General features: G+C 42.9%; 2 protein-coding genes and 1 pseudogene across 2 annotated transcripts; 2 read left to right on the forward strand and 1 right to left on the reverse strand.

Moving 5' to 3' along the window:
- The first annotated feature begins 1659 nt into the window (after positions 1–1659).
- On the forward strand, positions 1660–40760 carry LOC124005096 (annotated as a pseudogene).
- Positions 40761–40771: 11 nt separating this feature from the next.
- dnali1 (dynein, axonemal, light intermediate chain 1) lies at positions 40772–45418 on the reverse strand. The gene is made up of 6 exons (XM_046314029.1): positions 44838–45418; positions 44466–44602; positions 44153–44322; positions 43738–43916; positions 43074–43238; positions 40772–40926 (listed from the first exon to the last, which is right to left on the reverse strand). The coding sequence occupies exons 1-6, from the start codon at positions 44916–44918 to the stop codon at positions 40891–40893; spliced, it is 768 nt and encodes a 255-aa protein (XP_046169985.1). The 5' UTR covers positions 44919–45418; the 3' UTR covers positions 40772–40890.
- LOC124005094 (smad nuclear-interacting protein 1-like) lies at positions 45272–50928 on the forward strand. Its single transcript, XM_046314028.1, has 4 exons — positions 45272–45564; positions 48536–48659; positions 48832–49448; positions 49703–50928. Exons 1-4 carry the CDS (start codon positions 45413–45415, stop codon positions 49953–49955), a joined length of 1146 nt encoding a protein of 381 aa, XP_046169984.1. The 5' UTR covers positions 45272–45412; the 3' UTR covers positions 49956–50928.
- Positions 50929–53478: the final 2550 nt, after the last annotated feature.

The raw sequence follows: 53478 nt of genomic DNA on the forward strand, positions 1-53478 counted from the left end.
GGTTGAGCATTGCTTTCTGAAGCTGAAAGGTATCTCCAGACTTACATATGCAGCCCAGTCCCTCCATCTTGACAACAAAATAGGTAAAGTTGTCGGCTAGATGCTTTTCAACTTCATCTGTAAAACTCATACACATTAAATGAGGAAATCTGTCGTTATGAACACATATGAATATGGTGGTCTCAATTTTTGGGATTTTCCTACTTTGAATAATACTTTTAAGATAAATTGGGCTAAACATTTCTTATAGAATCCAACTTCAATTTGGAATTTCATCCCTCATTATACCTTCTCCCGTTTTGGTGGCTTCAATTTTATGTTACTTTGCAATTATTGTTTTAAAAAAATGGTATTTAACCTTTATTTAACTAGGCAAGCCAGTAATGAACAACTTGTTATTTACAATGACGGGCTACCCTGGCCAAACCCGGACGACGCTGGGCCAATTGTGCGCCGCCCTATGGGACTCCCAATCACGGCCGGATGTGATGCAGCCTGGATAACATTGATAAGATTCCTACAAAATGATCTGCTTTTCATAGACAAGTATTCTTAGCGTGGTCGTTAATATATAAAACATTTTTTTTCTTGCATAGGTATTTCATTTGGAAGGATATTTTGAATAGAAAAAAGTATTTATTTAATCATAATCATATCCTGCTGGTGAGTAAACTTTTTAATGCAGAAGGATTGGATTACTCAATTATGAGGAATTTATATCTCATTACAATATCCCTGTTACAGCTAGAGAGTTTGCCATAGTCTTTGATGCTATTCCATTTGGAACTCTCATGTTATTTAGAGGTGTAACCAGACCTCACCTTCTTGACCTACCCTCGCTTAATCCAGTTGACTCTTCAGTAGGAAAAATGTGTTTCTCCTTGTTCCCTCAGAACAGATCTATACGTGCTTTATTTCAAAGGGATATTGTATCCATTCCTTATGTCACAACTTACTGGAATACATCTGTCTAAAATATCTGTTGGGGAAAAGTCTAGTTATTACTACACAAATACCTGCTTGTTAACAAGGTCAAAGAGGTCTCTTTCAGAATGATCAATAAGTATTACCCTGCAAATCATTACCTGAAGAAACTCAAAAAAGACATTCACAATTTTACCTCATAAATCTAATTGTGCTAATGGCAAAATTTCATATTCATAAATGTAAATTCACTAATAAAAAAACACTCTTCCGTGTTCTTCCGGAATTTGAACAGTACATTAAGACCATTCTACATTCTTCTAATAAGAAAGCTGTTAAAACAATCAATATGTGTGTATATTTTAAGGTCTTTGTATAATCTGTAATTTGTTTTACCCTCATAAATCTCATTTTGCTAATGGAAAATTTCATATTCATAAATGTAAATTCACTAATGAAAAGATACTCTTCCGTGTTTTCTCTAAGGAATTTGAACAGTACATTAAGACCATTCTACATTCTTCTAATAAGAAAGCTGTTAAAACAATCAATATGTGTGTATATTTTAAGGTCTTTGTATAATCTGTCATTTGTTTTACCCCTTAGCATATGGTATCATTGCCTGTTTGTATATATATATATATATACACACACCAAAAAAAATAAACATTAAAAAAATAATAAAGAACACATGTATTGTCGCGCTCTGATGACGTCCATCCGGAATCTGCGGGACTGGTTTAGGACACGTGGTTCGGGTACATAGAAGAAGTTGAAGCTACAACTTGACACTTTCAGTGTTTTCTACGTGTGTCAAATAACCTGTCAAGATGGTGAAGCCACGGTTCAAGGGGAAAAGCACGATAAACACATCGGCGGCCAGCAGTAATCCTGGTATGTTTACAGTCCATGCTCTATGTAACGTTACTGTTTGTTTACAGCTAATGTTAGCTAGCTAACGCGATAGACTTTCTCTCTGATAGATCTGTCCGTTTCTTCTAACAACACAGACACATTTGGTCCATATGTGACATTCGTGTTAGCTAGAAATGGAAACGTATACAATATGTTTGGCACTGACATAATTAGTTCAGTAACTAGCTAATTTAGCTACACATTCTGTTAATAAACCTTTTGCCAAAAACACAACGTAACTTCCATAACACAATTGAGAACTACACTTCTTATATGGATTTCCAATATTGTTCTGACACTGACAATTATTTAACCAAAATACCACCACACACCTATAATCTCTAACACTGTGTGGCATATATCACCATAACCTTACGACTCTACCTTTTACAGACCGACCAAAGACTCCTGCAGGTTCAGGCAACAGCATGAGGGACCGGGCAACTGTCAGGCGTCTGAATATGTACAGACAAAAACAGAGATGGTAAATGGTGGAGAGAAAACAACATGTGACACTTCCATATGAACTCTTTCCTTTAATGCTAGTGTAACTCTCAGGTCAGCAGTTGACACTTTACCCAGATCAACCACATCAGTTCCTGGTATTCTATATGTAGCTCCTCTTCATAAAAAAAAATGATTGTGTTGTAATATATTTGACTGTAATATAATTTCCATGCACCTGCTTTTGTGGCCACTGACTATTTCCTCTGCCATTAGCAACAACAGAGGCCAGGTGATCAAGCGTTTGTCGTACCAGTCCACTGTGGCTGATGGGACACAGGCCAGAGTGGAGCCCAACATCAAATGTTTTGGTGAGTAGTGCTGTTAACTGCAATTGCCACACTGTCTCAAGTTAATCCACAAATTCTCTTGGCTCTGTTTTTATTATTGATTTGACAGGTATAATGGCAATTTGTCTAACAATTGATTGGCTAGTTGAAGCAAGTTGAAACTGTATACAGAATGGTGGAGTTCTTGTCAATAATGTCTAGCAAACTCTTGATTTGTAAGAATAAATCTGTTTTATGCCTTTTTTAAATATCTGTGTATGGAGAGATAAGATGGCAGCCTCAACTTTCTCACACACACACACACTGATTAATTCTTCCCCTCTGGTCTCAGCAAACACTCGGGTCATCAAGCAGTCATCCCTACAGAAGTTTCAGGATGAGATGGGTGCGGTGAAGAAGGACCCATACCGTGTGGTAATGAAACAGAGCAGGCTGCCCATGTCCCTCCTGCACGACAGAGTCAAGGTACACGTGAGTACCAAGCAGGGGCGCATTCATTTGATCACACTGGTGTTGTCACAATACCAGCATTTTGACATCGACTATTTTCACATTGTAGAAAAATAGTGGAGACATCAAAACTATGAAATAACACATGGAATCATGTAGTAACCAAAAAGTGTTAAACAAATCTAAATATATTTTAGATTCTTCAAAGTAGCCACCCTTTGCCTTGATGACAGCTTTGCACACTCTTGGCATTCTCTCAATCAGCTTCATGAGGAATGCTTTTCCAACAGTCTTGAAGGAGTTGTCACATGCTGAGCACTGCTTTTCCGTCACTTTGTGGTCCAACTCATCCCAAACCATCTCAATTGGGATCAGGTTGGGTGATTGTGAAGGCCAGGTCATCTGATGCAGCACTTCATCACTCCTTCTTGGTCAATTAGCCAGTGAACAGTTGATGTTACTTGAACTCCATAAGCATTTATTTGGTCTGCAATTTCTGAGGTTGGTAACTCTAATGACCTTAACCTCTGCAGCAGTCATGGCGGTCCTCATGAGAGCCAGTTTCATCATAGCGCCTGATGATTTTTGAGACTGCACTTGAAGACTCTTTCAAAGTTCTTGAAATTTTCTGGATTGACTTATCTTCATGTCTTAAAGTAATGATGGAATGTTGTTTTCTCTTTGCTTATTTGAGCTGTTCTTGCCATAATATGGACTTGGTCTTTTACCAAATAGGGCCATCTTCTGTATACCCCCTTTACCTTGTCACAACCCAACTGATTGGTTCAAATGCATTAAGAAGGAAAGAAATTCCACAAATGAACTTTTAACAAGACACACCTGTTAATTGAAATGCATTTCAGGTGACTACCTCATGAAGCTATTTGAGAGAATGCCAAGAGTGTGCAAAGCTGTCATCAAGGCAAAGGGTGGCTACTTTGAAGAATCTGAAATGTAAAATATATTTTGGTCACTAAATGATTCCGTATGTTATTTCATAGTTTTGATGTAGAAAATGGTATTAATAAAGAAAAACACTTGAATGAGTATGTGTGGCAACTTTTGACTGGTACTGTATGTTCGTCATTCTCACTCAAGTCATTCAAATTTAGTTGCTAGTAGAATAACATTACAATGCAAATGTTCTGTGTACAGTGGCAAGACAAAGTATGAACCTTTTGGAATTACCTGGGTTTCTGCATAAATTTGACATAGATGAAGATCAGATCCAATTTTAAGTCACAATAGACAAACTCATTGTGCTTAAACTAATAACACACTAATTGTATTTGTCTGGTCTATATTGAATACATAATTTAAACATTCATAGTGTAGGTTGGGAAAAATGTGAACCCCTGGGCTAATGACTTCTCCAAAAGCTAATAGGAGTTAATGAACCTGGAGTCGAATCAATGAGACGAGATTGGAGATTTTGGTTAGAGTTGCCCTGTCCCATTAAAAAAAACTCTTCACGAGAAGTATTGCCTGGTGTGAACCTCGGACAAAAGAACTCCGAAGACCTAAGATTAAGAATGGTTGCCTTCCATTAAGCTGGAAAGGGTTACAAAAGTATCTCTGAAAGAATGTCCACGGTAAGACAAATTGTCTGTAAATGGACAAATTTCAGCACTGTTGCTACTCTTCCTAGGAGTGGCCGTCCTGCAAAGATGATTGCAAGAGCACAGCGCAGAAGGCTCAATGAGGCTAGGAAGAATCCTAGAGTGTCAGCTAAAGACTTACAGAAATGCCAACATCTCTGTTGACGAGTCTACAGTACGTAAAACACTAAACAAGAATGGTTTTCATGGGAGGACACCATGGAAGAAGCCACTGCTGTCCAAAATAAACATTGCTGCACGTCTGAAGTTCGGAAAAGAGCACCTGGATGTTCCACAACGCTACTGGAACAATTCTGTGGACAGATGAAACTGAAGTTGTGTTGTTTGGACGGAACACACTACACTATGTGGACGACAAAAAGGCACAACACACACAACACACCTCATCCTAACTGTAAAGTATGGTGGAGGGAGCATCATGGTTTGGGGCTGCTTTGATCCCTCAGATCCTGGACAGCTTGCTATTATTGACCGGAAAAAATAACTTCCAATTTTATTAAGACATTTTGCAGGACAGTGTAAGGCTATCTGTCCTCTAATTGAAACTCAACAGAAGTTAGGTGAGACAACAGGACAACAACCCAAAAGATCAACAATATGCCTTCTGGAGTGGCCCAGTCAGTTCTGACCTCAACCCAATTGAGATGCTGTGGCATGACCTCGAGTGGTTCACGCCAGACATCCTAAGAATATTGCTGAACTGAAACAGTTTTGTAAAACGGAATGGTTTAAAATTCCTCCTGACCGTTGTGCAGGTCTGTTCCGCAACTACGGAAAACGTTTGGTTGAGTTTATTTCTGCCAAAGAAGGGTCAACCTGTTATTAAATCCAAGGTTTCACATACTTTTTCCAACCTACACTGTGAATGTTTACACTGTGTGTTCAATAAAGACATGACAAATTATAATTGTTTGTGTTTTTAGCTTAACCAGACTGTTTGTCTATTGTTGTGACTTAGATGAAGATCAGATCACGTTTTATGACCAATTTATGCAGAAATACAGGTAATTCTAAAGGGTTAACAAACTTTTTCTCAACACTAAAGAATTGTTGGTCGTTTTGGAATAAACCTTCCTTGCACTGCTTTGTAGCACCTTGTGCTTAGTTGTTTCTGTTGGCTGGCCCTCATCTGCTCTGTACGCAACGTATTCCCACAGTTCACTTCTGGAGACCCTTTCGTCAACAACATGGGGGCGTGGAGTTATGTTTTAGTTTGAAGAAGCCATGTTGTTGGTATTTTCTCTCTCCCGCTTGCTTCTCAAATGTGGCTTGCGCTGTGTATGCTGCATGCGCAAGTAGCCTGGCTATCTTACTACTGTCCCCCTTGAAAAGATTCAGACAAATTACTAGACAGACTAGCTCCTCTCAATCCGTATATGACTTGAGACACATTTGACACAAGTGCTGAAAGTAACAAATTCTAGTATCAAACCGTTCATGTTTTTAGTATCGAAAAGTACCAACGTTTCGGTAGACCGTGCTACATTAGCCCACTGTAGCAAAATGTTTTGCGACTGAAAACTAAAAGTGGTTCAGGACTTTTAGTCTTCTGTTTGGTGCCTAATGAATACGACCCCGGTCAAATTAGGACACCAAGTGACTCAATACTGGGGTGGAGTTGGCTACTTGATGGTGAGCAGACGGCACTCTCCACACTGTGTGCTTTCATATTTGTGGTGGTGATGTTTTTGACTACAGGGAGTGTCAATTGTGTTCGATCTCACGCAATGTTATTCAATATTGTCCCATCTGGCAAAGCTATAGTGGTCTGTCTGTCTTGTGTGATATGAACATTAATTTTTATTTATTTGGATCCCTATTAGCTTTTGCAGAAGCAGCAGCTATTCTTCCGTGGTCCACAAACTCAAAACACTGATAGGCAAGTCACACACATTTTAAATACAACATTATACAAACAATACATTTTTTAAAAAGTGGCTCCTCACTGTCCCCGCTGTTCCATGAGTTGCTTTTTAATCTGTTTTTAGGTAGTTTTGCTTGAATAATTGGAGATGGGAGTTCCATGCGATCATGGCTCTGTATAAAACTGTGCGTTGCAGTGAATTCGTTTTTGAAGACACCCCACAAAACATGCCAACAAGGGTATGTATGGGTATCTGAGCTGAATGTTATTTGATTATATAACTTGAATCGGCCAATTATTCATAACAATCGGTAATCTGCCTTTTTGGATGCCGATTTACATCGCAATCCACGAGGTGACTGCATGGCAGGCTGACCACCTGTTATGCAAGTGCAGCATCAAAATGACCTTGTGGCTGCAAGGAGCCAAGGTAAGTTGCTAGCTAGCATTCGGGCCTGCAGGGTAGCCTAGTGGTTAGAGCATTGGGCTAGTAACTGGAAGGTTGCAAGTTCAAACCCCCGTGCTGACAAGGTACAAATCTGTCAATCAATCTTTGCCCTGATGTGCAGTTGCAAATCGTAGTTTGTTCTTAACTGACTTGCCTAGTTAAATAAAGGTTAAAAAAAAGTATCTTATAAAAAAAGTATCTTATAAAAAACAATCAATCTTCACATAATCACTAGTTAACTACACATGGTTGATATTACTAGGTTAACTAGCATGTCCTGCATTGCATATAATCAATGCGTTGTCTGTTAATTTATCAACGAATCACAGCTTACTTCAACTTCGCCAAACGGATGACGATTTAATAAAAGCGCAATCGTGAAAAAAGCACATTTGTTGCACAAATGTACCCATTCATAATGTCTTTTTAAAATCAATACACAGCATATTTAGTTAAAGACAGCAGGCAATATTACCTAGGGAAATTGTGTCGCTTCTCTTGCGTTTAGTGCAAGCAGAGTCAGGGTATATGCAGCAGTTTGGGCCACCTGGCTCATTGTGAACTGTGGGAAGACCATTTCTTCCCAACAAGGACCAGAATTAATTTGCCAGATTTTTACATATTTATGACATAACATTGCACAACCTTCAATGTAACAGCAATATTTAGACGTAGTGTTGCCACCCCTTTGATAACATACGTATTTCACTGAAAGAATAAATGTTTTGTTTTCAAAATGATCGTTTCCAGATATGACCATATTAATGACCATGGATTGTATTTCTGTGTGTTTATTATCAATAAATCTATGATTTGATAGAGCAGTCTGACTGAGCGGTAGTAGGCGGCAGCAGCAGGCTTCATTCAAACAGCACTTTACTGCGTTGGCCAGCAGCTCTTAGCAATGCTTCATTCACAGAGCTCTTTATGACTTCAAGCGGGTGATGGCAATACGAAAGTGCCTATAAGAACATCCAATAGTCAATGGTATATGAAATACAAATGGTATAGAGATAAATAGTCAACGTGTCATAATTCCTATAACTACAACCTAAAACTTATTAACTGGGAATATTGACGACTTGTGTTAAAAGCTTTCATATGTTCTCATGTTCTGAGCAAGGAACTTCAACATTAGCTTTTTTACATGGCACATATTGCACTTTTACTCCAACACTGTTTTTGCATTATTTAAACCAAATTGAACATGTTTCATTATTTATTTGAGATTAAATTGAATTTATTGATGTGTTATATTAAGTTAAAAATGTTGTAATTGTCATTATTACAAATACATGCAGTTGAAGTCGGAAGTTTACATACATCTTAGCCAAATACATTTAAACTCAGTTTTTCCACAATTCCTGACATTTATATCCTAGTAAAAATTCCCTGTCTTAGGTCAGTTAGAATCACCACTTTATTTTAAGAATGTGAAATGTCAGAATAATAGTAGAGAGAGTGATTTATTTCAGCTTTAATTTCTTTACTCACATTCCCAGTGGGTCAGAAGTTTTACATACACTCAATTAGTATTTGGTAGCATTGCCTTTACATTGTTTGTTTAACCTGGGTCAAATGTGTTGGGTAGCCTTCCATAAGCTTCCCACAAATAGGTTGGGTGAATTGTGGCCCATTCCTCCTGACAGAGCTGGTGTAACTGAGTCAGGTTTGTAGGCCTCTTTGCTCACACACACTTTTTAATTTTTCCATAGGTTTAGGTGAGGGCTTTGTGATGGCCACTCCAATACCTTGACTTTGTCTTCAAGCCATTTTGCCACAACTTTGAAAGTATGCTTGGGATCATTGTCCATTTGGAAGACCCATTTGTGATTAAGCTTTAACTTCCTGACTGATGTCTGGAGATGTTGCTTCAATATATCCACAATTTTCCAGCCTCCCCCTTTTTCCTCCAAACATAATGATGGTCATTATGGCCAAACAGTTCTATTTTTGTTTCATCAGACCAGAGGACATTTCTCCAAAAAGTACAATCTTTGCCCTGATGTGCAGTTGCAAATCGTAGTATGTCCTTTTTTTATGCCGGTTTTGGAGCAGTGGCGTTTTTACTGTGGATATAGATACATTTGTACCTGTTTCCTCCAGTATCTTAACAAGGTCCTTTGCTTCTGTTCTGGGATTGATTTGCACTTTTCGCACCAAAGTACGTTAATCTTTAGGAGACCGAACGCAGTATGATGGCTGTGTGGTCCCATGGTGTTTATACTTGCGTACGATTGTTTGTACAGATGAACGTGGTACCTTCAGGCATTTGGAAATTGCTCCCAAGGATGAACCGGACTTGTGGAGGCCTACAGGTTTTTTTCTGAGGCCTTGGCTGATTTCTTTTGATTTTCCCATGAAGTCAAGCAAAGAGGCACTAAGTTTGAAGGTAAGCCTTGAAATACATCCACAGGTACACCTCCAATTGACTCAAATGGTGTCAATTAGCCTATAAGAAGCTTCTAAAGCTATGACGTAATTTATTGGAATTTTCCAAGCTGTTTAAGGCACAGTCAAGTTAGTGTACATAAACTTCTGACCCACTGGAATTGTGATAATATGTCTGTAAACAATTGTTGGAAAACTTACTTGTCAAAACTTACTTACAGTAGATGCCCTAACCGACTTGCCAAAACTGTAGTTTGTTAACATGAAATTTGTGGAGTGGTTGAAGAATGAGTTTTAATGACTCTAACTGAAGTGTATGTAAATTCCCACTTCAACTGTATATATAAATAAACATTAATCGTCCAATTTTAATCGGTATCAGCTTTTTTTGGTCCTTGAATAATCGCCGTTATAAAATATCAGAATAAGTCGACCTCTAATTTTCGTCAGTAATATTTCTTATAAAAAGTAGATCAGAAGCAGTTAATCGCTCATCAACCCTCAACCAAGAAAGACTGGCATGCATGTTGTTGATTTTAGTTCTGTATGTACAGTTAAGGGCAAGGCGTGCTGCTCTGTTTTGAGCCAGCTGCAGCTTTGCTAGGTCTTTCTCTCCTGCACTTGACCCTATTACCGGACAGTAATAAAGATGGGAGCAGAGCCTGAACAACTAGTACAGTTGATTTGTGTCAAACGCAGAAAATCTTTTTATAACAGACATAACCCTCCCCATCTTCACCACGACTTTGTCAATATCACTTGACCATCCAATGTAATACCTAGGAGTTTAGCTTCCTCAACTTGCTCTATGGTCACACCTTTATGTACAACTCCAGTTTAGGTCTACGGGAATGTTTTGATCCAAATAGAATGTCTTTACTATATTAAAACGAAAAGCAAGTTTATTATGAATAACCTGTTCTGATGCTGACTACTCCTTATTTAGAATTTCAGTGAGCCCTCTGGCTTTGGTTGCTGAAATGTAGCATGTGGACTCCTCTACATACAGTCATTATAGCTTTGTGGCAAATCACTTGTAAAAGAAAAATAGATGCATAATGACCAAAAGTATGTGACACCTGCTAGTCACCAGCTCATTCCAAAATCATGGGCATTGATATGGTCTCCGCTTTGCTGCTATAACATTTTCCACTCTTCTGGGAAGGCTTTCCACTTAGATGTTGGAACATTGCTGCAAGGACTTTCAGCTTTGAGCATTTAGTGAGATTGGGCACTAATGTTGGCTGATTAGGCCTGGCTCGCAGTCCGCGTTCCATTTCATTCCAAAGGTGTTCGATGGTGTTGAGGTCAGGACTCTGTACAGGCCAGTCAAGTTTTTCCACGCTGATCTCGACAAACCAGTTCTGTAAAGACCTGGCTTTTGCGCACCGGGGCATTGTCATGCTGAAGCAGGAAAGGGCCTTCTCCAAACTGTTGCCACAAAGTTCGAAGCCCAGAATCGTCTAGAATGTCATTTTATGCTGTAGCATTAAGATTTCCCTATGACGGTGCCGCATTGAAAGTCATTGAGCTCTTCAGTAGGGCCGTGTGTTTGTCTATGGAGATTGCATAGCGGTGTGCTTGTATTTTATACACCTGTCAGCAATGGTGAGGCTGAAATAGCCAAATCCACTAATTTCATGGGGTGTCCACATACTTTTGTATATATACTGTATCTGACGTTAGAACACTAGGTTCTGTTGGATAAATAACTCTGCAACCATGTGATGTAAAGCCATAGCAAGTGTTATTGGAAAAAAAACCTCAATTTATGATCAATAAAATTAAAAGCTTCACTGAAATCTAACAATGCAACTCTAACTATCATCTTGTTCTTTTATTTGAACTAGTCATCTGAGTCGGTGCAGTGCAAGTTGAGTGCCCTTTATTTATGCTGAAAGTCAGTTAATTTATTGTAAAATCATTACACTGTTTTCCTCAGGCAGCCTATTTCTTAGAGCCTGGTTACACCAGACTGAGCGTTCATTCCGGTTTAACCAGGCTGTATTTGTGAGGTGAAAAATGCACGGGTTGACAGGTCAGGTGGGATCTTCCTCTCCAACTGGCCTATTCCGCTCGTTTTGCTCCGCTTCACAATGATCCAACCTGCCTGTATCGAGTTGTGCTTTGCAAGAGAGAATTTGATGTAGTTGGCCAACTTTTTGCCCCCGGGTGATTTTGCTACACAATGTTCCTGTAGATTGCTCTAAAACCATTATTTTCTCAACCGTAATAGCCTATGCATTATGTTGATTCCTGCTATGAAAGTAACTGCCTGTCCCTGTTTCGCGGCCGGCTGCTGTGTGAGATATGCGTATGGTGGAGGGAGAGATGCATTCTGAGAAGCACAACCATATGACCATTGACGAAAGTGCTACTGAAATAAATGATCCTACATGGCTATATATAAACACAAAAATTATTTGAGTTATCAATCTAGCAAAATGTTTTGCACTTCCTCAGGATGTGAATAATATAGCTTGTAGGCCAATATGAACAAAGGTGTCATCAAATTCTCTGAAGAGCCAAAAATAAATCTGATAATTCTGGATCTTATTTTGACAGGTTTCATATCAAAATATTAGTCATGCATTCCCTGTATCTTTTTTAATCATCGACTGCCACTAATGTGCAGTGAATGTTCTTGTATTTGTTATTGAACAACATGGTCAAATGTATCACAATATGACTTATTGTCCATTTTCGCCTAGCTATAATAAATAAAAAAAACGCCCCTAAAGACTACAAACAATACTTCTGTCCAGTTCTTCATGTTCTCTCTGAACATTGTTGTTGAGTGAGTTTTTCTGTGTTCTTTTCCCTCTAAATAGCTCCATATGCGTGCGAGACCTTTCAAGACGCTCAAAGCTGTTGGAAATAAATGGCCTTTTCCTTTTTTTTAACTCTCCCTCCTTTCCCCACTCCTCCTTCCTCTTGCCATTTCATGTCTTACGCCATTTAGGGAATTGAGCCCCATGCCAAAGGAATGTGAGCAAGTCCAGATACGTTGCATAAATAATTTTTAATTTGATGTCAATTCTGGTTCTCTGTCTTCTGATCTGTTCCTGATCTTCACCGTTTGTTGGCTGAGTATTCTCGCCAAGGTCTTTTTCAGGTCTCTTATTCTATTTTATGGTGATGTTTTCACCATAGTTTCTGTCTTCAGTCGGTAGCACGTATTTGGAGTTTTTTGCCCCCCAAGGATTTTTTTGTTGTCATTTACTGTTAGATTTTAATTTAAAAAGCCAGGCTTAGCATTAGAATACTTCAAAACAAGACCAGAAGGGGTGGAAGAATGAAACTGGAGGTGATGGACACGTCGTTTTAGAAAGAACAACCTCCAAAACATCCTGGCGGATGGTCAAGGTGAAGCTGAAATCTTAAACATCATTGCTTTTGACGAGATCCATAAACTGTTTGTTTGTTTTCTCTCTCCGTGTTGCAATAGGACTAAGGCTACCTTTTACGGCTGTTTCGGAGGATAATTTAACTCCTAATCAGATCTGGCTCAGACAATGCAGTTTATTGACAGTTTCACTGCATACTTGAGGTGCTGTGTTTGTTCTCCGCCGTTGTTTATTGGTGGAACCCCTGGAACATGGCCACCAGCTCCGTCGCATAAAGCTTTGCAGTTTGCTCCAACTAATTACAACCTAACCTATACCTCACACGGAATTCTACATCACTGTGCTTTCTCTCCACTACTGTTCCACCCAAGAGTTGTGTTCCAATTGTAACCCCCTCCAAGCCGTTGGGTTTTTATTCTGCTTGTTTCTTCACACGAGGGAGAGAGAGCAACTGTTGCTTTACCGGATGCATTTATTTTGCATTGCATGCGGCATTACAAAGCCACACTCTGTGATACAACGCAGGCGGCCGTAAATCTGTTGGGTGAGCACAGAACTGCTCTTCTCCAGCCCCCCTGGGTTGTGGTTTGTCTGTAAGGCAGCTGAACAACTTGCAGACATTTTGAGTATGCTTATGGTTATAGAGCTCAGACACCCATTTGAGGACCATAATAAGAGAGTACAGCACAGACATAATCGCATCTATCGTCCCACATTTCCACATCCATCTTTCACATCTATCGTCAAGTCTTCCCCCTGTCTGTCTTCCTAATGTGTCCCTCCTGCTGCTTCTCTCAGGAAGCAGCTGTGATAGAATGGCCTCTCAAATAGATTGCAAAAGCCCCTGTTTCTCCTCCTGTTAACTAACCAGTGCAGTCTGTCAAACAATTTTGTCTAAATTATCTCTCCCCGTCTCCTCCCCTTGGCCACCATCTTCTGCAGAACTCTTAAGGTACACATCCTGGACACCGAGGGCTTTGAGACCACATTCGGGCCCAAGGCGCAGCGTAAACGACCCAACCTGATGGTGGGAGACATGAAGGACCTGGCAGAACAGACTGCGGTCTCGGTACAGACCTACAGCACTGAGAAGGACCGTGACTTGGTCACAGAGGACGATGGGGTCAGGTGAGAGCAGTTTGTGCCTGTTAATTCTGTCACTGGCTACTGTCACTGATGTCACTTTGACTGACAGTGAAAATGCCTTCCAAACGTACTGGGCTTTTTCAGGTATACCAATAACTACTATCCGTTTTCTATTTACTACTACCCCAATTCCATGATTGATACTCCATTTTCTTTGTTTTGATAATATAGCCTAGCTTTAGACTGTATGTTGGACCACATGAGCAGTTCCAGTCTGTGGTTATTGTTTGGGTGTGGCACCTGTTGCACTCTATGTTATCTACACACAGAGAGGAGGCTTGAGAGAGGAGATCTTCAAGAAGGGCCAGTCGAAGAGGATTTGGGGAGAACTCTACATGGTACAGCATCTTTCTATCTGATCTAGGAATGTTTATTTTAGTTCACCTTGATATTTCCTAATAGAAACTGCGTACGGTGCAGGTATCAGGGATGCAAACTTGCCGCTATGTTTCTCATATAGAAATGAATTACAGAATGCATCCCTACGCTTCCTACAAATAGAATATCAAAGGTCAGAACGTGATGTCCGATATGTCAAAGCAGAATGCGTCATCCAATAATATCACGTGTGACGGCTGTGAGCAGCTCTCTGCATCCCTAACAAGCCATTAGTCTACACAGCTGCTTTTCTCTCTCCATTCTTTCTGTGCACCTCAATCAGTTTTAAAATGTTATTTAGTCGTGATGGCGAGCTGGGGTGTGCAGGCAGTGATGGGGTTGGATACGTGAGCAAGCAGGCCAGTCTAACTAGGCTTTGCAGTCATGCAGCCTCAATCACTGCCATAGAGGAAAAATGGACCACAGTGACAGTCATGCTTGCGCTTTTACTTCACTGAAAAATGTTTCTGAAATATAGTGATTCGAGATGAGTTTAGCTCAGCTACGAACTCTCTCACTCCTGGTTATGCCCAAACCCTGACTCTGCCTTCCTCTCTCAATATCACTCCTTAACCCACAGGTGATAGACTCGTCAGACATCATCATACAGGTGCTGGATGCCCGCGACCCCATGGGTACGCGCTCGCAGAGCATCGAGACCTACATGAGGAAGGAGAAGCCGTGGAAGCTTGTGATCTTCGTGCTCAACAAGTGTGACCTTTATCCCTACCTGGGTCACGGTAATAGATCCCTTTACTCTATCCTGAGAAAAATGCACGTGTAGGGGGGTAATAATTATCGTGTATGCGTATTACACTGACAAAAATAACAATGCAACATGTGTTGGTCCCATGTTTCATGAGCTGAAATAACCTGCTATTCAAAGCTCGCTGAACAAATTAAGGGAATCGTTCACGAACATTGGCACATTCTAAAATCCGATGATAGTCTTGGTAATGTGTTTTCGGACCTTCCCTTGGTCGTATTCTCGCGGGGCAGAAACCAATTGTTACACTCTGATTTACCACCCCAAGATATTCCTGAACAACGTCCATTTGCGCCCCTACTGGATGGAAATTACAAGTGTAATGGCTGTGCTCAATGCAATGGCACTTATAAATGTAGATCCTTCAAACACCCACAAACAGGGAAATCGATCCCAATCAAAGGTGTTATTACGTGCTCCACTATAAGGTAGTTATTTATCTTATAACTTGTCCTTGTGGTAAAAATTGTGGGTTAAACAAAGCGTGAATTAAAAGTACGTATCTCAGAGCATCGTAGCACCATTTAGGTGCAAAAACTTAACTTACCCAGTTGCGGCCCACTTTTTGGAGGCAGGCCACTCGATATCGTCTCTGCGTTATATTGTCATTGAACATGTCACCCTCCCTAGGAGAGGGGGTGACCTTGATAATTTATTGTTAAATCGAGAGGCTGCCTAGATCTTTAACTTAAAGACCCTTGCTCCCTTCGGTCTCAACGTAGACTTTGATCTGAATTCATTCTTGAGATTATTGTGACTTTGCCATTGTAATTGTTTGTAAGCTTGTGTAGTTTAAAATGAATCTATGATTGTATGCTCTCCATTTGTTTTTTGTATGCTGTTCTTTGTATGCCATTTTAATATTTGAGAATTAACCAATGATATTAGGCCACTCTTGGCCATGATTACAGACACCTGTGTCTTTTGACACTATATAAACGAGTCATCCCGCAGTGTTTGTGATTATACCCTGATGAAGACAGCTTGGCTGTCGAAACAGTAGATATGACATTTTTGCATCTGAGCTTCTAGAGTGTGCGGCTCTCCTTTATTTTCAAGTTCTACTCCGCTAGCCAGCACCTCGCCTAAATACGTGTGCGTTTCTTTTTCTTCTAGAAAAACCTAACTAGCAGAAATTGTAAACGAGTTAGAAATTAAACACACCTTGCTATAGGTTACAATCTACTACTTAGCAGAAAAATCATGTATGTCATAAAATATATTCACCCCACCCAGTATTGTAATCAAAACATACCAGAAAGCATATCGTCCTTGGCTCAGACAGTGTAGTAGTGTGGGCTCAATAGCATCTGGACCACAGTGACAGTCATGCTTGCGCTTTTACTTCACTGAAAAATGTTTCTGAAATATAGTGATTTGAGATGAGTTTAGCTCAGCTACGAACTCACTCCTGGTTATGCCCAAACCCTGACTCTGCCTTCCTCTCTCAAGATCTTGAGAATCAGCTGTATATGTGATTCCATTGAATTGGGGATAGTTTAACCAAAATATACCACAAGACCTATAATTGCCTTGTGTATCCCACAAAAAAATGTTCACTGTTATAAGCTAACTTTTTTGTTGTTGATGAATTTAAGCAAAATTCCCCAACTTCGTATGGAAAAATTCCAGAAATTTCCCGGAAAGTTTTTGACCCTTTGCAAACCTATGAACAACGAACACAATTGCATTTTATTGATGGTAATTTGAATGTGCAGAGATACCTTAGCATGATATTGAGGTCCATTGTCATGAAATTCATCCGCCGCCATCAAATCGTGTTTCAGCATGATAATGCACGGCCTCATGTCGCAAAGATCTGTACACAATTCTTGGAAGCTGAAAATGTTCCAGTTCTTCCATGGCCTGCATACTCATTAGACATGTCACCCATTGAGTATGTTTGGGATGCTCTGGATTGACATTTACGACAGCGTCTTCCAATTCCCGCCAATATCCAACAACTTCTCACAGCCATTGAAGAGGAGTGGGACAACATTCCACAGGCCACAATCAATAGCCTGATCAACTCCATGATAAGGAGATGTCGCGCTGCATGAGGCAAATGGTGGTCACACCAGATACTGACTTGTTTTCTGATCCACACCCCTACCTCTTTTTAAGGTATATGTGACCAACTGTTGCATATCTGTATTCCCGAGTCATGGGAAATCAATCGACTAGGGCCTAATGAATTTATTTCAATTGGCTGATTTCCTTTTAGGAACTGTAACTTAGTCTGAAAGTCTGAAATTGTTGCGTGTTTCGTTTATATTTTTGTTCAGTGTACCTCCCGTGCATCTCATAGTATGTATCTTACTCCAAAACATAAATGGCTATATGCAAGAGACTACAGTTGGGTTACAGTAAAAGGCAATCAAGAAATGTCTGAGAATGGAATTCTAAATAGAAGTGTATTTAATTACTTTGTAAAATGAGGCATAAAGCTTAAGTTACAAGCATTAGTCCAAGTATATAGATCTTAACTTTGAAGACAAAGCATGAACAAAGATGCCCATTAGGCCAGAGACATAGAAGCCTAGGAAATGAGAATTGATCATACAACCTTCCTCCATGGACTGGATACAGGATAAGAGACCTTGATTCCATCTGAGGTGTAACCTTTTCAACCTAAAAACAACTACCATTGACCAATCAAACGATACCAGGTTTATAGTAACCCATGTCTTTGCCATCTCCCTCTAAGGGCCGTGGCTTCAAGGCAAACTGCTCCAGCTCCTTAAAGCTCCACCAGCTCCTGCTGGTGTACAGCAAATCTTTAAGTCATACCACAAATGCTCAATTGGATTGGGGTCTGAGCTTTGACTAGGCCATTCCAAGACATTTAAATGTTTCCCCTTAAACCACTTGAGTGTTGCTTTAGCAGTATGCTTAGGGTCATTGTCATGCTGGAAGGTGAACCTCCGTCGCAGTCGCAAATCTTTGGAAGAATGAAACAGGTTTCCCCTCAAGAATTTCCTTGTATTTAGTGTCATCCATCATTTCTTCCATTCTGACCAGTTTCCCAGTCCCTGCTGATGCAACAACATCCCCACAGCATGATCCTGCCACCGCCATGTTTCACCCTGGGAATAGTATTCTCGGGGTGATGAGAGGTGTTGGGTTTGCGCCAGACAGTGTTTTCCTTGATGGCCAAAAAGCTCAATTTTAGTCTCATCTGACCAGAGTACCTTCTTTCATATGTTTGGGGAGTCTCCTGCATGCCTTTTGGCAAACACCAAACGTGTTTGATTATTTTTTTTCTTTAAGCAATGGCTTTTTTCTGGCCACTCTTCCTTAAAGCCCAGCTCTGTGGTGTGTACTACTTAAACTGGTCCTATGGACAGATACTTCAATCTCCGCTGTGGAGCTTTGCAGCTCGCCTGGTCTGTGAGTTTTGGTGGGCGGCCCTCTCTTGGCAGGTATGTTGTCGTGCCATATTCTTTCAATTGTTTTAATAATTCATTTAATGGTGCTCTGTGGGATGTTCAAAGTTTTGGATATTTTTTTATAACTCAACCCTGATCTGTACTTCTCCACAACTTTGTCCCTGACCTGTTTGGCGAGCTCCTTGGTCTTCATGGTGCCGCTCGTTAGTGGTGTTGCAGACTCTGGGGCCTTTCAGAACAGGTGTGTGTATATATACTGAGATCATGTGACACTTAGATTGCTCACAGGTGGGCTTTGTTTCACCTCCACCCTACCTGACACCCTAGACCCACTCCAATTTGCTTACCGCCCAAATAGGTCCACAGACGATGCAATCTCAACCACACTGCACACTGCCCTAACCCATCTGGACAAGAGGAATACCTATGTGAGAATGCTGTTCATCGACTACAGCTCAGCATTTGACACCATAGTGCCCTCCAAGCTCGTCATCAAGCTCGAGACCCTGGGTCTCGACCCCGCCCTGTGCAACTGGGTACTGGACTTCCTGACGGGCCGCCCCCAGGTGGTAAGGGTAGGCAACAACATCTCCTCCCCGCTGATCCTCAACACGGGGGCCCCACAAGGGTGCGTTCTGAGCCCTCTCCTGTACTCCCTGTTCACCCACGACTGCGTGGCCATGCACGCCTCCAACTCAATCATCAAGTTTGCGGACGACACAACAGTGGTAGGCTTGATTACCAACAACGACGAGACGGCCTACAGGGAGGAGGTGAGGGCCCTCGGAGTGTGGTGTCAGGAAAATAACCTCACACTCAACGTCAACAAAACTAAGGAGATGATTGTGGACTTCAGGAAACAGCAGAGGGAACACCCCCCTATCCACATCGATGGAACAGTAGTGGAGAGGGTAGCAAGTTTTAAGTTCCTCGGCATCACAGACAAACTGAATTGGTCCACTCACACTGACAGCGTCGTGAAGAAGGCACAGCAGCGCCTCTTCAACCTCAGGAGGCTGAAGAAATTCGGCTTGTCACCAAAAGCACTCACAAACTTATACAGATGCACAATTGAGAGTATCCTGGCGGGCTGTATCACCGCCTGGTACGGCAACTGCTCCGCCCTCAACCGTAAGGCTCTCCAGAGGGTAGTGAGGTCTGCACAACGCATCCCCGGGGGCAAACTACCTGCCCTCCAGGACACCTACACCACCCGATGTTACAGGAAGGCCATAAAGATCATCAAGGACATCAACCACCCGAACCACTGCCTGTTCACCCCGCTATCATCCAGAAGGCGAGGTCAGTACGGGTGCATCAAAGCTGGGACCGAGAGACTGAAAAACAGCTTCTATCTCAAGGCCATCCGACTGTTAAACAGCCACCACTAACATTGAGTGGCTGCTGCCAACACACTGTCATTGACACTGACCCAACTCCAGCCACTTTAATAATGGGAATTGATGGGAAATTCTGTAAATATATCACTAGCCACTTTAAACAATGCTACCTTATATAATGTACTTACCCTACATTATTCATCTCATATGCATACGTATATACTGTACTTTACATCATCGACTGCATCCTTATGTAATACATGTATCACTAGCCACTTTAACTATGCCACTTTGTTTACTTTGTCCACATACTCATCTCATATGTATATACTGTACTCGATACCATCTACTGTATGCTGCTCTGTACCATCACTCATTCATATATTCATTCATATACTCGATCCCTCCGATGTTAACAACTACAGACCAGTATCCCTTCTTTCTTTTCTCTCCAAAACTCTTGAACGTGCCGTCCTTGGTCAGCTCTCCCGCTATCTCTCTCAGAATGACCTTCTTGATCCAAATCAGTCAGGTTTCAAGACTAGTCATTCAACTGAGACTGCTCTTCTCTGTATCACGGAGGCGCTCCGCACCGCTAAAGCTAACTCTCTCTCCTCTGCGCTCATCCTTCTAGACCTATCGGCTGCCTTCGATACTGTGAACCATCAGATCCTCCTCTCCACCCTCTCCGAGTTGGGCATCTCTGGCGCGACCCACGCTTGGATTGCGTCCTACCTGACAGGTCGCTCCTACCAGGTGGCGTGGCGAGAATCTGTCTCCTCACCACGCGCTCTCACCACTGGTGTCCCCCAGGGCTCTGTTCTAGGCCCTCTCCTATTCTCGCTATACACCAAGTCACTTGGCTCTGTCATAACCTCACATGGTCTCTCCTATCATTGCTATGCAGACGACACACAATTAATCTTCTCCTTTCCCCCTTCTGATGACCAGGTGGCGAATCGCATCTCTGCATGTCTGGCAGACATATCAGTGTGGATGACGGATCACCACCTCAAGCTGAACTTTGGCAAGACGGAGCTGCTCTTCCTCCCGGGGAAGGACTGCCCGTTCCATGATCTCGCCATCACGGTTGACAACTCCATTGTGTCCTCCTCCCAGAGCGCTAAGAACCTTGGCGTGATCCTGGACAACACCCTGTCGTTCTCAACTAACATCAAGGCGGTGGCCCGTTCCTGTAGGTTCATGCTCTACAACATCCGCAGATTACGACCCTGCCTCACACAGGAAGCGGCGCAGGTCCTAATCCAGGCACTTGTCATCTCCCGTCTGGATTACTGCAACTCGCTGTTGGCTGGGCTCCCTGCCTGTGCCATTAAACCCCTACAACTCATCCAGAACGCCGCAGCCCGTCTAGTGTTCAACCTTCCCAAGTTCTCTCACGTCACCCCGCTCCTCCGCTCTCTCCACTGGCTTCCAGTTGAAGCTCGCATCCGCTACAAGACCATGGTGCTTGCCTACGGAGCTGTGAGGGGAACGGCACCTCAGTACCTCCAGGCTCTGATCAGGCCCTACACCCAAATAAGGGCACTGCGTTCATCCACCTCTGGCCTGCTCGTCTCCCTACCACTGAGGAAGTACAGTTCCCGCTCAGCCCAGTCAAAACTGTTCGCTGCTCTGGCTCCCCAATGGTGGAACAAACTCCCTCACGACGCCAGGACAGCGGAGTCAATCACCACCTTCCGGAGACACCTGAAACCCCACCTCTTTAAGGAATACTTAGGATAGGATAAAGTAATCCTTCTCACCCCCCCTTAAAATATTTAGATGCACTATTGTAAAGTGGCTGTTCCACTGGATGTCATAAGGTGAATGCACCAATTTGTAAGTCGCTCTGGATAAGAGCGTCTGCTAAATGACTTAAATGTAATGTAAATATATCCTTATGTACATATTCTTTATCCCCTTACACTGTGTATAAGACAGTAGTTTTGGAATTGTTAGTTAGATTACTTGTTGGTTATCACTGCATTGTTGGAACTAGAAGCACAAGCATTTCGCTACACTCGCATTAACATCTGCTAACCATGTGTATGTGACAAATAAAATTTGATTTGATTTATTTAACTAATTATGTGACTTCTGAGCTTCATAGCAAAGGGGGTGAATGCATATGTACCACTTTTCATATTTTTTATTTATTTTTTAACCTGTAATAATACTTTTTGCTTCACCAGTTTGGACTATTTTGTGTATGTCCATTACATGAAATCCAAAAAAGCCAAGGAGGTTGAATACTTTTGCAAGGCACTGTATGTTTTAGTCTAATCAGCAATAATGGCACACAAGCAAAAAGCGGTGTCAGAAATCTTTAAAGGGGTGGCAGGTAGCCTAGTGGTTAGAGCGTTGGATTAGTAACCGAAAGCTTGCAAGATCGAATCTCCGAGCAGACAAGGTAAAAATATGTTGTTCTGCCCCCGAACAAGGCAGTTAACCCACTGTTCCTAGGTCGTCATTGAAAATAAGAATTTGTTCTTAACTGACTTGCCTAGTTAAATAAAAAATAAAATCAAGTATTTCACATTGTTCAGTGATAAGTAGTTCATCTGATAATAATACATTAAGAAATGTATTTTCTATTTTGGTAAAATAGTGCTATTCTATAATTTATGTATTCAAATAGCTAAAAACTGAACATAGAAGAACATTTCAGATTCATTAGGTTCTATCTGCAGTTGCAGATGGTAAATAGTCTTCTAATGTCGCAGAATTTTGATACTCTGTACTTTAGGTACCTTTTTATGGTGAGGACCTTTTTAATGGGTTTAAAAAAAATCTTATTCACTACAAAATGGTTCTGATATCTAGTATGTGAAATCTGATGCTCAATATCTCAGAACTATGCTTTGTGCAGAAATAACTTTTTTATAGTCCTACAGACACATGATTTTGTGACCATCTATTGAGGCTACCAGACAGCCCTTTTCATTATTTTGATTATGTAATAATTAATTTAGCAACAAATTCCTAATGCAAGTTCGTAACTCTTATCAATTCCAAGCAATTCTGACATAACGTAAGACCAGCTATGCTAGTAATTGTTGCTTGATGCTCCGCCCCCACCCGACCTGTGTTGATTGACAGCTTGCTGGTCCAATCAGAGGACAGAGTTTTGTTTCACTAGCCAATCAGTTTTATTTCAAGTGCGATGCTGCATGGTGAGTAGTGACAACCTGCCCAGATCATTTCCAAGTCTAAGTTGAGTCCAGAGTCTTAGGGCTCCCAAGTCTCAAGTTTTAGTTTCTATCAAGTCGCGTCTCAAGTCATCATTGTGATTTGGGTCCGTCTCGAGTCCAAGTCATGTGACTCGAGTCCACACCTCTGGCCAAGCCGGCACATGTACCCCGTTCACGACCCAAACTGTACTGAGCGGTCTGTTTCTTTTCACATTGTCTTTTTCAACACGGTTGCAGCAACTATGGCGGATGGAAAATAAACCAGCTCAGTTTGGTTTGGCTCAGTAGTGTTTGATCAAAAGACTAATATATGATCAAGACTGGCAATGCCTTCCATGTCAATTGTTTTCTGGAGTGAGTTGATGTTCTCAGGAGTTTTATGGAAGTAGTTATCCACAACTTTTCTTTTTTCCCCAATCCCGTATCATGCTTGCTCTACCTTGACGTAGGATAGCTTGTGACCTCAAATAACGTGTGTGTGTGGATTCGGCGGTCACCAAAGCAGGAAGGATGGTGTCCGCGCCAACTGTTTTCATGATGTGCTGCAGGAATTTGCTGTCGTGCCAGTGGAATACACTAGGGATGCACTGTTCAGCACACATTATGAAGGAATGTCAGCCTTACATTGAAATGGCACATGGGTTGTGCCTTGTGCTAAATGGGTTATTCTCCAGTACTAATCTTGTGTAACCGCACCTCATTCCCGCTCAAAAGTATATTATTTACTCCATCAGCATCGGAGAAGATGCTGCCCGACCCCTAGAGTAAATTATACATTTCTAGACATAAATTGTTCAATGGCCAACTGAATTGTGCATACTTGCAGGATATTTGATGTTTGATATTCGCCTGCTTTGTAGACTACTGTCGACTTACTTTCCTTTCATACTGACACACGTGCTGTGCAAACTAACATTTCACATAGAGTAAATGTTTGTCCATGTCTGTCTAACTTAGGTCTGTCTGTTTTGTTGTCTTCGAACCAGAAACGCTGGGTAGCCGTGCTCTCCGCCGAGTACCCCACCCTGGCCTTTCATGCCAGCCTCACCAACTCGTTCGGCAAGGGCTCCCTCATCCAACTACCTCAGGCGGTTTGGCAAGGTAGGCGCACCACCTTCTCTCTCACACACACACACACACACACACACACACACACACACACACACACACACACACACACACACACACACACACACACACACACACACACACACACACACACACACACACACACACACACACACACACACACACACACACACACACACACACACACGAGTTCCCCACTCCGCACGGACCGAACTACACTCCCCATTTGGTCAAAAGTAGGTCCCTAAGGAGCAGAAGTTTGTACAAATGGCCAGCTTTTGTCATGGCACCCGACTCTAACCACTCTTATGAGCATACGGCTCCGCACGGGGTCCTCACATCTGCTGCCGAGCTATTTTTGGTACGCACGGGCCGTAAAACAGGACCTTGGATGCTCAGAGGAGACTAATATTTATACCTACCTCTTGGTTTTGACAGATTTTTGATCCATGGTGTAGACTTATCTGCTTCCAGTAGCTATTTTTTGCTGGTGAAAACAAGCTTTTTTAGATTACATGGTCACATGTTTTATTGGTTTTGGCCTACATCAAAGTGTGGTCTGGAGTTGTTGCTGTCCGGAATTGAAGACAGGTTAAGTATAGACTGGTTTTCAGGAAACTGCTATTTTAACTTGTTTTGCCTCTTCAGCTCCACACAGACAAGAAGCAGATCAGCGTTGGGTTCATCGGCTACCCCAACGTGGGAAAGAGCTCTGTCATCAACACGCTACGCTCCAAGAAGGTCTGCAGCGTGGCACCCCTCGCCGGTGAGACCAAGGTATGGCATCGTTCCCCTCAAAAATACCTTTTTTAAATAAAAACACTTGAACAGAAACCCATATTGATACCTGGGGTGTCATGATGAGCTATGTACATACGTCCATGTAATCTCAATAATGGCCAATGCAGAGGGGGGGTTGGGGGACGACGATCTCACGCAATTCCCTTGATTGCTAAGAGAGCACAGAATAGAATGTTGCAGGCTACATTTTGTGTATCAGTGTGCTACTCATATCCTAAGTAACTTCCCAACGATGCGCTGAAGTATATGTATTTAAACCCTCCGCCTCGATTATACACGTCTGATACCTGGCAGAGACGTGGCCAAAAAGCAAGCAACAATAACCCTCATCCTTCATTTCCTCTCGCTGGACCTGTTCATCCTGTTTGGAACCAAACGGTGGATCTGGAGGTCTGGAAACCCCACTGAGGATGATACTATCGGAGTTGGCCGTCTGTTGCCAGAGCTGTGAGCGTGCAAACGAGATCCAAGTTTGTTTTCTTCCCTCTTTGGGATCTATCAGATCGGCGCGTAACCAGCGAGAGTTTTATCGCCCAATGCAAGGTGGCTCTCGCCAGAGGCTGCTAGCGTCTGTCTGCCTGTCTTTGGCCAAACAAGGTTGTTCAGCATAAGGCTGGCCCTCCTGTCTCTAACTCTCACGCCCCGGTTGTTTGAATGGATGTGCAATGCGTTTGTTTCTGTGTTTAAAAAAAAGGCTTGTTAAATGTTTCCTTCCTTCGTCCAAATGGGGATATGAGTATTGGTTTTCAGGCAGAAGAGAAAAGCAATGTGATTCTCAGTACAGTAGCCAGCTCCTCTCAAAAGCAGGAGACCGTCTTACCAGGGGTTGGAACTGAAATCATTTTCCAGTTTCGTCTGTTATTTTGTGTTCCTTTTGAAACCTCTATCGATACTTTAAAAAATTTACCTCAACGTTAAATTACTTCACCAATGGGTAGAGCCACTTGCTATGGAGAGAGCAAGCTATGTACATGCATTGGACAGACAAGTGTACACTGCGTGCACAATTATTAGGCATTGTATTCCTCAGGATTCATTTTATTGTTGATCAAACAATGGTTTCAGTCAATCAACCGTTATTTACCTGATTGTTTAACAAAGGAAAAGTAAGTTTTGTCTTTCTTAGGGGAATATGTGTGCACAATTATTAGGCAACTATATTACAAAAATAATTTTCCCCAACTCACTTGTTTATACTACATTTTTTAGAGTAAGTGTAACAGATAAGTAACACAAAATGACAATTAAATAAAAATGTTGGCCTTCAAAAAATATTCAAGAACTGCTATGAGCCTTCCATCCATAGAGTCTGTCTGTTCACAATCAACTTTTGCTGAAGCAGCAACCACAGTCTCCCAAATGCTGTTCAAAGAGGGGTATTGTCTTCCCTCAGGTTTGAGAAGGGCCCAGAAATTCTCAATAGGATTTAAGTCGGGTGAGGAAGGGGGCCAGGTCATTATTCGGGCATCTTTGAGGCCCTTGCTGGCTAGCCAAGCAGTGGAGTACTTGTGATGCATGTGATGGAGCATTGTCCTACATGAAGATCATGGCCTTCTTGAATGCTGAGGACTTCATCCTGTACCACTGCTTGAAGAAAGAATCTTACAGAAACTGGCAGTAGGTTTGGGAGTTGAGTTTCAGTCCATCTTCAACCTGAAAAGGTCCAACTACCTCATCCTTAATGATAGCAGCCCATACCAGTACACCACCTCCATCTTGCTGGCGCCTGACTCAAAGTGGTGCCCTGTGTCCATTACTGATCCAGTAATGGGCCCATCGGGCCCGTCCATCTGGTCCATCAAGAGTCACTCTCATTTCATCTGTCCATAAATCCTTTGGGGGAAAAAAAATACAAATACCATAAGACATATTTTTCAATCTTGACGCTTGAACTTGTGAATCTTATTCAGTGGTGGTGGTGTTTCAGCCTTCTTGACCTTGGCCATGTGTCTGAGCTCTTGACACCATGTACTTCTGGACACTCCAGGTAGGTTGCAGTTCTGGAATATGGTGGCACTGGAGGATAATGGGTTCCTGGTAGCTTGACGTTTAATTCTTCTCAGTTCTGGAATATGGTGGCACTGGAGGATAATGGGTTTTAGCTTGCGTTTTCTTCTCAGTTCTGGAATATGGTGGCACTGGAGGATAATGGGTTCCTGGTAGCTTGACGTTTAATTCTTCTCAGTTCTGGAATATGGTGGCACTGGAGGATAATGGGTTCCTGGTAGCTTGACGTTTAATTCTTCTCAAGTGTTTTGCAGTTCATTTGCGTCTTTTCTTCTCCGTGCGTTTTGACTATTCGCAACAAAACGTTTGATTGTCCGGTGGTCACCCCTCAATAGTTTAGCTATTTCAAGAGTGTTGCACCCGTCTGAAAGGAATTTTAAAATGTTTGACTTTTCATTGTCAGTTAAATCTATTTTTTTGGCCCATTTTACCTGAGGTAAATGAAGCTGCCTAATAATTATGCACACCTTGATATGTGTTATTCACCACACCCTCCCTCATTACACAAATACATATCACCTGAAAAGGATTTAAATCCAATTAGCATTCAAGTTTATATGGTTTGGAGTTGGAAAATTTGCATAGAAATAATGCTAAGATCAGAATACTCACTTGCCTAATAATTGTGCACGTAGTGTAGGGTCTGAAATGTTGTCGGTGACGAGAGCACTGGGCATCTTGTTCTTATGACATGCATTATCTGAATTAGGCCTACAGAATTATACCTACCTTAATGTCTTTGAATTTCAGAGATTTGGCTTAACTAAAGTTTGACCAGAGTCAGCCCTTAGCCATGACACTGTTTCCAGTACATTACAGATAATGCTGCCTGGATTTTGAAAGCTAGACCAGAGCTTGCTAACAAGCTTGTGTGCAGAGTGGCACCAATTTAAAAAAATTAAAAACAGGTCTTACCATTTTGTAGTTTTTATAAATTCAATGTAAAACGTGATAACTATAGTATCCTTAACCTCACTAAACCACCCATCCTGGATCCGGTATAATTGTCATCGGCAAGTCTGAATAGCATAGCGCCACAGTCAAATAATATTACTAGAAAATATTCATTTTCATGAAATCACAAGTGCAATATTGCAAAATACAGTTTAGCCTTTTGTTAATCCACCTGTTGTCTCAGATTTTGAAATTATGCTTTACAGTGAAAGCAATACAAGCGTTTGTAAGTTTATCCATAGAATAACATTATGTACACTGGGCATCAAGTAGCTCGGTCACGAAAATCAGAAAAGCAATCAAATTAATCATTTACCTTTTGATCTTCAGATGTTTTCACTCACGAGACTCCCAGTTAGACAACAAATGTTCCTTTTGTTCCATTTTTTATATTTTTTTTATATCCAAATACCTCCGTGAGTTTGGTGCGTTATGCCCAGGAAGTCACGACAACGCAGACAAAAATTCCAAATTATATCCATAATGTCAACAGAAACATGTCAAAAGTTGTTTTAAATAATCAATCCTCAGAGTGTTTTTCAAATATCTATTCAATAATATATCAACCGGGACAGTTGGCTTTTCACTAGGACCGGGAGTAACAATGGTCTCTTTCGCACAACTCACTCTGAGAGCCCCCACCTATCCACTTACGCAATGTGGTCGTTCACGCTCATTCTTTAAAATAAAAGCCTGAAACTATGTCTAAAGGCTGTTGACACCCTTAGGGAAGCCATAGAAAAAGGAATATGGTTGATATCCCTTTAAATGGAAAATAGGGATGCATAAGAACAGAAGGGTTTCAAAATAAGAGGCACTTCCTGATTGGATTTTCCTCAGGGTTTCTCGCCTGCAATATCAGTTCTGTTATACTCGCATACAATATTTGGCAGTTTTGGACACTTTAGAGATTTCTATGCTAATCTGTCAATTATATGCATATACTAGCATTTGGTCCTGAGAAATAGGCCGTTTACTTTGGGAACGTTTTCCAAACATTTCAATTGTGCCCCCTAGCTTTGAGGTTTTAACTAGCATTGATAAAACAATCTATTTAATTGCAACTGATATTCATAAGATCTGAGATTCTATTCACTTCCTCATTATTTCCCTGTTGCATAGAGATTTATAGAGCTAGTAATGTTTTATCTGTCCTATTTATAGTGTCTGTAAGCACACGAGCAGAGCCATTGAGACCGATAGCAATGTTGTATCTCTAAATCTCTATGCAACAACTGTTCTGAGAATGAGGCAGTGGATAGAATCTAGTTTTGTTTGATTGATGATCATTGAAATTAACAAATGCATAAAATATTGATTACTATGTATAGATTTGTAAGACTATAAATGACCAACCACCCAGTTTTGGTGATGTTAGGTTTATTCCCCTGCTTTTGAGAGGAGCTGGCTACTGTCCTGGAAGATTTCCAGCAATTGCGCTAAGCTAACTTCAATCTCCAAACTGCACGCAGAGATATATAAAAATGGTAATCATGAGTTTGTCTGACTCTGGGCAAGTAGATAAACAACCTAAATTAGATCCTGATCAAATCAAATCAAATTGTATTTGTCACATACACATGGTTAGCAGATGTTAATGCGAGTGTAGCGAAATGCTTGTGCTTCTAGTTCCGACAATGCAGTAATAACCAACAAGTAATCTAGCTAACAATTCTAAAACTACTACCTTATAGACACAAGTGTAAGGGGATAAAGAATATGTACATAAAGATATATGAATGAGTGATGGTACAGAGCGGCATAGGCAAGATACAGTAGATGGTATTGAGTACAGTATATACATATGAGATGAGTATGTAAACAAAGTGGCATAGTTAAAGTGGCTAGTGATACATGTATTACATAACGATGCAGTAGATGATAGAGTACAGTATATACGTATACATATGAGATGAATAATATAGGCTATGTAAACATTATATTAGGTAGCATTGTTTAAAGTGGCTAGTGATATATTTTACGTAATTTCCCATCAATTCCCATTATTAAAGTGGCTGGAGTTGTGTCAGTGTGTTGGCAGCAGCCACTCAATGTTAGTGGTGGCTGTTTAACAGTCTGATGGCCTTGAGACAGACAGCCTTCATTACGATGCTGTCTGTGTGGGTGGACCAATTCAGTTTGTCTGTGATGTGTACGCCAAGGAAGTTAAAACTTACTACCCTCTCCACTACTGTTCCATCGATGTGGATAGGGGGGTGTTCCCTCTGCTGTTTCCTGAAGTCCACAATCATCTCCTTAGTTTTGTTGACGTTGAGTGTGAGGTTATTTTCCTGACACCACACTCCGAGGGCCCTCACCTCCTCCCTGTGGGCCGTCTCGTCATTGTTGGTAATCAAGCCTACCACTGTTGTGTCGTCCGCAAACTTGATGAATGAGTTGGAGGCGTGCGTGGCCACGCAGTCGTGGGTGAACAGGGAGTACAGTAGAGGGCTCAGAACGCACCCTTGTGGGGCCCCAGTGTTGAGGATCAGCGGGGTGGAGATGTTGTTGCCCACCCTCACCACCTGGGGGCGGCCCGTCAGGAAGTCCAGTACCCAGTTGCACAGGGCGGGGTCGAGACCCAGGGTCTCGAGCTTGATGACGAGCTTGGAGGGCACTATGGTGTCAAATGCTGAGCTGTAGTCGATGAACAGCATTCTCACATAGGTATTCCTCTTGTCCAGATGGGTTAGGGCAGTGTGCAGTGTGGTTGAGATTGCATCGTCTGTGGACCTATTTGGGTGGTAAGCAAATTGGAGTGGGTCTAGGGTGTCAGGTAGGGTAGAGGTGATATGGTCCTTGACTAGTCTCTCAAAGCACTTCATGATGACGGAAGTGAGTGCTACGGGCGGTAGTCGTTTAGCTCAGTTACCTTAGCTTTCTTGGGAACAGGAACAATGGTGGCCCTCTTGAAGCATGTGGGAACAACAGACTGGGATAGGGATTGATTGAATATGTCCGTAAACACACCAGCCAGCTTGTCTGCGCATGCTCTGAGGGCGCGGCTGGGGATGCCGTCTGGGCCTGCAGCCTTGTGAGGGTTGACACGTTTAAATGTTTTCCTCACATCGGCTGCAGTAAAGGAGAGTCCGCATGTTTTGATTGCGGGCCGTGTCAGTGGCACTGTATTGTCCTCAAAGCGGGCAAAAAAGTTATTTAGTCTGCCTGGGTGCAAGACATCCTGATCCGTGACGGGGCTGGTTTTCTTTTTGTAATCCGTGATTGACTGTAGACCCTGCCACATACCTCTTGTGTCTGAGCCGTTCAATTGATATTCTACTTTGTCTCTATACTGACGCTTAGCTTGTTTGATTGCCTTGCGGAGGGAATAGCTACACTGTTTGTATTCGATCATGTTTCCGGTCACCTTGCCCTGATTAAAAGCAGTGGTTCGCGCTTTCAGTTTCACGCGAATGCTGCCATCAATCCACGGTTTCTGGTTTGGGAATATTTTAATCGTTGCTATGGGAACGACATCTTCAACGCACGTTCTAATGAACTCGCTCACCGAATCAGCGTATTTGTCAATGTTGTTGTTTGATGCAATACGAAACGTATCCCAGTCCACGTGATGGAAGAAGTCTTGGAGTGTGGAATCAGATTGGTCGGACCAGCGTTGTACAGACCTCAGCGCGGGAGCTTCTTGTTTTAGTTTCTGTCTGTAGGCAGGGATCAACAAAATGGAGTCGTGGTCAGCTTTTCCGAAAGGAGAGCGGGGCAGGGCAGGGCCTTATATGCGTCGCGGAAGTTAGAATAGCAATGATCCAAGGTTTTTCCAGCCCTGGTTGTGCAATCGATATGCTGATACAATTTAGGGAGTCTTGTTTTCAGATTAGCCTTGTTAAAATCCCCAGCTACAATGAATACAGCATCAGGATATATGGATTCCAGTTTGCAAAGAGTCAAATAAAGTTTGTTCAGAGCCATCGGTGTGTCTGCTTGGGGGGGAATATATACGGCTGTGATTATAATCGAAGAGAATTCCCTTGGTAGATAATGCGGTTGACATTTGATTGTGAGGAATTCTAAATCAGGTGAACAGAAGGACTTGAGTTCCTGTATGTTGTTGTGGCCACACCACGTCTCGTTAACCATGAAGCATACGCCCCCGCCCCTCTTCTTACCAGAAAGATGTTTGTTTCTGTCGGCGCGATGCGTGGAGAAACCAGCTGGCTGCACCGACTCCGATAGCGTCTCTCCAGTGAGCCATGTTTCCGTGAAGCAAAGAACGTTACAGTCTCTGATGTCCCTCTGGAATGCTACCCTTGCTCTGATTTCATCAACCTTGTTGTCAAGAGACTGGACCTGGGGTACCAATGTAAGAAATAACTGCCCCATCTGCCTCGCAGACCCTCAACATGGGGGCCCCTCTGGGTACGTGCTTAGTCCCCTCCTGTACTCTCAAATCACCCACAACTGCCTAGCCACGCACGACTTCAACACATTAAGTTTGCCGACGACACGACGGTGGTAGACCTGATTAGGGCTGTTACGGTGACCGTGTTACCGCCACACCAGCGGTCACGAGCCTTGAAGGTAGTCAAATTCTTTGTGGCCGTTTAGTCATGCTAATTAAATCCTCCATTTGATATTTAAGCATAGATTACATGCATCCAAACTTTATTTGTCACATGCGCGAAATACAAGTGTAGACCTTACTGTGAAATGCTTCCTTAAAAGTCCTTGACTCTTCTTGAACTGCACTGTTTGTTAAGAAAATATTTACCAAATAAAGTAACACAATAACATAACAATAATGAGGCTATATACGGGGGTACCGGTACTGAGTCAGTGTGTGGGGGTACAGGTTAATCGAGGTAATTTGTACATGTAGGAAGGGGTGAAGTGACTATGTATAGATAATAAAAAGCTAGTAGCAGCAGTGTACAAAACAAATGGAGGGGGGGGGGTGTCAATGTAAATAGTCCGGTGGCCATTTGATTAATTGTTCAGCAGACTTATGGCTTGGGGGTAGAAGCTGTTAAGGAGCCTTTTGGTCCTAGACTTGGCGCTCTGGTACCGCTTGCCGTGTGGTAGCAGAGAAAACAGTCTATGACTTGGGTGACTGGAGTCTCTGACAAAATTTTGGGCTTTCCACTTCCCCGCCTATTAAATAGGTCCTGGATGGCAGGAAGCATGGCCCCAGTGATGTACTGGTCCATACTCACTACCCTCTGTAGTGCCTTACGATCAGATGCCAAGCAGTTGCCATACCAGGCGGTGATGCAACCAGTCAGGATGCTCTCGGTGGTGCAGCTGTAGAACGAAGTTTCAAGTTTGAGGAAGGGAATTTTCACCATAAAAATGCACCTTTTATAAAAAAGCATTAAATGCATAATTCATTTGTGGTCCCTTTTTGATAATGCTATTTTCCCACTAATGGCAGAATACAATAGTTCAACTTTTGTACTATGGGGGATAGTAGATTAAGATCTGATTTGTTTGTTTATGCAGTAGGGTCTTCATTTCTGCTACATTACCAAATGAAATGTAATTGTCCCAAACCGGTGAGTTCTTGTGAAGAGGTTCTGAGTAGACAGTCATTAGACCCTGTGACTTAGCTGATCTTGGGCCCGGTCTCTTCTTCCAGGTGTGGCAGTACATCACCCTGATGCTACGCATCTTCCTCATCGACTGCCCTGGTGTAGTTTACCCCTCTGAAGACAGCGAGAGCGACATCGTGTTGAAAGGAGTGGTATGTTATTATTTTTCTCAATTTTTATTATTTTATTTGAGCAGGCAGGGTTATGCAGTGAGCTCAAAGTATTGGGACAGTGGGAAATAGTTTTGACTCTTTATTTGAAATGGTTTAAGTGCAGATGGTCAGCTTTTTTATTTAATTTTTTTAAATATAATTTTTTAAAGCCCGTTTTCTCCCCAATTTCGTGGTATCCAGTTGTTACTATCTTGTCTCATCGCAACAACTCCTGTACGGGCTCGGGAGAGACAAAGGTCGAAAGCCATGCGTCCTCCAAAACACAACCCAACCAAGCCGCACTGCTTCTTAACACAGCGCGCATCCAACCCGGAAGCCAGCCGCACCAATGTGTCGGGGGAAACGCTGTGCACCTGGCGACCTGGTTAGCGTGCACTGCACCCAGCCCGCCACAGGAGTCGCTGGTGCACGATGAGACAAGGATATCCCTACCGGCCAACCCCTCCCTAACCCGGGCGACGCTAGGCCAATTGTGCGTCGCCCCACGGACCCCCCGGTCGCGGCCGGCTGCGACAGAGCCTGGGGCGAACCCAGAGTGGCACACTACGCCACCCGGGAGGCCCAGATGGTCAGCTTTAATTTGAGGGTATTTTCATCCATGTTGGGTAATCTGTTTGGAAATTACTTTTAGGGGACAAAAAATATTGGCACAAATTCACTTGTGTATTAAGGTCGTCAAAAGTTGGTCCCATATTCCCAGCATTCAATGATTTCATCAAGCTTGTGATAACAAATTTTTTGGATGCATTTTCTGTTTGTTTTAGTTGCGTTTCAGATCATTTTGTGCCCAATAGAAATGAAAGTATAAATAATGTATCATTTTGGAGTGACTTTCATGGTGAATAGAATGTTTCTAAACACTTGTATATTAATATTGATGGTACCATGATTACAGATAGTCCTGAATGAATAGTGAATAATGAAGGGTGAGAAAGTTAGATGAACAAATATCACCCCCTCACAAAAATGCTATCCTACCCTGTTATTGTAATGGTGAGAGGTTAACATGTCTTGGGGGTATGATATTTGTGCGTCTTAACTTTCTCACTGATAGTTATTTTATGTACTTCCATGTCTAAACCTGTAGCATTTATAACCTAACAATTGTATCATTGTATACTTCACTGCTGTTTCCCAGGTGCAAGTGGAGAAGATCCGTAACCCGGAGGAGCATATCCCGGCAGTGCTAGAACGGGCCAAACCAGAGTACATCCAGAAGACATTTAACATTACATTTACATTTAAGTCATTTAGCAGACGCTCTTATCCAGAGCGACTTACAAATTGGTGCATTCACCTTATGACATCCAGTGGGACAGTCACTTAACAATAGAGCATCTAAAACTTAGGGGGGGTGGGGTGAGAGGGATTACTTAACCTATCCTAGGTATTCCTTAAAGAGGTGGGGTTTCAGGTGTCTCCGGAAGGTGGTGATTGACTCCGCTGTCCTGGCGTCGTGAGGGAGTTTGTTCCACCATTGGGGGGCCAGGGCAGCGAACAGTTTTGACTGGGCTGAGCGGGAGCTGTACTTCCTCAGTGGTAGGGAGGCGAGCAGGCCAGAGGTGGATGAACGCAGTGCCCTTGTTTGGGTGTAGGGCCTGATCAGAGCCTGGAGGTACTGAGGTGCCGTTCCCCTCACAGCTCCGTAGGCAAGCACCATGGTCTTGTAGCGGATGCGAGCTTCAACTGGAAGCCAGTGGAGAGAACGGAGGAGCGGGGTGACGTGAGAGAACTTGGGAAGGTTGAACACCAGACGGGCTGCGGCGTTCTGGATGAGTTGAAGGGGTTTAATGGCACAGGCAGGGAGCCCAGCCAACAGCGAGTTGCAGTAATCCAGACGGGAGATGACAAGTGCCTGGATTAGGACCTGTGCCGCTTCCTGTGTGAGGCAGGGTCGTACTCTGCGGATGTTGTAGAGCATGAACCTACAGGAACGGGCCACCGCCTTGATGTTAGTTGAGAACGACAGGGTGTTGTCCAGGATCACGCCAAGGTTCTTGGCGCTCTGGGGAGGAGGACACAATGGAGTTGTCAACCGTGATGGCGAGATCATGGAACGGGCAGTCCTTCCCCGGGAGGAAGAGCAGCTCCGTCTTGCTGAGGTTCAGCTTGAGGTGGTGATCCGTCATCCACACTGATATGTCTGCCAGACATGCAGAGATGCGATTCGCCACCTGGTCATCAGAAGGGGAAAGGAGAAGATTAATTGTGTGTCGTCTGCATAGCAATGATAAGAGAGACCATGTGAGGTTATGACAGAGCCAAGTGACTTGGTGTATAGCGAGAATAGGAGAGGGCCAAGAACAGAGCCCTGGGGACACCAGTGGTGAGAGCGCGTGGTGAGGAGACAGATTCTCGCCACGCCACCTGGTAGGAGCGACCTGTCAGGTAGGACGCAATCCAAGCGTGGGCCGCGCCGGAGATGCCCAACTCGGAGAGGGTGGAGAGGAGGATCTGATGGTTCACAGTATCGAAGGCAGCCGATAGATCTAGAAGGATGAGAGCAGAGGAGAGAGAGTTAGCTTTAGCAGTGCGGAGCGCCTCCGTGATACAGAGGAGAGCAGTCTCAGTTGAATGACTAGTCTTGAAACCTGACTGATTTGGATCAAGAAGGTCATTCAGAGAGAGATAGCGGGAGAGCTGGCCAAGGACGGCACGTTCAAGAGTTTTGGAGAGAAAAGAAAGAAGGGATACTGGTCTGTAATTGTTGACATCGGAGGGATCGAGTGTAGGTTTTTTCAGAAGGGGTGCAACTCTCGCTCTCTTGAAGACGGAAGGGACGTAGCCAACGGTCAGGGATGAGTTGATGAGCGAGGTGAGGTAAGGGAGAAGGTCTCCGGAAATGGTCTGGAGAAGAGAGGAGGGGATAGGGTCAAGCGGGCAGGTTGTTGGGCGGCCGGCCGTCACAAGACGCGAGATTTCATCTGGAGAGAGAGGGGAGAAAGAGGTCAGAGCACAGGGTAGGGCAGTGTGAGCAGAACCAGCGGTGTCGTTTGACTTAGCAAACGAGGATCGGATGTCGTCGACCTTCTTTTCAAAATGGTTGACGAAGTCATCTGCAGAGAGGGAGGAGGGGGGGGGGGGCGGAGGATTCAGGAGGGAGGAGAAGGTGGCAAAGAGCTTCCTAGGGTTAGAGGCAGATGCTTGGAATTTAGCGTGGTAGAAAGTGGCTTTAGCAGCAGAGACAGAGGAGGACGTACCGCATCCCCACCTGGCGCTCCCCAGAGGACTTCCTGGAGAAACTGGCGATGCGCATGGGCACACTCCTTAAGGTCAGGGCTTGTGTCATATTAATTCAAGCACATTGTAGGGAGAACATTTGAACTGAAAACAAAAAGTGTTTCTTATTGGACACGACCGGATAGTCCCTCCCTGTCGCAGTCAGTTGTCTCGTTTGGTACTTAATTAACATAACCCTGGAGTGTATCAATGGGGGCTGAAGTCACAGTACATGGTAATTGTCTGTAGGCTGTTGGTCGCCCCAGATCTGTTTGTGCTTCATAGCCAACTATGGTTGTTGTTTGGCATGCTAATGACCATAGGGATTGGCAAGACGGCACAGATCTGAGCCCTACCAGGCTACATAGCCTGGGCTGCTTGTCTTCATTTCTGACCATCTTTCATCTGTCTGAATTATCTTCATAACTCTTTGTGGTTAAGGGAATTTGAATGTCACAATATACTTTAGTCCTGAAATGTGTGTTATATTCAGGATTTATCCTTTGTGTATTTGACAAGCTGTAGGTCAGTGGTAAAAAATGATCTTCCCAAACATACACTGTTTTTGTATGGGCTATTTTTTAGAATTCTACTCTTGACCCTAAAGCTTACTAAGCTTATTTGGAACCCATCAATCCCAAGTGGCAGGCACATAAAGTCTATGTAAGGACGCTCCATTTATTCCTACTTTATTTTCTTCTCATGTTTCCCTAATGCATGATCTGTTGCAGGGGGGTGAGCCAGACCTTCCCTGTGTCTCCAAAATGGTGCTGAACGACTGGCAGAGAGGACGCATCCCCTTCTTCATAAAACCCCCTGGCTGTGAGGGAGAGCATGAGGTGAGGGGTGGATGAACAGCTGGAGTACAACCCTCTCCCTCGCAGACGACAATAAAGAGACATTCTCAACAGCAATGTTAGCACATTCTGGTAATAGTCTGCCACCCTCTGGCTAAATGTAAAATATCATCACAGGCCTTGCCAAGATTGGACAAGAGTGCATGCATGGTCACATTGACTTTCATTGCTCAAGTTGTTTTTTTACATTTGCTTTATTTGACAAGTAAAAGTATATAAAGCTGCTTCCAGCCAGGGACAACAATGCATACATTAAAATGATTGAGGCTAAAACCCAATGTCTTATTTCTGTTGTGGTCCTCTCAGGTGAGCAACAAGATGGCAGGTGGGCAATATTGTCCACTCAATCTGAAATGTACACATGGTCTGCATGCATCCCGATTCTCTACCTTTCCCCTGAAGTGTGCACTTGCACTCTCCCCATTGGATTGGTGTAAGCATTGGCTGGAGTGATTTTCCATCATTTTTAAATCCATGTCGAAGGAGTGTGCAAGTGCACACTTCAGGAGAATCGGAACCTAGCCAGGATTATGAAAGTTGTACTGACTGGTGTGTTGTTTTCAGGGCAAGGATGTACTACCAGTGGAGGGTGCACCAGAAGCTACAGAGCGTGTACAAGAAGAAGGCACAACAGAGGAGCAGAGCGAGGAGGTGGTGGCTCCAGTGTCGGCTGAGCAGGAGGCCCAGCAGCAGCAGAAACACAAACATGAGCAGGTGCAGAAGATTCTCTCCAACGTCCGGCAGAACTTCGGCAAGATCAATGTGGCGCCCGAGTTCAACGATGAAGACCTGGCACCCGTGCAGACCGACTACCTCGTTTTCTCGGACCTGTCTGGCTCGGACGTGGATGAGGAAGAGGAAAATGGAGATGAAGAGAAGGGGGATGGGGAGACAGCAGCTGGAGATGCTGAGTGTGCCGCCACCACCCCAGCCGGTCAGCCTGCCAAGGTGGAGGAAAAAAAGAGTTCGCGTGAGACTATCCGCGAGCTGGATGGGAAGATTGCAAAGTACAAGCAGTTCCTGGACCGGGCCAGACTCAAGCGCTTCTCCGCCATCCGGTTTGTCTTCTCCGTTCTCCCCACCACTTATCATTTCAGTCTTGTTCTGAAGATGTGCTTTATTATTTTCTAATAAACCCACATCAACCCCGATTCTTGTCCAAAAGACAGGCATAGCTCTGTCCCAAGTGGCACCCTATTCCCTATATAGTGAACTACAAAAGTAGTGCTCCATGTTGGAAATAGGATGCCATTTGGGACGAAGCCATAGAGATATGAAGGGTGCCTAGGTCCTTTGAGGTGAAACATGCCTCGTTTTTCACTGTCCAGGCACCTGGGGATTGGCAGCTGCTCATACCGTTCTGTCTGATAGATGGGGTTTTCCATCACCATTTATGTCATGTTCCGCGGACTCACCAACTGTCTCTCTCGCTGGTGAACTTCAGCTCACGCCCTCACTCAACAACGTCAAATAAGAGTCGTCTGCGGCCAATTTGCTTTCCATTGTCGGCTCAGCGAATTCCAACTGGACTAAACTGTCTGGATGTGCAGGGAGTAATGAGGTTATATGTGACGACTCTTTCTACTGTTCTTTTTTTGTTCAGGATTCCGAAGGCACTATCTGACAAAGTGCTCAGACATGAAAGTAAAGCAGGCGGAGAATAAACCTCAACCTAAAGGTAGCAACTTAATTTCAACTTATTAGTGATTTTCCTTTGTGGGCTTACCTGACAACCCAAATGCAGGGGTTAAAGTTGTCACGGATTTCTGTCATATGGATTCTTTTTCCAATTGAAAAGGACTGGAATTGGTCAAACTTGCAGTTTAATACATGTACAAAATGATCCTCTTTCCCTAAAAGCATAATGGTCTTGATTATTATTTTATTACATGAAAGGGGAGGTTCACTTCCTTCCGCAAACATTTGATCTGAGATCAATTTAAGTTTCAGTCATGGGATCTATTTTATTTTAACCCGGCAAATGTATTCCATCAAAGAATACAAGGGCCTTCTAGCAAAATATGCACTTTCCTTTACACAAAGTACAGACTTTATACAAGTCTTCATGGATAGCAGCAGATAAAATGTATAATTAGAGTAGGTATTTGGCCAAAGACCACTGTCAAACTGAAACCAAACAAGCAATCAAACCATATAAATAGAATGGGAATGTCCTATTAAGTGTTTTAGGAATTCCATGCCTACGGGTCATCCACTTACTGGCCAACCTTTTGTTCCTCAGCTGTAACACAGGTTGGCAAGAAGAGGAAAACTGATGAGGCAGAAGAGCTCACGCGTCCAAACAGAAATCTAACATCCAAGCAGGTACTGTGTGTTCACTTACCCCGCTGTTTGACATCAAACAGGCCTATCTATCTAGACTGGACGCCTCCGATGGATGGCCGCTCCCCTACCGCTATTAATGGAATGAAGAAAGGCACTGTTCTTCCTCAGGCTTAAATCTCCCTCATTTGTCTTCTCCCCCCTTGCAGAGGAGAGCAGCGGATCGTGCTCAGAAGGTGAAGAAAGTTGGAATGCGCTATTACGAAACACACAACGTCAAGAACAAGAACAGAAAGATGCCTACGGTGCCCAGCGAGGGCAAGAAAGCCAAGAGATTGAAGCGCTAGTCTGGGGTCCAAGAGACCAAACTGGGACATTTCTAATAAATATTTATTTTAATGACCCTGTCATAGTAATGAATTGTTTTAAGGTGTCTTGGTATCTACCCTTGGTATCTTGATGTAAAGTGATTTGGGGAACGGCCATTGAGTGAATTAGGTTTTGATTAACCTCTTAATCAAGTGAATCGCTTGATGCATTAACCTGATCCTGAGTGACCTTCAGCGAAGTGACTGATCACTTTCGTCAAACTATTACTTAAACTCATATGGAGCTTCACTGAGAAGTGAAAGGATGGGTCTGTCATCCCCCCAAAAAAGTACACTTGTACTGCATAGCCTGGGTGCCAGTCTGTTTGCTTTATTTTGCTAACTGTCAAATTTGACATGACAATTCCATAAGGAGTTGGCTAGAGAGCAGAAACACTGGCACCCAGGTTATGTACTGCACTTTGAGGAAAAAAACATCAAGTGACAATTTTTATCCAAATATATATGTCATACCATAAAATAAAGAATATGAACAAATGATTTCATTTTTAAATTTTATTCTGCTATAGTAACGCGAGGCTTTATGGTTATGAAGTAGACTTCTATTACATAATGCTGTGTTGGACCATCTGAAATCTGCTGGATATAGATCACTTATGGAATGGAGGAGTCACTTTTTGGGGGCAATGATCCCCTCCAGCTGGGCCTGTAAAGGATAAGAAATGTAAATGTTAAAAATATCTCAAATATACATACACCAATTTGAAGGGATGTCCATATACTTTTGTATTTGGCTATTTCAGCCACACCCGTTGCTGGCAGGTGTATACATTTGAGTACACAGCCATGCAATACATAAACATTGGCAGTAGAATGTCCTTACTGAAGAGCTCAGTGACTTTCAACGTGGCACTGTCATAGGATACCACCTTTCCAAGAAGTCAATTTGTCAAATTTCTGCCCTGCTAGAGTTTCCACGGTCAACTGTAAGTGCTGCTATTGTGAAGTGGAAATGTCCAGGAGCAACAATGGTTAAGCCACAAAGTGGTAGGACACAAGCTCACAACGGGACCGCCGGGTGCTGATGCGTGTAGTTTGGAACTCCCTACAGAGTTCCATACTGCCTCTGGAAGCAAAGATAGCACCAAGAACTGTTCAACGGGAGATTCATGAAATGGGTTTTCCATGGCCGAGCAGCATCGGCTGGAGTGGTGTAAAGCTCGCCGCCATTGGACTCAAGCAGTGGAAATGCGTTCTCTGGAGTGATGAATCACACTTCAGACAAACCTGGGTTTGGCGAATGCCAAACAAGTCTCAATGTCCTTGAGTGGCCCAGCCGATCGAACATCTCTGGAGTCCTGAAAATAGTTGTGCATCAACGCTCCCCATCCAACCTGACAGCTTGAGAGAATCTGCAGAGAAGAATGGGAGAGATTCCCCAAATACAGATGTGCCTCGCTTGTAGCGTCATACCCAAGAAGACTTTAGGCTGTAATCGCTGCCAAAGGTGCTTCAACAATGTACTGCGTAAAGGGTCTGAATACTTAAGTAAATGTCTCTTTTAAAAAAATATGTAAATTAGCAAACATTTCTAAAAACCTGTTTTTTTGCTTTGTCATTATGGGGTATTGTGTGTAGATTGAGGGGGGAAAACGATTTTAGAATGAGGCTGTAACCTAACAAAATGTGGAGAAAGTCAAGGGTTCTGAATACTTTCCAAAGACACTGAACAAAAGTATAAACGCAATATTCAACCATTTCAAATATTTACTGAGTTATAGTTCATATAAGGAAATCAGTAAATTTAAATAATTGCATTAGGCCCTAATCTATGGATTTCACATGACTGGGATAACAGATATGCATCAGTTGGTCACATATGTTTTTGTTTTTTTTAAAGGTAGGGGCATGGATCAGAAAACCAGTCAGTATCTGGTGTGACCACCATTGGCCTTATGCAGCACGACATCTCCTTTGCGTAGAGTTGATCAGGCTGTTGATTGTGGCCTGTGGAATGTCTTCCCACTCTTCAATGCCTGTGGTACAGTTTGAAACTGGGATTCATCTGTGAAGCGCACCCTGCTCCAGCGTGCCAGGGGCCATCAAAGGTGAGCATTTGCCCACTGAAGTCTGTTACGATGCTGAACTTCAGTCAGGTCAAGACCCTGGTGAAGACAATGAGCACGCAGATAAGCTGACTGCAGAAATTCTAAAGTTGTGCAAACCCAGTTTCATCAGCTGTCCGGTTTGCTGGATTCAGAAGATCCCGCAGGTGAAGAAGCTGGATGTGGAGGTCCTGGGCTGGCGTGGTTACACGTCTGCTATTGAGGCCGGTTGGACGTACTGCCAAATTCTCTAAATTGTTGGAGGTGGCTTATGGTAGAAAAATATACATTAACAGCTCTGGTGGAGATTCTTGCAGTCAGCATGCCAATTGCATGCTCCCTCAAATTTTGAGGGAGCGTGTGGTCTTTTATTGTCCCAAACACAAGGTGCACCTGTGCAATGATCATGCTGTTTAATCAGCTTCTTGATATGCCACACCTGTCAGGTGCATGGATTATCTTGGCAAAGGAGAAATGGTCACTAACAGGGATGTAAACAAATTTGTTTACATTTGAGAGAAATAAGCTTTTTGTGCATGGAGAAAGTTTCTGGGATAATTTCAGCTGGTACCAACACATTTGATGATGCATGTATATTTTTGTGAAGTATATTTCAACTGACATCAATTGATGGATTTCATTTCAAAGACTTTCTATGAGTTAGAAAAATCCTGCCTTCCTTATTTGGCACGACAATGCCCATAGGAGTTGGCAAGACCGCACAAGGATGATGACTGAGCGCCTTTACCTTGAGCTGCTGGTTGGTTCTCTTCAGGAACTGAATCTCCTCTGTGTGCTTCTTCTCCTCTACCTGCCGTCTCTCAGTCTCCCTCTTCTCAATGGCCTCACACTTGGCCTTCTGCTCATTAACCTGTCTCTCCAGGTCCCGCTTCTCATTCTCCAAATCGGAGATCTACACAAGTAGATGCAAATCAAATTCACTTTGGGGTAATATAGGTTTTTAATCATTCAATGGTGCAGCAGTCCATTCGCTATCTTTAGCTTTATCTGTGGTAAAAAAAAGTGGTAAAAGCGTAGCGTTCTCTGACGTCATGGGCTGGGTTTAGACAGGCAGCCTAATTCTGATATTTATTTTCAATAATTTGATCTTTAAAACCAATCAGATCAACTCTGAAAAAGATCTGTGAAAAGATTATGTGATCGATCAAAAGACGCAATTAGTGGGGAAAAGATCAGAATTGGGCTGCCTGTGTAAATGCAGCCATGAGGGCTAGGAATATGGCTCCCTCTGCTGGTCTACATGAGCTTGGTTGCTTGAAAAGTTTTCCAGTGACTCTGCAGACAGGTCAAGCATTCTAAATGTAAAGGTCAATCTGCAATGATGCAAAGGTTGGAAAATGCTAATTTATTTTTAGAAAAGTGTAAAATGTTTGAGTGACCCATTTCCTTACCCTCTTTTCCATGTCAGACTTGCCCTGCTCAGCCTGTAGGGCTTTTCTCATGCCAAAGGCCACACTGCTCTCGTACAGTGTCTGGTAAGCAGCAATGGTCATACGGATTTCGTCTCGCACACGCAACAACAGCAGTCCTCTCTCAGCACAGTTGATGGTTACCTGTCTGATCAACTCATCTACAGGCAATCAATGGCTTAGAGTTTTAAACACAAACTCACAGTGCAACATTCTTTAGGACCAGTTTCCCAGACACAGAATAAACCCAGTGAAATTGCTTTTTAGTTCCGAACCAGCTTGAGTCTAGCCTAATCTTGGTCCTCTTGGAAACTAGCCCAGCTTTTAGGATTTGTATCCAACACACTTTTCTACTATTACTACCATCCATGCATCTCACTTCCCCCTCTCTCCTTACCGAAGCACTGGGAGTAGAGCTCCCTGCGGACTGGGCAGATCCCCGTCTCCCTGGCTTGTCTCTGCTGCAGCTTCAGATCCAGCTGCTCCTGTAGGTGCACCACGTCCATGCGGGTACATGGCGTGCTGGACACCTGCTGCACCCACAGCTGGTTGGTCTCCATCCATTCCCTGTAACAGTGGTAGAGCTGAGATTAACACAGGGTTGCCAAATTTCAGGTTTTGCGAAGCCGGGAATATTGGTTAATTTCCCTAAGAGTAAAAAATAGGGAGAAGGGTGTTATCAGTAAAGATGTGTCCGTGTCAAGTCATACCTGGGTGGTAGGATGGCATTGAGGATCTCCTCGGTTTGCTGTTTGTTGGTATCGGCTGAGGGGGTCTTGGGTTTGGGTGGAGGTGGCACAGGGCCAGTCATGGCAGGCTGTTGTGGAGCCACTTTCAGGGGTCGTGCCTGAATTTGCAGTACACATTTTGATTAAAAGAACAATCTTCAGCCAATTTGTTGAAAAAATAAATAATTGATTGACATCTCTCACAGCTCACTAGGAACATTGGCATGCCATTGATTTCAAAAATAATGACAGTGGACATAATGTATGTTAGATACCACTGTATGGATACATTTAGCTACTGTAACTAACGTTAGCAGTCAGCATTAAAAACGTGTTTTGTTAACGTTATCCTACCTTTGGAGACTTCTTTTCTGTGTTTCTGCTCACCAAGACTGGGTTGTCATATTTCAGCAGAGAATCAGCCGGAGGAATCATTGTGATACTTTGATTACACTGCACAAAGTGTTTTGTTGTAGCAGGTAATGTCTCAAGGAATGTGTGTTGTTGAAATGTGAATTGAAGACGTTTAATTGTTTATTTTTACCATGGCAACTTAATTCCATGCGCTACTCACTAACCTATCCGAGCTGCTCGAAGGCATGATTCAGAGTTGTTTCAAGCCTTTGACGCGATGAAATGGGGAAGGAAAATTAAGTACATACATTTAAGTATAACATTGTGTAGGTGTATGACCTTATTGAAAAGATGATAGAATATGTCTGCAATATTACAACGGAACTAAAGTGAACTAGTCCATAGTCACGGTGAAAAATATTTAAAGCGTTCTGCCGGAAGCGGAAAAGCGTTTCCTTGCGCACAATAGAGAACTTTCTCAGCGTTTGCAGTGGAGTTTGTTGTTCACTTTTTATACATATGTATTCGCGATGACCTTTATTTAGTCGATTTACAACTATTGGTTAAGTTTCATAATGGATAAAGAGAGACGGCATAAAAGAGTGGAATCAAAACCGAAAATCAAACAAGAGAAACTCAGCCCTGCTAGGCCCCAGAGATCACGCCGCTCGAGTTCGGGGTCCAACGACAGCCCAAGCCCACCGCCGCAGAGGAGACGAACGAGCAGGTAGCCTGATTTCATGGGTATATAGTATTGTAGTTAGAGAACACAAACTACACCGTAGGGTTGCAAGGCTATGATGTTACACAATTTCAATAATAGCAACTAGCTAGCCACTAAGCTAACGATTTAGTTAGCTTACTAGTAGGCGTTATTGTTATGCTTTAGTCGTGTAACGTTAACCCTCAATTAGCCCTTGGTCACGACTCTTGTTCCATTACATTACACAAGTCATTGAACAACGGCGTCTTCTGTACGGAGGGTTTTGTTATGAGCACCGACGCTCAATCTGAACATTAACACGCGTCGCTGGCGGTACGTCTTTGGAAGCATATTTTTCATATAAATAATACTTTTCAAAAAACAAAAGGCTGAATTGATACACGCAGTGTTCCCACACTGACATGTCTCTACGTTAAAGCGCTTGTTTCTGAAGACGAGGCGACCGACCACCTGTGCTAATTGGCTATCTAGCTAGCATGCTCCAGCCCAACACCTGTGTAAGCATAGTTTCATCTGGTGGAGGCCACCATAGCTGAATGGATCTGCAAAACTGTTGAGTGTTTTTTTTCTTTCTTGCTGATTAGTTCCCTGTGTCTTGAAAGACTTATGGAAGTGATGATTTATTGACGTTTCTAAACGTTAACACGGTGTCATGATTGTACCTAGTTCTTATGAGGTGGTAGTGGGCAAAGTAAATGACTGAATGCCGCCAGTTTTCCCTCAATTGGCTAGCTCATGTAATGTTAGTTGACTGGAAACAGTGATAAGCTAGCTAGAATTAAAATATAATTGTCACACACTGGAGGCTTTACCATGAAATGCTTGCTTTACGAGCCCTTCCCAATTATGCAGTGTTTAAAAAATAAAATAGTAACGAGGAATAAAATACACAAGAATGGCGCTACCGTAACCTGTACCACTGCACATTGACTCGGTACCAGTACCCCCTGTATAAAGCCTCGTTTGATTTTGTTAAACTAAATATATAAAAAATATATTTTTATTATTTAGGAAATATTTTCTTAACTGCATTGTTGGTTAAGGGCTTGTAAATTAAGCATTTCACGGTAAGGTCTATTATTCGGCACATGTGACATAACATTATTTGATTTGACAGTATAAACAGCAAGTACCAGGTCAGTGTGCATAGGTAGGAGTTATTTGAGGTAAACATGCACATGAAGACGGTGAAGTCGCTAGGCATCAGGATAGATGAGTAAAATAAAGAGGAGCAGCAGCAAATGATGAGTGTAAAAGTGTGTGCAGTTTGTATTGTCTGTGTGGAAGTGTCAGTGTAGTGTATGTAGTAGTGAGTGTGTGTGTAGGGTCAATGCATATAGTTCTGGTACCATTAACTGGCTATTGAGGAAGAGATGCTGCTGTGCCCTCTTCACGACTGCAGGTGTGCATGTGGACCATGTAAAGTCCTTAGTGGTGTGGATGCTAAGGAACCACATGGGGCATGCTCTCCCCTCTTTCTTTTATAGTCCACAATCAGCGCCTTGGTCTTACTGAAGTTGAGGTTGTTTTCCTGGCACCACACTCTAAGGCTCTATCGACCTCCCTGTAGGCTTACTCATCGGCGTCGGTGATCAGGCCTACGAGTGTCGTGTTGTCAGCAAACTTGATGGTGTTGCAGTCGTGCACCTGCGTAGGTGAACAGGGAGTACATGAGGGGACTACGCGAACACCCCTGAGTGGCACCTGTGTTGATGGTCAGCGTGGCAGTTGTTGTTGCCTACCCAGGATCCAGTTGCAGAGTTGGGGGGTTCAGTCACTGGGTCCCCTAGCTTGGTGATGATCTTGGAGGGGACTATGGTGTTGAACGCTGAGATGTAGTCTGAAAAGCATTCTTGCACTGAAAAGCATTCTTGCACACTCCAGGTGGGAGAGGGCATTGTGAAGTGCAATTGAAATTGCGTGATCTGTTGGGGCGGTATGCAAATTGAATGTCAGTCATCTGGAAAAATGGGCTTTCAAGCAAGGCACAGTGTTCTATTCCTTGAAGCGAGCATTAAAGACATTTAGCTTGTTTAGGAGTTCTACATCGCTGAGCAACTCTGGGTTTCCCTTTAATCCCGTATCATCTGCAGGCCCTGCCACATATCACGAGTGTCTGTACTAGCAAAACAGTCTTGTAGCCTCGCGTCTGCTTTCGACCACCTCCACATGGAGCACATCACTGGTACTTCCTGTTTTGAGCTTTGGTTTGGAAGCAGGAAACGGGAGAAGGGAGTCATGGTCGGATTTGCCCAACGGAGGACGAGGGAGGGCCTTGTATTGTGTTAAGTCTGATTAATCAGACAGTAATACACCAATAATTGGGACGCAGCCCAAAACTCATGCCTCCGGAATGTTGAATAAAATTACATTTAAACATTACTGGTTGTCTGAGTGGTTTGTCCTTCATCTTCTCCAAAATTTAGAAATGTTCATTCAAACGGAGCCTGATGACTGAATTGCACATCAAAGATTTAACCATGACTTCGGACCAGACATTTTAAATACCCGGTTGCATACCCATTGTTGCCTTAGCTTTTACTGGTAGTTAGCATAAGTTGAAATGTCTTCTGTGAGCTGCTCTATGCAACAACCAGTTGAGAGATGCATCCTCTTGCTGCCCGACAGATTATATTTTTCTCAACGGCTATGTGTGCGGTGCGTGTAATAAATAATGTGCGTAAAGAAGTAACAGTGTTGGGAATTTCTGTTTTTCATCAAATCTATATCCCAGATTGAAAATTGTATTATTACAATATTTACTTTTCTCTGGCTCAAGCAGGCCACTGACACAGATGATTGACTCCCTAGACCAGTGGCCATCCTATATGTCGAACCCCGTATTCCAAATTATTTGTCAGATGTCGCTCAGAGAAGAATACAATAGGAGCTGTCCGTTGTAGCTAGCTAGCTAGACTTGGTGTTAAATTAACTATTGGTTTTAAAGCCTTTCCTTGTTGATTTGATTGACTAGATCGCCACCCAGGGCAAAAGGTCATTCGCCAGGTAGAAGGGCATTGGGAAGACGAGACAGATCGCCCAAAAACACCGGCAGGAGCCGAAGCCCTCCCCGCGGTGCCGATGTGAAAATAAAGCGGGTGATTCTGTCACTACTTATGAGTAAATGTAGCAATTGGGGAAATGCATTAATGTAAAACTTTCAATGCAGCAAATATGTTCTTTAAATAAAAACACTTTACCAACTCATTTTGTCCCGGTGCTTGACTCTGGAATTAGGCTAATATTCCTGTCTCACTGTCTTCCCAACAGGAGCAGGGTGACCACCGAGGTGCCGATGACCATAGAAGGCGCGACCGCAACGACAAGCCAGAGCCCTCGGAGCCACCAGTGCGGCGAAGTAGGTGGGAGCAGGCTGACGGACCCAGAGAGTCTGACAGACCCAGGGAGAGAAAACGAGGAGAGAGAGAGCGGGGTGGAGGTGGAGACAGGCCCAGAGAGCGAGAATCCCGCTCCTTCCAGGAGCAGCAGGCAGAGAGACAGCAGCACGACAATCAAAGACGGGACAACCGGCACCGGTTTGAGGAGAACGATGACGGGGGACAAGCTTTCGGACAAGGTACCCAAGAGGGTGGCGAGGGCAAAGACAGCCCCCCAGTCGATAAAGAGAAGCCCAACTTTGAACTGTCCGGTGCGCTCACAGAAGATACCAACACGTTCAGGGGGGAAGTGATCAAGTACAACGAGCCCCCCGAGGCTCGCATCCCCAAGCGCAGGTGGCGACTGTACCCCTTCAAGAACGATGAGCAGCTCCCGGTCATGTACGTCCACAGGCAGAGTGCATACCTGATGGGGCGGCAGCGGAAGATTGCTGATATTCCCATCGACCACCCATCCTGCTCCAAACAGCACGCTGTGTTCCAATATAGGTGAGATCTGACAATCACTTGTTTGTTCAAATCAGTCCCTCGGGATGACACTAGTCTGCTAATCCTTCGAAAATGGTCTCTGTTTTGAAATTATGCTATTTTCCCACTTACATAATTTCCCTACATTTTGTTGAGGTCTGACACTTATGACATCTGGTTAATGTAGTTCTGTTGAGTTTGTGATTTCAATCTCTAGGTCGGGACACTTTCAACCTCTGGGTAATGTAGTTCTTTCTGCTTCTGCTGATTTCCAGACTGGTGGAGTTCACGCGTTCGGATGGAACTGGCGGGCGGCGGGTGAAGCCCTACATCATTGACCTAGGTTCGGGCAATGGCACTTACCTGAACAACCAGCGCATCGAGGCGCAGCGGTACTACGAGCTCAAGGAGAAGGACGTGCTCAAGTTTGGCTTCAGTAGCCGAGAGTACGTCCTGCTACATGAGTTCTCCGACACAGCCGAGGTGGACGCCAGAGCGGAGGAAGATGACGAGGGCCTGGACGCGTGAATGCAAGACCTCTGAGCCTTTTCGAAATAGTTGCTACATGCGCGTTTCCGTCCTACTTTCCTTTTTGAAGTAATTACAGAGCTTAATTGGTTGGATTGTTGAAAATAGTAGGATTTTGCTTAGTAAATATGTGCTTACCTCAGGGAAACAAGGAAGGAAATGTGCGTTCTTTCAACTATTCTGACAGGGCCACGGATTATCCAGTCAAGTGTATTGTTGGAAAATAATGTTCACTGATACCTACCACCTGTTGGCCATCTCCTTAACACGGATGGAACAATGAACTGCATAGAGATGGTGTGTTGGGTTAAGCAGCTTTCAGGGTTAACGGAACAAATAAAAAAGAGGGGTAGGAGAATTCTGTGGTCTCTATGGCGGTCATAAGAACCTGCTTTAACCTGCAGTAACAGGTCTCAGTACTCTATTCTCAGGACATTAGCTTAAGATCAGTAGTGTGGTTGATCCCCCCCCCCCCCATATATATCTGACTGCTTACTTTCAACACAAGTGCTCAATGCCAGAAAGAAGTTGCGTTACAAAAAAATATTTTGTTATTATATTTTTGGAATAGAACATTGAATACAAATGAGTATATTGCTGAAGGCTAGCCTATGTCCAGACCTTAACTGTAAATACACTGGATGTATTGAATGTGAACGCTGGGTTCATCATATAGTGTACTGTATTTTGGTTTGAGGGTTGCAACAAGGAGTGAAGAAAGCATACGCGTGTATGTATCTGCTTTAAATGTGTGCTGCTTGTGACGTAGGAAAAATGTGTGTGTCGCAGTGTATTCTCGTTTACCCATTCTTTACTACCGAATTGACTGTAGGCTATGGAGGTTTCTGGAGAAAGATCGTACAGCATGACTATTCCCACTACAAAGACAATTTTGTTTTTTACATTTTTGAACCCCATTGTAGTTCAATTTTAGATGTTTTGTATTGTACATAAAGGTTGTGAAAGACTCTTAGTTTTGTTGATATTTGTTCGCCATAACTTTGATGGTTGTATGTTCAAGTAAACCATCATACCCACACGGTAAGCCACATCAAGTTATAAACCAGAGGTAAATTTCGCAAGCTCTACAGACTACTGTACCCAAAGTTCTGATAACCACGGTTATTTCAGGTTTATTAGCCTCACCTGCAGTCCTATGCTGCTCTGCTTTGTGTAATGTTCTGTCATATCATGAGTAATAGTATCACATAGACCCCTCAACCTTAACTCTGGACCTCAAAGCCAGTTACACAGCATTTTTTTTTTCGGGTACTGATTTAGACCTGGGACACCAAATGTGTGCAATTTAATTATCAGGTAGAACAGAAAGCCAGCGGGCTCCGGACTCGTAGGTTTAAGAGTTGAATATCCCTGGTGGTTCTCAAAGTGTGGGCCACAGAGGTACTGCCAGATGAAAAATTACATGAATATTGCTAACCATAACATATCGAACATTTTGGCCAAAGACTGGTATCTATCAATACTTTTAGAGGGTGTAATGCAATACAATGTAATATTTTTTTTTAGCTAGATGTAACATTTTTGCATTGTAATTTCATGAAAGTCCTTAATATATATATATAGTGATACATTTTCCAAAAAAAATGTTATTGGGGGATGCAATTTCATTCTAATGGTGCAGCCTTATTGGTCAACAAAAGACTGTCTCTTGTCAAATTGACTGGGGCCAGCAAATGTCAAACATGTAGAAATCAATGTCAAACATGTAGAAATCGCACAGCCCCAGTCAATTTCACGACAAGATTTGCTGGCCTCAGTCAATTTGACAATATTTGCTGGCCCCAGTCAATTGGTCGTCACTCGTTTCTATAACCACAAAGTCATAATCCCCACCCTTTTCTACAATTTCTCTTAATTTAAACCTAACAACCGCAATGCTAACCTATTTTATTTTTTTGGTAGCAAATTTTGACTTTGTGGCTGTGGAATCTTACTTTGGGGATATAGAAGGGATTGATTGTTTAGCAACAAAACCAACAAGTGCGCAACTATGGGGCAAAACACGGGGTTGGCATAGATTTTTGACGGCATTTGTCAACATAGTACATCTCCAATGTTTATTGAAAACACAAAGTTGCACAATGAGCACTTGTTTCTTTCTCAAATACGTCCTTAGGTTGTTGGTTAGATAGCATTTTTTGGGGGACATATCATAGATGTGACATCAGTCAAAACACCTTTCAAATAAGACATGGTATTAAGAACAAGATCAACTGAGCTGAAACGAGCCACTAAGGATTCACCACATGTCAGTTTCTTGTCATTGTTGCTAGCTATATGGCCATCCAGAACCAAAACACACCGCCTGCTGCCCTTTAATAACCTTGCACACCGTTTTTGTGACGCCAGCTAACCTGTACTGAAGCGAAAGGAAACTCAGTCAATTTGACCACGATATGGTCGTCTTTTATTGACCAATAAGAAAGCTCTACCCTTGAATGCAATTTTGTGTGGACCTGATACATTTTTTGGGAAAGAATATTGCGAAACACTATGATTCTACTATTAATGTCGATATTAAGAACAAATATAACATAAAGCCTATCGCCTTTTCTACAATGTATGTCCTTAACCCTGGGCAACATGGGTCTTGGAGGCTCCCATAGTACTCCATCAATACTTGTTGTATTTCCCTTGAAATGTTTTTGGACAAAACACAGTTCTGGTTTTCTGCCTCTTGGCAAAATGTGTAGAATTGCAGGATATTAGCTTTAAAGCTGCAACAACAAAAAGTCTCTGCCCCATTCCAAAATGTGTAGAATTGCAGGATATTAGCTTTAAAGCTGCAACAACAAAAAGTCTCTGCCCCATTCCAAAATGTGTAGAATTGCAGGATATTAGCTTTAAAGCTGCAACGACAAAAAGTCTCTGCCCCATTCCAAAATGTGTAGAATTGCAGGAAATTAGCTTGAAAAATGCCGAATTTTCTCTGATGCTGTCGTAGAGACTCAATGTTGAAGCAGCCTTATAGGCAGTAAGAAGCAGGATCAAGTGCAACATGGTGTCCCGTTTTTTTAATGAAATCCAATGAATGAATATTTACATAATCTACACATTTACAAAATGAACAGACTCAAAATACAGAGTTCAATCTAAATTAAAAACTTAAGCCTTAACCAGTCCTACCCTACTAAACCAGCTATAGCAGGTTGGGGTATAACAGGACATAGATGTTTAATAACAATAGTTCTACAGGCCTAAAGGTGGCAAAAGTATCACTTATGGATTGGCCAGTGCTCCCATTATGCACGGACTTGACAGATAAGACATGGAGCTCTGAGACACGCAAACTAAAAAACACGACACATTACAATATGGAAATAAACACACTTCTTTCTTCCTCTGCAAAATGTGTATATAAAATATAAATATTTTCTATCAGCATCATAGCAAAATGTGTAGAATAGCATGAGATTAGCAATAAAACGACAAATGTATCTCAATAGCAACATTTCTGCAGGCCCACCAAACGATTTTCTGGCTACGCCAGCAGAGGTCATAG

This window comes from Oncorhynchus gorbuscha, linkage group LG19 (assembly GCF_021184085.1).
Source record: "Oncorhynchus gorbuscha isolate QuinsamMale2020 ecotype Even-year linkage group LG19, OgorEven_v1.0, whole genome shotgun sequence".
Taxonomy (NCBI): Eukaryota; Metazoa; Chordata; class Actinopteri; order Salmoniformes; family Salmonidae; genus Oncorhynchus; species Oncorhynchus gorbuscha.

What these genes read in the sequence shown, in the direction of transcription:
- dnali1 (XM_046314029.1), bottom strand. Translation starts at nt 44,918, where the DNA reads ATGATTCCTCCGGCTGATTCTCTGCTGAAATATGACAACCCAGTCTTG. An exon ending in AATGCCATCCTACCACCCAG is followed by an intron (nt 44,323 to 44,465) that starts GTATGACTTGAC and finishes CCACTGTTACAG; the next exon opens with GGAATGGATGGAGACCAACC. An exon ending in GAACCAACCAGCAGCTCAAG is followed by an intron (nt 40,927 to 43,073) that starts GTAAAGGCGCTC and finishes TATCCTTTACAG; the next exon opens with GCCCAGCTGGAGGGGATCAT.
- LOC124005094 (XM_046314028.1), top strand. Translation starts at nt 45,413, where the DNA reads ATGGATAAAGAGAGACGGCATAAAAGAGTGGAATCAAAACCGAAAATC. An exon ending in CCGATGTGAAAATAAAGCGG is followed by an intron (nt 48,660 to 48,831) that starts GTGATTCTGTCA and finishes TCTTCCCAACAG; the next exon opens with GAGCAGGGTGACCACCGAGG. An exon ending in CACGCTGTGTTCCAATATAG is followed by an intron (nt 49,449 to 49,702) that starts GTGAGATCTGAC and finishes GCTGATTTCCAG; the next exon opens with ACTGGTGGAGTTCACGCGTT.